Here is a 72,089-nt window from a genome sequence, read left to right as displayed (position 1 = left end):
AGACAATACTGCAAGGGTTTTACAGGGTGGGAAGAAAAGTGGACTGGGTGAACCATCATCATCCCAAGGGGTTGTGAAGGGACCAAGAACAAAGAAAACAAGGGGAAGAAGCTGTGTCTACACCAATGCTGATGTTGTTGTCAAAAAACCTACTACACGGTTTGTTAAGAATATGGTTAAAGCTATTGTGGAAGAAAATGTGTCTACCCCATCTTCTAAGAGGAAGTCATCATCCCCACCTTCTAAGAGAAAGTCATCATCCTCTAAGAAAGTTACATTTGATCTTTCACATGAGGTTGAAGAAAATAGAAAAAGAGGAGTGAATGCGGGGTTTAAAATGGTAAAGAGGAGGGGTGAAGAGAAACAGAGTATGCAGCAAGTGAGAGTCCAGCCACCAAGGTTAAGTAAAGTAGAGGCTAGCAAAAGGCAAACAATTTTGAAAAGAAGTCAAGTCAGTGAGAAAAGAAAAGACATGGAGGCTAAGAGCAAGGAAGCTAACAAACCAAAAAGAAGAAGAAATTTGATTGGTTTAGGTGAGGAAGAAGAAGATGGAAATGTTGTTCAAGACTATGAAAACGAAGTGACTAAGGGAGAAGGTAGTGAAACTGATCTTGTTGCAGCAGTTGATGTTTTGAGAGATATTAGTGAAGAGTTACCCAAGACTCATCATGATGACCAGGTGATGGGGGAAGACCATGTACATGGTTTTTTCTAAGAACCTGAACATGAAGGCCCTTATGATAATGATGGGGTGCTCCAGAGTTTTTTTGTTGAGGAGGTTGAAGAGAGGGTTATAAATACCTACAAATGTCAAGAGAATGTGGTTCAGGAGTCTTTGAGCAATGAAGTGTAGGAAGAGAGTGTGAGAGAGCATGTTGATGAGAATACGGGGGAGGGATTCAATGAAGTGCTGGAAGAGGGTGTGAAAGAGCCTGTTGATGAGAATGTGGGGGAGGGATTCAATGAAGTGCTGGAAGAGGGTGTGAGAGAGCCTGTTGATGAGAATGTGGGGGAGGGATTAAATAACCATACTGTGGTTGGCTTTCCCCTAGTGGAAGACCGTAATATGGATGTTGTTGAGCATGTGCCATTTATTAGTCCCTTGGCCATTGCTGCTGGTGATGGTTCCTTGCCTACACCTAATGTTGATGTTCCCTCTAATGATGATGTTGATATTGATGGGGAAGAAGTCCTGAACTCAGAAATGGAGAAGGTCACATTTTCTGCTTTACTTTCTTGCAGTAGTGACATAACTGACTTGCCTGTATTGTCACCCACAACCGCTCAAACCTTTAAGGTAGATAGTCAGCAAGAAACTACCCAAGAATCTATTGTTGTTATGAAATCTAAAAATGATAATGTGATGTTGGGAGAACATGATAATGATGTAGATGATGATGATGTTGTGGAGGGGGAAATGGTGGTCCCTGATGTGGTGCGCATACAGAGTCAAATGGCAAGTGAAATGGAAAAGAAAACTGAAGAAACATATGAAAGAAGAAAGAAGAGAAGGCAAGGGATGCAAGGTCAGTCATGGGAAGAAAAAATTGGACAGGAATGTGATGAGCTGATCAAGTCTGCTCTAGCCAAAACATTTATCAAGAAAACCACCACCAAAGGTGACCTCCTCGTACTACAGTACTATTGGAAGATGTTCACAAGGTTGCAGAGTCCACAAAATTGTTTAGATGTTAGAGTGTATGGATACAACTAGTCAATTTCAGTGCACAGTTTCCATTCATTGCATGGAAGAGAGTGGGTAGATGGGGAGGTCAATACACAACTAACATATTATCTTACATTAACCATTAGCAACTTTTTCATAATAATGTTTAAAATTCTATGACTCAGGTGATCACCATATATGTGAAGCTGTTGATCAGGTCGTACATCCAACATTGTAAGGAAAATGACATTCCAGAAGAAGCAACATATACTATCATTGAGGATGTATACTTTTCTGTAAGTTGTATCTCATTGGTTGATGGAATTTGTTTTGTATAGTTCACCTTACTGATAAAGTATTTCATTATTTTGTTGATGTAGAAATTCATGAACAGAGAGTATACAAACTTTAAGAAGAAGATGGAAGACCAAACCTTCAGTGGTGCAACTCCTGATGACAGAGTAGATAGTGGTGCGTACCATCCACATGAAGTTGTTAAAGAGTACTTAGACCCTTATGAATGAAGAATTAAAGATCAAGCACACCCATCCAGGGCAATGGGTCTTATATATCATTCCTCTTCAAGTTGAAGGTAGCCACTAGGTTCTTGAAGTCTACAATTTTGGAAAGAGAAAAATCTACAAATATAATTCTCTTGGTCTAAAGAAAGTTTCTGATGAGCAACTTGCTATAGAGACTTGTCTTACTTATGTCATGAGGTGTGCTGATCCATCGTCACCTCATGATTTGGGAGCCCTTTGGGCTCGTGAGTTTGTGCTTGTTACTCAACAACCAGATACAAATAGTTGTGGCCTTTTTTGCCTAGCTTATCTAGACTGCCTTCTGAGGGGTGTACCTGAGGAAGTAAACAAAATAGATATGCAACCCCATCGAATGAGGAAGAGGATTGAAATGGATATAATTAATTGTAGGTTGAATCCAGATACTGTTTCAAAAAGAAGACAAGAGCAATTGGAGAAGAGTTTGGAGGATGCTAAAGAAGTCGGTACGTGAGCAGGGAAATCACTATGAAACAGTTTGGTGGATGGTACTTCTTCTATTTTGTGTTTAGTGAAACAGATAACTTCTTCTATTTTGTGTTTAGTTGTCTAATTTTAGTATGGTAATATCATTTTGTAGTGCCGTTAATATCATCAGCTACGAATTTGTGATGGAATTTGTCATTCATTGCTTCATGCTTTCATGGAGTGATAAGTTAAGTTTTTAGTAAAGCATTTTTTATGGAATTTGTTGCTGATAGTTCCTGCAATGCAATATGGTTATTGGAATATTTTGTTTTATCAAACATTTGTGTATAGTTTAGGCAGGAAATATTTTGGGCGGGAATAGTTTGGCGCCAACACCACTTGGGCGGGAAAATAGTGTGTTTTTCCTTTATAAGTACAAAGTGGGGTTGCCTTTCTTGGTCCATCCCATTTCTCTTTCTCTTGTTTTTCTCGTTCGAAATGGGTGGGGGAGAGGATTCTACCAAAAATAATACAAATGTTGGTTCATTATTAACCAACTATGGCAAATGTTTTGAGTGTGGGGGAACTGGGCACTGGAAGATCAACTGTCCATGGGCAACTACGCGACTTCCGTCATATGCTCAAATACACGAATATGAGGTATGGTGTAAGTACAAAGCCACATAGCCTGGGAAAAAGGTTTCTCTCATGCAGGGCTGATCCATGCAAGGGTTTTAAATGGATAGATCTAGAAGGTGAAGGGACACATAAGGCTAAAGCACCTGCTAGTGAAGCAAAGGTGACAAAGGAAACCCATTTGCAAATCACCATTGATGGTCCTATTAAAATGAAAATAGAGGGCAGTATTGATGATGTTAGCCAACTTGTAAAGAAACTATCCATTAGAGACTGACCGTGTTACTGTTATAGTTACTGATATTAATATTACAAGAAGGTGTTCGTTCATTATAAACCAACTTAATTATGAAATCAAAATTGCCAACCAAAACTATCCAAAATATCAACTCCAAAGTAAAGCCAAAATATCAACTCCGAAGTAAAACCAAAACTATCCAAAATATCAACTCTGAAGTAAAGCCAAACTATCCAAAATATCAACTCTGAAGTAAAGCCAAACTATCCAAAATATCAACTCCGAAGTAAAGCCACAGGGTAACCATTTAAAACTAACATATATGCAACTGCAAGTGCCAATTTCAAACAAACAAACCAAAGCTGTCACTATTGGTGATTGGTTAAAAAGAAGATCATATGTACTCTTCATATTCAAAATCTGGTGGAATCCCAACTGAAAATTCAATCCGCTCAGCATCATCACTGCCAACCGTGCAAGTTGCCTTATTGTGTCCAAGACCACCACAACGCGTACACCTTCTTCTTTGCACTAGGACTCCCTATCCTTTAGAGCGCTTTCTCTTTTTATGTGGTCTTTCGGGCATCACCTCATCAACGGGTGGACGGACGATGATGCCATCATAAACCCAAACCCACTATTTTTTTTCTCTTAATGGTGTCCAGTTCTCTCTATATGTATCCATCATCATTTCTTTTGTGTACCAATGCAAGCAAAAGTCATATGCACATAGCTTACCATCATCGATTGCCTTCATAGCATAGCTACAAGGAAGACCAACCTGCTGAAAGAAACCACATGTGCAAGTCCTCTCCAAAAGGTCTACGGTGTCAGTACGGTCCAGTGATTGCACAGAGTAAACGTGCTCACTTTCCTTTGTTGCTGTGAAACGTCTACTCGTATATCTCGACGAGATGAGCACTTCCTCAACTGATTTGGTCAATTTTGTCTTCAGCTTTGACACCATCACCCGGTAGTCATAAAAATATTTCATTATGTTCAACCTGATACCATTGACAAGAGATGTCACTGGCATAGCTCTCTCTGGAAGTATCATCTTGTTTCAGCTCTCTATGTGATTTGTGTAGCAAATGTCATACCTTCTCATTGGAGCAAAAGCACAACACCATGACTCTTTCGGAATCTTTACAATCTTTGCATAACCTTTGCTGTCATCACAATAAATTTGGCTCATAAGTCTTACAAATTCTGCCTGTTCATAAGTTTCAGCAGCTCTCTTCACCTTCCCTTTTGTCTCTTGCTTAGTCATACAGTTTGAAATGTGTTGTGCACAAAAGCAATGGACCGCATTAAGAAGTATTTTAGGCACGTCTTGAAGAATGCTTACGTGCCTATCAGAGAGAAGAACAAAGTTTTGCTCCGTCCCAACAACAAGGTCTCTTAACTTTTTCAGAAACCAATCCCAGTGGTCATTATTTTCCTTTGGGACTATGGCAAATGCAATTGGAAACACTTGGCTATCGCCATCAGCCGCGATTGCAGTTAGTATGATTGACTTGTACCTACCTGTCATGAAAGTGTCATCAATCATAATCAATGGACGAGACATCTTTTGTAAGCTCGGACAGTGACGTCGTAGCTCACAAACAAACATTCAAACTTGTGCTCAGGGGACAATGACGTTTGCAGCTCGGTGAAACAATCTGAATCCACTCTTTTAAGTTATTTACAATAATTTGGCAACATTTGGTACGACTGACTGAAGTTTCCCCTTATCTGCAAGAAAAAAAGGCAAACAAACATAAGTTAGTTGTTGCTACTGTTGCGTTCATCAGTTGCTGATATAGCTAAGGTAGTTACCTTCTGCATTGCAATTTCTTTTGCTTTCCAAGCAACTTTATACAACACATCTGTCTGGTGTGCACCTTTAACCTCCAATGCAACTGTTTCGGAGCCATATCAATATTGTCCCTAAGTTTCGATTTCATAACTTCTGAAACCCATTTTGCATCGGCTTGTTAATTTATTAGTTGCAATTTCTTTATCTTGTGAACATGTATGTGCTTCTCTGAAGGTTATAATAACCCATATATCAGAACCAGTGGTCAGTTTTGCAAACAAATGAAATGTGCAACCAGGAGACTTACACTTCATATAAATCCTCTCAGGAGAAGTGCTCGCACGACGCAAATCAAACATGTTTGCTATTACGTATGACTTCATGTCTTTTATAAGATCATCTCGAGTAGGATAGTGTTGTCCTACTTTAGGAGGAACAAACTTCAGGGTCACATGAGGAGGAGTTACATCCACTTTAGCTGGTGTTTCTGGACTATGGGGAGAGCGGAGAGGATCATATCCTTGATGTAAGTATTCTGAATTGAGATCTTCTGCACCGAATAGTGTAGCATCAACCATTCCATCTGTTTCAATATCAGGTTCACTTTGGCCTTTCTCATCATTAACAGTCATATCAGGTTCACTTTGGCCTTCCTCATCATTAACGGTCATATCAGGTTCACTTTGGCCTTCCGTATCATTAACAGTCATATTAGGTTCACTTTGGCCTTCCTCATCATTAATAGTCATAGGCGTGTCTCCCCAAAAAAACTCTTGACTACTGTTAGGAGTCGACCATACATCACAATCATCATCCAATAATTGAATTGCATCATCATCATCTTGATTACCACCATTTACTACTCTAACTTCATGTCAGTCATTTCAACTTTACATCATCATCACCCATCATTCATTATTGTCAATATTTTGATTCATGGAAATTCTATATTCCTCGGGGCGTCCTCTCAGATCACCATATGGATTTTGGGAATCAAAGTCATCATAATCAGGTTGATCAAGATCACGGTACACCATCTTGCTCATCACCATCATTGATCGTCCCCTCAGATATATCGATGAATTAGCTCCCCACTATCAACAACTGGAACTATATGTTACCTTGCAAGGTTATAGTGTGTACCTTCCACAAATGGAGAAGGCAGTGTGACCGTTTCTCTTATCTGTACTGAAGGTTCAGGTGTAACTTCAGAGGAAACACCCTCTGGCCAAATATCTATATTTCAATGAACACTCAGTAAGTTCCACACCACTATCAGCGATAGGTAAGCTATCATCTATCAACATATCCCATTGATATTGAAGACTCACCTGCCATCACCTTTTCGAACGTTGACAAGCTATGAGGTTGAATGTGTTCTTCGACGTCATGAATCTCCACATCTTCCTATTGACGAGTCCCCACTCTCCCACTCCAAGGTTGGTCAAGAGGACTTTCTGGAAAACCAAAGATTCATAACTATCAGGAAATAAAGCATGTACCCACCCTCACTAATAATGACCTAACCAAATGGAACTGCATTACTTACCAATTGCTTCGTCGACAAGTTTAAATTGGTTGATAGAACGCTTCTAACGAGCTAGCTCCTTCTGTTTCAGAAAAGAGTGTTTGACAGGAGAAACATTGCATGGAATCGCGTCTTTCTGTTTTAAAAAAGAGTGTTTGACAAGAGTAACACTATTTGGAATCGCGTCTTTCTGTTTTAAAAAAGAGTGTTTGACAGGAGAAACACTGCTTGGAATCGCGTCTTTCTTAAATAACTCAGTAGCAAATTCTTTCTTCTTAACACTAGGTTGTCCATTGCTTACCACTTATACTTCGTTGATAACCCAAACCGTCATTGTTTTTCTTTGAGACTTTATTTGTTTCATAATCATGTTCAAATAAATATGTTTCTTCATCAATTCGACACGGGGACTTCTTCATCAAGTATCTTATAGAAAAAGTAGATCTTTTTCTTGACGACACACCTTCCACGGTACTCATGAATCCTTCAAATGAAATACCCCCATCACAAACTCTCAATTTCACCTCGCCACCAACATACTTCATCCGGCCATACTTGTCCGCTTTCATCTCCCCATTGTAGTGAATAAGAACATCAAAAGAAGTACCTAACCAGTACGTATAATAAAAACAACCAAAAAGCGATGGTTACAAAGAAGTACCTAACCATAAACCATAAAAACTGAAAAGTAAATTCAAACATTTAAGCACAAAACCAGTTAAACTAACACTTTTAGGACATTTATGACAGAATCCATCTTAAATGCCTTAATATTAAACTCAACATTAAATATAGAATCAACATGCATTGATACATGGAGACGTCATAGCTGTCTTCAAAACCCTCCTCCTTGAAAGATGAAACGTCAAACAAACAAAACATTAAACTACGTGGAAAACAAAACTGTAGACCCAAGGCCCTAGATAGCTTAAAAAACAACAAACTATACCTTTATCATGTGAATGTGTCATGTTTTCCATGTCAAACCTTAAAAAATACAAAAAACAGAGGGACAATGACGAGGAAGAAGAAGAAACAACCAAGAAAAAAACAGAAACTTTGAGCTTTTGTCCTTATTTTTTGAGGTTGGCTCAAAATACGAGGTAAAGGTTGTAAAGGTACTGACAACAAAAATCACTGAACAGTTGTTGATAGTTTATTAGTCAGTTGCTTCTTCATTATAGCAACCACAGATACTACAACATGTTTTGATTAACGTGTTTTCTTGATCAAGATCCAACAGTTGTCCATCACTGCAAAGTCAAACTTATCAGGTACAATATGACAGAGTTATGCACAGTAGGTAAAGAGGGGAGAGAGAGTGTTGCAGGTCCACGTAGGCATTGGTTGAAAATAAGGAGAAGGGCAAAAATGTCAAAAATTAGGTTGAAAAGTCAAAATTGGAGAGTGGTTACTACTTGGGAACACATTGACATTATGAGTTACTATTTGGGAAATTACCCATGGTAAAATTGGAGGCCCATTTAGGGGCTGCGTTGAAGGCAGTTTTTCTTTAAGGTCCACTAAATTTGAAGATAAAGACCCAGATCCAGGCCCATTGGTGATGCCCTAAGGTACGAAGGTATACTTGGTGCTCCAGTGGTCTTCATGGCGCATTTGTTATTGTTGGTGCAGCTCCTCCGATCCGGGTATAGTGTTTGTAGGGGAGCAATATCCCCACTAAGGAACATTGCAGACGAAGCACAAGCGACCTCAACGCATCGACCTCCAAGACCGATCTGCGAGCGACTCCTTACAAGTAGGTGGTACGAACAAAGATACCTCAGTACGAACACTTTGCCAGAGACAGAACGCGCCCCACCAGATGTAATCATTGCCAAAATCTTATTTGTATTTCCCACCACCGGGAAATAGGGACTACCGCGCCAACTCCCAATCAGAGCACGACTTACACCAAAACCACTCCAGCACTCATTCACGATCTCTACCCTACATTTGTACACAAAGGGTACACGTGTCGGAAGGATCTCCACTCCCGAGAATCCTATAAATACCACCCTCTTTGGAACTACGCCGGACTGATTCTTCTCTCCCAAGAAAAGGAAAAAACGAGAGAAGATAATGTGGGCGGTTAAAGCTCCACAACGACCTCGGTCACATCCAAAATCCAAACCCATCTCGTCCTCCTTTATCGTAATCGAGAAAACTAAAACGCCCTTTACATTGGCGGCCCGTGGTTTCGGTTTCACTTGAGAAACCAAAAACTTCTTCACACTAACCAAGTAGCCAAAGATCAAAACCAAAAATTCTCAAGCCCACGAAGCATGGTTAGCCTCGGCTCAAGTCCGGGACCTTGCCCACCAGCCGGAGTTACTTAATGAAAGTATTTCCTTACTCGAGGAGGAAAACGCCACTCTACGAGCTCAAGTGGTGGCTACCGGCAAAGCAACAAAGGAGAGGTAACGAGCGCATAATAATAGCATCAATGACGTTAATCAACAAATCAACGAAGTTATCACGCATGATTGATCGAACGCCGTAAAGAAAGATTCGACCGCGATTGTGCACAAGATGCTTAAAACTTATCGCTAGCGTCTCCGCTTACAGGAGGGTCCTCAGTAAACCCTCTCCACAAGACTTCATCCAGCCACGCTTTCCCATGTACGACGGCAGCACGTGCCCAGGTCAACATGTGGCTCGCTACATTCAAAGCTTGGCACTTTACAGCTCTCCCGAGTTTGATCATCTCCACTGCCGATTATTTCCAGCCAGTCTCAAGGATGGCGCTCTCGATTGGTTCTTTTCACTGGAATCAGACTCCATCAGAACCTTTGAGCAACTTTATCGATCCGTTTGCCCGGCCGAGACGTCCACACAAATGACGGAAAAGGCAGATCTTGATTCACTCTTTCAGTTGTCATTCAGAGAAGACGAAACTATTCGTCAGTTCCTAGGACGGTTCAAGGCCGAACTGCTATGCATGGAAAGCGGCTTGAAAGAGTCTTTCGCCACACTGGCATTTTCTAACGCTTGTCGAGTACGTAATACCGACCTTTCCAGGTCGTTGATGAAGGAACGCATGAGAGACACTCTCGAAATGCGACTCGAGTGGACAAATACATCAAGTTGCAAGAAACTTTGAAGCTCCACGGCTTAGACGAGAACCAGGAAGTAGCAACGGTTTTGGATCGTACCCCAGCGGGAAAGAAGCGCGCCAGGTCGCTTGCACCAAAAGCTCACACCCGATCAGACAACGGCAGAGAGTTCGCCGTCCTGACAAGTTCCCCCAATGATAATCGATAAGATTAAAGCCAGCCTCATTCTTCGTGCCGGCGTGAGGCAACCACTAGACCGACCTGGCAAGCCATTCTGCGCTTTTCACAAAGCGAAATGCCATGAAACCGATGCGTGCTGGGGGCTCAAACATTATCTCCAGGATCTTGTAGAAGCCGGTCATATAAAACAGTACACTAGCATTCCTGATGGCGACCTGCGTCATAAACTAATGGCTCGTCGTGTACGTAGTCGATCTCCACCTCGCCGTCACCAAAAAGAGGTCCAAGCTCGTCCTCACAGCAGAGGACGCTCCCGCGATCGTTCTCGTCACGACCGAAGGCATCACTCATCAGATCGTGACAATGCTCGAACCATCCATATGATTACCTTCCCGGACGACTCAGTAACCTCTTCCGAGAAAAAGCCGTCAGTGAAAATTCCAAGAAGTCTATCACTTCACTTCCCAAGCAGCCCACGCCCCATGCGATTCAGGTCGCAACGCCGGTGATATCACTTTCACAGAGGCCGACTTAAGCAAAGTCTGCCTTCCTCATAATGACGCACTGGTAGTCCATGTCAAGATTAGCGACTGGACAGTCAAGCGCGTCCTGATCGACCCCGGCAGTTCCTGTGACATCTTTTTCTACCACACCATGCAAGAGATGCACCTTCCCAAGTCCGTCCTTGTAGACCCGATTGCCCCCCTTTATGGGTTCAATGGCTCCAGAGCCGACCCCATCGGTGACATTATCCTCCCAGTATCGGTGGGGTCTAGAGAGGATAAGATCAGCTGCAACACACGATTCTGCGTTCTCGACACCAAGTCGTCCTACAATGCCATACTAGGACGACGTTGGATCCATCGATGCAAAGGTGTACCGCCAATTGCATCCGTTCTCCGTTTCCCAGGACCTCGAGGAATGATGGAACTTCGAAGCAATCAGCTGGAAGCGTACCACTGCAACCAGATCATGTCAGGAAGTGAGACTGTCCGTAAGCCGACCCCCATTATGCATGAACCTACCAGTTACACCATGGCACACGACTTAGTGGCCGAAGTCCAGTCCCGAACTACAAAAGCGAACGGCGGGGCTCCCGCAGCGACCACGCCGCCCCTCGAAGTCATCACTTCACCAACAAGGATATCCAGCGTCGATCCAAAGTCAGACACTCCGTTGGCTCGACTATCAGAGGTCGCCTCAGATTGTGTTGGCCCGCCACATATTACACCATCAGCTGTACCACCAATGGGTATACAACAGGGCCCGCTTCCGTACTCGAGTATCCCCCCGCGTTGCCGCGGCGACCGCTTTTTTCCCCATTGCTCGTCATGCCAGCCCGGGGAGTGTTCAGACCTCCCCAAGAGCTTACTTCACTGGCAAAATACCACACCAGATTCGCGGCACCTCCAAAGGCGGAGAAAGAAAAAGTGAACCTCGGCACCGAAGACAACCCCAAGTATGTCTATGTAGGGGCTAACCTCGACCCCACAATCAGAACCCACCTTGTAAACTTCTTATCTATGAATAAAGATGTTTTTGCTTGGTCGTATATCGATGTGCCCGGGATAGATCCCGCAGTCGCATGCCATAAATTAAATGTTAATCCCAATGCCAGGCCAGTCCGACAGCGACCTCGCCGACTATCCCTACGCTTTCAAAAAGCCATTAACGACGAGGTCGACAAACTCAAACAAGTCGGTTTTATCAGAAAAGTAAACTACCCAGAGTGGATCGCTAACATCGTCGCAGTACCCAAAAAGAACGGCACAGTTCGCCTATGCGTCGATTTTACGAATGTAAATCAGGCTACACCAAAAGACAGTTTCCCTCTACCTCGCATTGACCGACTTGTCGACCAGACATGCGGGCATGAGCTTCTCTCCTTCATGGACGCGTACAGTGGGTACAACCAAATCCCACTCGCAGAGGAGGATCAAGAGAAGACCTCTTTCATCACGGAGCAAGGGATCTATTGCTACAACGTTCTCCCGTTCGGCCTGAAGAACGCCGGAGCAACGTACCAACGCCTGGTTACCGACATGTTCCAGGACATGTTAGGCGACACCATGGAGGTCTACATTGACGATATGGTCGTTAAAAGCAGAAAAGCCGGTGATCACCTTACCCACCTTGAACAAGCGTTCTCCAGATTACGCCGTACGGGCATGAAACTGAACCCAGAGAAGTGCCTTTTTGGAGCGTCCTCCGGCAAGTTTTTAGGGTATCAAGTGTCTCAGCGAGGGATCGAAGCGAATCCAGACCAGATCCGAGCGTTCTTAGACATGCCCGACCCACGCACAAAGAAGCAAATACAGAAATTGTCAGGCATGGTCGCTGCACTTAACCGATTCATATCAAGGGCGTCAGATAAGTGTAGACCGTTCTTGCAACTTCTTAAAAAAGGCGAGCAGTTCTCGTGGAACGATCAATGCCATCATGCATTCGCTACTCTCAAAGAGTACCTCACTACGCCTCCCGTCTTAGCCAAGCCAATAGACGGAGAGACTCTGGGGCTTTATCTGGCCGTATCCGATTTCGCCATCAGCTCGGTTCTCTTCAAAGAGGAGAACAACTCAGAGAAACCGATCTACTTCACAAGTAAGACGCTTGCGCCAGCTGAAAAGAATTACACCTTCCTGGAAAAAGCCGTACTTGCTTTGTTGTATTCGGCACGGAAGTTCAGGCCATACTTTCAGGCGCATCAAATCAAAGTTCTTACCGACCTCCCATTAAAGAAAATCCTCCACAAAGAAAACAAGACTACTCGAATGGCCGTTTGGGCCGAAGAGCTCGGCGAGCACCACGTAGAGTTCGTACCGTGAACTTCTCAGAAAGGTCAGGTCGTCGCAGATTTCCTAGCAGACTTCCCTGTCGATGATCCCAGTTGGGACCACGAAGCCGACTTCCCAGACGCAAAAGCGCGTGTCAAATCGATCTGGTCCCTTTTTGTAGACGGCTCTAGTAACCCTGGCGGAAGCGGCATAGGAGTCGTCTTAGTTTCACCCGATGGGGATATGATAGAAAAGTCGACCGCGATCGACTTCGCGAACTTCCAATAACGAGGCGGAGTAATGGCTTTAATCGTGGGACTTATCAGATGGCATTGCAGCTTCGGAGTCGGCGATCCAAGTCTTTAGTGACTCGCGAATCGGTCGCTCGCCAGATTGCAAAAAGAATACACTACCCATGAAGGTAACCTTTCCAAGTATCTTCGTGTCGTTCATCGCTTATTGCCTTCTTTTAGCGGTACATATACGCCATTTCTTACGGGAGGAGAACCGTCCACGCCAGACGGCCTAGCTTACCCGCTACCCGGACCCGACCCGCGCCCGACAACTACTCATAGAAGTCGCCGACGATCGACCCGCTTACCAAGTCGAAAGCACACTTTGATGATAAGCGACCTATTTCCTCTCCGCCACCACTCGGTTGAGTCTAACATGGATGCAGCCCATCATTGACTATATCGGCAGACGCACGCCCCCGAGGAGCGCATCAAGGCCGAGCAGTCCCGTATCAAACACGCCGTTATTGCTTACTCCAGAACAAGTTGTTCAGGAAGTCCGCCGCTGGCCCGCACTTACGGTGCATTACTCCGGAACAGGGTCAGTTGATTTTTGCAGAGATCCACGAAGGAGAATGCGGAAATCATGCCGGCGGTCGCTCATTAGCCCACAAGGCCATCTCTCAAGGATATTTCTGGCCCCGGATGCAGATCGATGCCAAGGCATACGTCCTCAAATGTCTCAAGTGTCAAACATTTGGTCACAATATCATCCAACCTGCTCGCGAACTGATCAGCATAGCGAGCCCGTGGCCATTTCACATGTGGGGCATGGACATCATGGGACCATTCATCCCACAGAAGAGTACGGGCTTCCGATTTGTCCTAGCTGCGACCGACTATTTCACTAAGTGGGTCGAGGCCATTCCTCTAGCACACGTCAAAGAGTCACATGTTAGAAACTTCATCTGGACTCACATCATCACTAGATTTGGTTTGCCACATACACTAGTAATGGACAATGGGCCTCAGTTCAAAGGCGAATGTCGAAGGAGTTTCTAGCCAAGTGGAAGATCGTTCATGCGTTCTCTACTCCACAAGATGCGCTCGAGTAATGGCCAGGGCCGGCCGATAATAAAGCAATCTTGGAAAATTTGAAGAAAAAGATTGAAAAGAACAAGAGCCAATGGCCAAATCGGTTGGAAAATATCCTATGGGCTCACCGCGACCACGTACCGATCCAAGACCGCGAGTCACCATTCTCCTTATGTTATGGCTCTGGCCGTAATTCCCACCGAATCGACAATCACCACGACTTCGCTAACTTGTGGAGTCGGTACTCAACGACTTCCGTTAGCACGAAGTCGACTGTTGGAAGAAAAACGGGACTTAGCCGCCATCAGACTCGCATCTTACCAGCAAACTCTGAAAAACTCCTACAACAAGCGAGTTCATCCTAGGTCTTTTCAGCCTGGCGACCTAGTGCTGAAAAAGACGCAAGACGACTCCAAGTTAGCACCCACATGGGAAGGTCCCTACATTGTGGAGCGCGTCGTAGGCAATGGAGCATACTGGATCAAAACCCAAGAGGGGAAGATGTTACCTCGACCTTGGAATACCTATTTACTAAAGAAATTTTACCAAGAATTTTATTCATGTTGTAAATCTTTTGTTCACATTAATGTAAGAAAAGTTTTTGTGCTGACTGATACTATCTACTCCATTTAATTGTATTGGTAAAGCTTACAGGCTACTTAGCCTCTCCAATTCTTGTAACGTCGAGGACCTATATTTCTAGGATCGACTAAAGCGAGAACGCTCTCAGCGAGCAGACAGCTCTCAGGAGCTTACAGGCTACTTAGCCTCTCCAATTCTTGTAACGTCGAAGACCTATATTTCTAGGATCGACTAAAGCGAGAACGCTCTCAGCGAGCAGACAGCTCTCAGGAGCTTACATGCTACTTAGCCTCTCCAATTCTTGTAACGTCGAGGACCTATATTTCTAGGATCGACTAAAGCGAACGCCTCGCTCTCGAAAGCGCATGACGCTTACCGGGGCTTACGTGCTACTTTAGCCTCTCCAATTCTTGTAACGCCGATGACCTATATTTCTAGGATCGACTAAAGCGAACGCCTCACCGGAAAGCGCATTTCTCCGGGGAGCTTACAGGCTACTTAGCCTCTCCAATTCTTGTAACGTCGAAGACATATATTTCTAGGATCGACTAAAGCGAGAACGCTCTCAGCGAGCAGACAGCTCTCAGGAGCTTACAGGCTACTTAGCCTCTCCAATTCTTGTAACGTCCAGGACCTATCTTTCTAGGGTCGACTAAAACGAGAACGCTCTCCACGAGCAGACACTCAGCTATCGCAAGCTACATGCATCATACACAGAACACATAACATGCATGCGAAACACAACCAATAACAATATTCGATCAAGCATTGCAATAGATATGCCCACCGATCTGCTGGGATTACCCAGAAAATCCAGATCGGCGTCTCATACAAAATAAACAAAGTATAGAACTGCCGCTTTCGCGGAAACCAGTCCTCCAAATAAAAAGGCGAACTGCTCAGGCAAGCCCGAAAACACAGCTCTATTGTCAACTCTCATATAAGAGAGAATAGCGTAAATAGTACCTACAACTCCTACCTCACAGAGACTACGGCTGATCACATTATCAAAGCTCACCTATGACGTGCTTATCCTCTGGTGGCGCGCTGGTAGAAGCCGTGTGCCCGGCAGATCTTAGCACCACACGCATCTTCTGCCCTGGTTCATCGCTTCACCGATTAAACTTTCTTCAGATCGCCATACTTCGCCCAGAGCGCGTAGGCGACACAAGCCTCGGCATACGCCTTCTTTGCTTTGCGCGCCACCTTCTGGCATTTCTTGGCATAAGCAGTCACCACAGCTAATTCCCTCTCTAGCTCTGTCACGTCAGTCATTAACACAACATTCTCAGCAGTAACGTTCTGGTACTTGGTCGTCATCACTTCCAGCCTCCTCTTGTCAGCCCCCCACGCAGCCCGCATACACCCCAGCTCGACGTGAGGGTTATCACCAGTCTCGGTGTTTTGTACAACATCTTTCAACTTATCATACCCTGCAAGAAACTGCAAGAGCAAAGTCAGAATACCACTCCTTTGGGAATAGGCATAACAGCTTAGGGTGTCCTGAACTCACCAGACAAGCGGCCATATCCATCGTCCCCAGCAGTGTCCCCATGTCCTCGTCCTCCACCTCTGCTTTATCACCATCTAACACGATCCCCTTCCAGGCGCTTAGTCGCCATGGCGCCGAAAGTGGAAGCCGCAACCGGGCGCTTCACCATCCGCTTCTTCCCCGTCTTCCCCAGGTTGTAGAATTTGCTCCCCACATCCCTACATTGGGAGGACGAACTCTCACCAGCGACTGGACGACCTTTGCCCCGTGATCGTTGCCCCCGCAAAGATCACAAGCGGCTTTAACCGCCGCGCAATGGGCGACCAACAACGCCGCCAGAGGAGCGACTAGCCCTCTTCAGTCGTTTGACTCCTGGGCTCACCATCAGTGACCTTCCTCTTCCCACGATCACCAGGCACATAACGTTCAAACTCCATTTTCTCCATTATCAACGGTGACGTTTCTCTCGCATACGCGCGACATCTAGCCATGGTCTAACCTAGCAACAAAGATATCACGGCGTCAGCTAAAGCTTACTCCGGGTATTTCTCAAACGGAATAACATGTACAAAGAAGAAACCACGTACCTGGTGAAGAAGCAAGAAGAGCAGAGCACGGCGACAGGGTAGAGCGAAGAAGACAGAGAGCAGCGCAGACTCAACGATGGCCAAATACCTTGATGGTATGCGAGGAACCGTTTATATTCCTTAGGAAACGTCTTTTCCTAGGCGCCTCATAATTGCCTTGAGACGCCAAACGCCATCTGCCCGCCATCATTATGTCCCCTGAACCCCTCGCCTCCCTACACGTGTCACGCACGTGAAGAAACACTTCGGTTTGCAGCACTGAATACATCGCAATTCGAACAACGTCTCGTCGGTATAACCCAACAGCAGGACGCTCATCCAAGCTTACTACCATCGGAAATGAAGTGGTCACCGCGAATGCATCTACCACGCTTACGTTATCGCGCAATCTAATCACAAACAGCTATGATCAAACAAACGAAGTCAAGCACACAAAGCAAAACAAATAGCCAAAGACCGCGATGAAAACAAGGGACGACCTGGTTTACCAGTTTTCTCATACAGATCGTTGTTTAGCCGAGTTGCTGAGACTACTCAGGAAATCCAACCCGACTACACAAATAGTAACATCACATGGTTACCCCGAATTAGCACGGGGTACCAGCTCGCTCAAGAGCATAGTATAACAACACAAGAAAAGCGAACCGCCTGTGTTACCCTGTGAAACCAGTTTATTGCATCACAAAGATATAAGCCGGCAAGAAACAAAAATAAATTCACAACCGCCCTCCATGGGCACCACGGTCGGGCCAGTTCAAACGCTTCATCAACCTCAAGAGCCCTCCCTTCCACTTCGATCGATATCCCGGCCCAGTTCTAAACTCATCAACAAGATCATCGTGCAATAGCTCCAAATTTCGACACCACGGTTTTCGGATGATCAAGGAGGACCTAATCGCCCCACCGACGCCTCCTCGCACTGCTCCATCGCGGGTAATGGACGGGCAGCGCGGCGTGTTCCTCCTCCTTCAAAGCTTTGTAATCCATTTCCAGATCTCCATAGTCGGATCCGGATCGTCGTGACGCCTTTAGTAGCATCCCCGAAAGCAACTTTCTTACGCTGGAGGGCATAATCGTTCAAATTCTCCCAATTTCCACGATTCGCGACGAACGTTACCTTCCGCTCCTTCTAGCTTCTGCTTCAGATCTTCAGCTTCAGTGTCTTTCAGCATCTTCGACAGAGTCAGAGCTTCATGTGCCTTCCGCAGACCCTCGAGCTCATCACGCTCCATCTTGGCCGCGTCCTGCACGTTTTTCAGCTCTTCCGGCCAACTTCAAAGACACTCTCTATCCGTTTTCAAATAATCGCGCAATCTCTTTCAACTTTTGGAAGCCGCTGACAAGCTGCCACAATGCACACATGCAAACAGATCAAAGCAACGAACATAGGTTAACATGCTATACTAACGGACGATAATTCTACGTACCAGACATTGCGCGATTTCCATCCGACGTATGGTATCCGCCAGTCCCTTCTCATCCAATTCCTTGCGGTTCCCATCCGTATGATCTGTTCCAAAGAACAAAGCCGCTACCTTTACTCGACCGAAGCCGCAGTCGGTGCTTTTATTCCACGCCTCCGTGCTCGCGTCAGTGTACAAAATTGGGCCTCCAGTCATCATCGCCACCCACGGCCGCTTTTCCACTCGCCTTTTACGGGAGCCTTCGCTTTCACTAGCGGATCGGTTCCCGCCCCTCGCCGAGGCGGACTAGATCCCGCGACCGGCGGTGGCTAAGTCCATGACCTCGCCAGACGCGCCGATTCCAGCTTCACCGCTAGCACCACCTCCTCCACTAGAGCCCTCCCCCAGGGCATGTCGCACCACTTTAGCCATTCGAGCTCCCTCTGGCTCAGCCACTTCAGCTCTCCTCTTCTCCGACCTACCCCTGGGAGGAGCAGCGAAAGCTACAGTCTCCAACTCCACAGGAGCATCAATGGTCGGGCCCTCCGGATGAAAGCTCGAAGCTACCAAACCGCGCAGCCTCCACAACAGACGCACCGAGACGCCACGCGCCCGGTCTCGGTCCTCCCGTGTTATCAGATCACTTGTACGCTTCTCCATCACCCTTCGCTTCGTTCGACTTAGAGCTCGCTCCTTTTGCACCTTTCTCTTCTCCCGGATCGCAGCACCTCCTTTTTCCTCAAAGAAATGAGCAAACTCTGGAAGCTTAGCTCGCTTTTGTTCCCGACTCAACCGTGCGAACCTTTCTATCTCCCTACGATCAGTTCGAGTCCGCACAGGAATATCTGCAAACAAAACAAAGAGATGAACCAGTTAGAAGAGCAGTGGCTCACCCACTAAAACAACAAGAGGAAGACAAGCCTACCCACCGGCTAGACTACATATCCTAGTTCGCAACCTACATCCACTAGCACAGTAGTTGCCCACTAGCAACAACGGCCTCCTCGTCCAGGCCTCATTGCTTACACCATCAAGCACAGCAGAACGCGTCGGCATGGTTTGCAAGCTAAAGTTCGATTACCGGAATCACTTCATTACGTAATGCTCTATTATGTCAGACACACCTATGTGGAATTCCCCACTCGCATTCAACAGATTGAACACCTTAAATAGTCGCCAGGTGTTGCCAACGAACTGACATGGAGACTTCCCACAATGACTCAAGAAGTCACAAACCAATTTCGAGAACGGTAGCTGCATGAACGCCTCACCGACCTTCACATATGATTACTCCACCATTCGGAGGCTTGTACCCCTCACTACTTAACATTTTCACTCAACCTAGGTTCAGATATTTCCGTGTCGGCACATTAATCCCATACGCCGCTTTCGCAGCTCGAAACGAAATTTGGCGGCCGATCTACAAATCTTTTAGGTAGGTCACCGGCCGGGCGCATCTCTCCTCGACCGCACGCATTAGCCACCTCATCCTCTGACCCAGATCGGCTATTAACCTCCTCTACCCTAACTTCTTCTTCCACTACAGTCCAACCATCACCGCCGCTCAACGAATCCTCATTCTCTTCTTCATACTCTCCACAGCTCAGTGAAACCTCCCGTACCTCTTCCGAACGAGTGTCATCAGAATCCGACATTGTAATATCACCTTATTCTCGAATCACCAAACCTTAAACCCTATAACCTAACACTGACCTACCAACTTAACAAACCCTACTAGAACGAGAAGAAAGCAAAGCGAAAATGAAAAGCAAACAGCAACAGAAGCACTCACCTGCAAAGCCCTCGCTTGCGTTTTTGCGGAAGAAGAAGCCTGGAAATGCCTTTTTGGTTGCCTCAATTTTGATTTTGCACAACCGCTGCTCAGTTCCCAAGAAGTTATGATTACGCCTATGATATAGCCCACACACGTCCAAGGAACCGCTCTTTTTCCTCGACTTCGAATACCGCGGCGACACGACTCCTTTCCAACCGCTATGATTACGCCACGTACAAAGAACACGCAAAATTTTTTCTTTCCCCGCCAAAACCACCTTTGCTACAAGTTTCCAACTCACCGCATCCCAAACGAACGATCTCCATAGCTCGCTTCATGCTTCACCCAAGTGTTGAGTCTTCTCTCGCCAGATCGCTGCATGAACCCACCATTCTAATCGGTAGGGGTCAGGTAGGGGAGCAATATCCCCACTAAGGAACATTGCGCACGGCGAAGCACAAACGACCTCAACGCGATCGACCTCCAAGACCGATCTCTGCGATTTACTCCTTACAAGTAGGTGGTAATTTAACAAAGATACCTCAAGATTTAACACTTTGCCGAGACGAACGCTTCCACCGGATGTAATCATTGCCAAAATCTTATTTGTATTTCCCACCACCGGAAATAGGGACTACCGCTAAACTCCCAATCGAGAGCACTCGAGCACTTACACCAAAACCACTCCAAAGACTCATTCACGATCTCTACCCTACATTTGTACACAAAGGGTACACGTGTCTGAAGGATCTCCACTCCCAGAATCCTATACCACCTACTGGAACTACGTCGGACCTGATTCTTCTCTCCCCAAGAAAAGGAAAACGAGAAGATACGTGGGCAGCGGTTAAACTTCACAAATGACCTCGGTCACATCCAAAATCCAAACCCATCTCGTCCTCCTTTACTGTAATCAGGAGAAAACTAAAACGCTCCTTTACAGTGTTAGATTTTGGAATAGGAACATCTTTTGTCTCATGTCGCTCAACCCCTATGGTGCTACGGAATACGGATGCGACATTGTTGTTTGTTTTTGGTTGGAGACTTTTGAAGTTCTTTGCTTGATGCTAAGGAAGATTGAAAATTGATCTTGCTGCTAATTATGTATTTATGTTTATGTTAGTTTAAGAGTATATCTAGTAGTGATAGCATGATTATACATATTTGTATTTAAGGTTTGAGGTTAAAAAAAAAAGTAAAGTGCTCAGTGCTCTTATAGAAATTCCAGAACAATTTAATTTATTTCCAACAAACATATGCGGCCATCTAGTACCCCAGTAGCTAAGTCTACTGGAGATGCTCGTTATCATAATGGTAACACATGGTATGCAACAAGTGAGGACCACAGCAAACCGTTAGAAGCCTTGGACACTTCACCTGCTATATATATATGCTTTATATATGGCCATCAACATGGTGGTAGAAATGATGCTGTAGATCTTTTTGTTTTCTTTTCAGAAAATAGTACGTGTATAATATACAAGGGTGTCTCTACCATTTTTTGGTTAATTGATGAAAGGTTTCTGGACTTGAGATTATCATATTGACATGCCAAGTTATATGTAAGTTAGGTTCGTAATCTACTCGACCATAGAGGATACTAATGAGCTGTACTTAGTATGTCTGAAGGCTGATCGAAGAGATTCAAACTGCCTTTTCATAAGGTTGGAGTAAAATACATAAGCATCATTGTTATACAAAGTACAATTTTGCTGAAGGCCGGTGTTTAATGATCAGGATGGTATAGCCGTATAGTTTAGACAAACCTGGCTTTGCCGCGTATACAGAAGTAAATAACAGGGATGAATTTTAGAATCCATTTCAATTTGCTCTTATCATATCATTCAAAATGTAGTCGCAATGGCTCAAGTGACTTGTACAAACTTGAACATTATGCCTGTGGTGTACCCAAATTATTCTGCTGTTATGTAGCAGCATAAAAATTATGATTCTAGTTGAAACCTGCACAGACAAAGCTTACATTTTGGATCATACAGGTCATGCTCATGAAGTCATGATACATATACTGATGCATCACGCACGACATACACTACTTGTACCAACTTCAGCATTAGGCCCGTGGGCAGTAGTGTAAGCAAAATTATCCTGCTGTTATATTTAGCAGCACAAAAGTTGTGATTCGAATTGATACCGGCCTCCACAAACAAAGCTTACATTTTGGAAGATACATACCATTCTCCCGAATGCATACACTGATACACTGGTGGTCTTCATAGTTCATACTTCATACACTACTACTATTCTACTATGATATAATTTGACTAGTATTGGCACTCGGGTCTTAGCTCTGTTGAATATATAATATATAAATGCCAAAACTGGGGGCATTTATATGTATCACTTCAGTTGGAAATTGGAAAGTACTCTCGCAAATTATAGATATAGATACAAGACAACAAAACCAGAAGGTACAACGATGCTGACGCATATAGTAGTGACAACCACTTTCTAGTGATTGTCTAACAGGTTTTTTTACCACCCCCCTACGTCTATGTCTTAAAGCCTCCAACATTATTACTCATTCACCAAGAACAAACAACAGTTTCAAATAGCCTTCTTCGTCCACATGCTGCTGTGCAGAACTGCAGACACTGGTTAAGCATGTCTTGTCTACTTCAACAAACAATAACTTGCAAAGTGGGAAAATGATCTACAGGAGTAATATTCACGAAGTAATAAGAATATCAAAAGCAACCAATTATTATAGTAACAACGCAGCTCACACAACTTAGATCAGATTTTCCTCTCCAAATTGTGCTCATGCAACCGAAAAAATAAGTATCGAACTCCTTTAAGGAAAATAGAAGAAGGCCACTATGAGCGATAATGCTTAGGAAAGATTACAAACATGAATATACTAGTTTTTTTTTAGGGGCTCTTACTAGCATAAATCAAGAAAGAAAACTGATCAACTCTATCTTGCTCCTTTTGCAGCACTTTCTCCTCCAACCACAACCTACTATCCAATCCACTTCTTGTTCTGAACATGAACACAGCATATCCAGATGCTGGATTAAAGAACCAATCGTGAACATCCCACATCATATCAATCAACAATCCATCAACAAAGATTGTACGATTGCCTCGAAAGTTCCACTGCAATTTTCTTACAAGTATCACTTTCTTCTTATCGACACAAACCGATAGTACTGGACCTTTCAAGCCTTCATATTCTTCTCCACTACACCTTATCAGTATGTCATGAGAGGTTCCAGTGTCACAGAATTGAGCCTTTGTACAATAGAGTGTGTTTCCATAGTAATGTTCTCTTCGAGAAACTAACGAAAATTTTGCTATTGAGACACCTGTCATGAACTTCTTGGTGGCCAGTTCTTCTCCCATACTGCCGAGAAGCAGGCCTAGCTCTGCATCCACCATGACCGCAACGTAAAACCCATCGGTTGGTTCTGGTCCTAAATCATACCTAGCCATCGACAGATCCCATAAGACTTCAACTGTGGAATTACCAGATTCGAACGTTCGATTGCCTTTCTTCCTCCTGAATAGCCGATAATCCATATTGACTTTGATAGTTGAGGATAATTCATCGCCTACCTTGATACTAAGGCCTTGCCCAATATGGTTTCTGCACCAGGTGACACTAATCAAGATTTGTTTTTGAGTGGAAAGATTAGCTTTGTAAATGCAAGTGACTGCATTTTGAATGGAAGGAATCAAGTTTGGATGGCGAAAAGCCTGACCTGGACGACGACAAACAAGGTTTGATGCACTAGAACAAGAAGCATCAGATACTGTTACAGAATATTCACTGAAACAAGAAGCAATGTCTCTCATTGTAGAGAGGAACCAAGCTGGTAGGGATAGATTGTTTTTAATGATATGAGCTGAGATGAGAAAAAGAAAACAAAGAGAGTTCTGAAGGTTTAAAGAAATGGATCTTTCTGATTTGCCCAACTTTCTTAGAGATCGGAGAGAATTAAAAGCTAGACAGCATGGGTTCTCTTTGTTTTCCTATATAAACTGTCATCCTCATAAATAACATGGTTTTGGAGACAAAACCAGATAAATGAAAGAAGGGAGGAAATTCATGTTCCAGAGTCCAGACCATCTAACTGTATTAAATATGATTCCTTAATATTATTATAAAAAGCAGCTTCATTTAGGCATGAAAATGAAAAGTGAGAATATTGCAGCAAAGCCTTGTAAGTTTCTTTCTTCTCATTTGCCAGTTCATATGGGATATTAAACAAGTAAAGCAGGGAAAGGCATAATTAAAATAAACAAGGACTTCAGAAGCTACAGTTTTTAAAGAGGTAGGATTTAAGAAGCTATTAGAGAATATAGAAAACGTGTATTACTTTACATCTTTACCCAAAAAAAATATTAACTAAACTGATATGGAAGATTTTAAACATAGAGATCTGTAAGACATGCGGTGATATGGGCCTGGGCTGATAATGATGGTGATTGTTGGCTCCACATATTTAAACCACTCTGTAGACCCACCCACCTACTCTAACCCAACACATCCCAGTTCTCTTATTAAAAACAAAAATTGAGGAACAACGTGAGGTACATATACACTCTCCTCTCATCCCTTTCAGTCCTTCCTCTGTACAAGAGTGATCTAGTAATCCTGGGAGTTGCAGCGCATTCCTTCTCCAAGTACCTATATGGATGTCTGCATTCCAAATGTACCATCTATAGAGCTATCTTGAAATTTCATCAACACGTTTTTTAACTCAAAACTACAAAAAGCATGGTTTGTAGTCAGGTTGCAAGTTGCAACTCTAGTCTTTGGAGTACATGTATTAACTCTTTCATGTGATTATCTATTTTCTACTTTAGGGTATTCAATGAAGCAAGCCCTCATCTCCTTATACTGGTTTAACTGTAACAATAAACCATTATACGGTTACAGTTGGGGGTGAAGACCATTAATACAATAAAACAACCTCAAGAAGCTTCACAGCTTCGTGGTCATGGAGTTCGTTCTACCCATCTCAACTCCAAAAACTAACCAAATTGTGTAACTTATTTGCAATAAAAGACACAATAAGAGGTATATATAGAAGAAAAAAAATAAATGATATTTCCAAACTATAAATGAAATGCTAAAACAGAAACTGAAACTGAAACTAAAGACCTAGTATAGTACGTATTACTGTATTGAATGTAAAACCACATCTTTATGAGATCTACCTACAATGTAACATAGCGGAAATGGTGTCATTGTCGCAATGAGTTATGGATGGACGACGGGGAGTTCATAATAGACATGGAAAATCTACGAGCATCTTCTCAAGACCTGGATCATTGGATGACCTTAGTGATTCTTATGCTCACACTCAAATAGTGTGAACCTTAAGACAGGCGGGAATACTCACCATCAGAGTAACACTCACCATTGGATGACCTTAGCCAAAAAAACAAAACCTTAAGAATGAGTAAATACCACGACTGAACGGAGCACTGGCCCACAGTGTAACTATCCATTAGAGCAATCTTGCCTCCTCGAGGTATAAATTGTATAATTCAGGAGGCATCTTTATGGACAAAAAATGACACTTCTTTTCCTTTTAAATCTAGGACATGTCTCTCAATAATAGCTAGAAAGATTTATGACACTGACAAAAAATCTGCTCAAGTGGGGAAGCCTTGAATTGAAGATACCTGTTTTTTTTTTTTTTTTTGACACTTTCAATAGATAATAGCAAAAAGGTTGTACAAACCATTCTGGACTCGACTAAAACTTGCCCTTACAGAAATAGGGACTAAACCATTACAAAGTTGGACATTTAATTTAGCAAACTCCGCCAAGCGATGAGCATGCTTAATTAAATACCGAGGACAAAAGACTACCTTACAAAACATAAAAGACTTGAGAAGATGTTTGATATTCATCAAAAGACTAGAAAGACTCCATGAAACAGATGATGCTCCACCATTTAGCTCATTGACAATAGCTTGTTCAACGGAGCACACCACGACTCTATCAATACTTTGTTGTAAGGCAGACTGCAATTTGGCTTCTTCTGCTGAGTTTACTTCGAGTTATCTAATTGAAGATAACTGTTACTAATTCTGATCTACTGCCTTCCTTTGCAATGTGTTGATCTAGTATTAGTTGTTAATACTCTATTGCTCCCTTTTTTTGTTGTTTTTCTAATAACGGTTTTCTTTCTTCTGCTTTGCCATTCAGTGCAACTATTCCAACTCTTCTATTCAATCAGGGTAAATTGAGTTCAGCCCGTTCCGAGCTCTCTCGTCAGTTAGTGCTGAAGTGCATTCTATGATTAGGCTTACGATTGTACATAGAGGGGATTAAGGTATAATTGGTATACTCATATACTGATATGAAAATCCGAGGCTCCTATTAACATTTGCAACCACATAATAAGCATTTCTTGCTGCCCTGCTCGATTTCGAGATGTTCCCAAGAAATAGCTCGCGAGAAAGTTCGTCAGTTTCCATGAAACGGTAAAAAGTCTCGATTCAGAGGAAAAAGGATCAGTTTCCATGTAATTACATCCGTATCGTTGACTAATTAGTAATCCAGCCTCCAAGAGGTTATTTTTTTTTATGTTAATTAGAGAAGCATTTTGAAAATATAATCAACCCGTTTAAAAGGCCGCATACCTAAACACCCACAACGTGAATACAACAATCAGAATAGATGGATACCCACTTGAATAAATTCTTCTACTTCGGCTTTATGTAACTGAGATCCTACCAACCCAATAGGCCAGAGGCATATTTCTTGCCAATTTGTCACTAATTTTTAATTTCTCATCCACGTATTTCCACTTGCATATATGTATGTATTAATTATTCCAAATCAACAATGTACAGGCCACATTAACAAGTGAAAAACTGAAAACCAAATGAATGCAAAGTGGTTTACACATTTCTAGTAACTATTAAGAGTCGAAACACTGCTCACTAAACCAGGGACGTTCTCAGAATCTCAGTTCCCTTATTTAACAAGGACCAATTAAACACCAATACCAGCCAGAAACGTAAGCCTTATTGCTGCGAAGGGCCATTGTATTAAGATATTGTTTTCACTCATACAAATATCTATTATATATTTGTGCTGAAGAGTGTACGTTTTAACTTCTTCCCAAAATCGAATGATTATGGTTAATCTGTCACATTAGCTTCTAATTTATTTTTCGTTGTCTCTTTAGATTGGTCATGTTCAAGAGTGTCGGGGAGGACCGATTTGGTAATCCACAACCTTAACTTCTTGCATGAAATATTTAAAGTGATTTAGACATTTTATCTGCTATATCCATGTGCATTCTTAGTTTTCAAAGCGTACTTAAAATAATTAACAAAGTAGTCTTCACTAGTGCTAGTTAATAAATTTCAAGTTGATAAAAAATACTGCCGCACACTACATCATCATAAATGGACACTTCAAGTCAATCTATAATTTAACTTAATAATGGTTCTGTTCCTTCTCAGAAGTTGTTCAACATAATTCTTTTCTGTAAACTAACCTATTATCAAAAGAAAGCGACCCTTCAAATTCCCCAACCTTCCAAAAGGTCATCTTGCCAGTTCTTAAAAGTCGCACGATGGTTTAGAAGGTGCTGATCAATCCATATATCACTCGCCATCACAGTATCACACAAATACTTCACAAGTGCAACTAAACAAATAGCTACTAGCAGTAGTTAGAATTCTTTTAAACTAATAAACTCTGACAAAAGCATATATCTCAGGCTTGCTATTCTTATTTCATTTTCATTCCTGGTAAAGCTGGTATGAACCTTCATCACACCTCCAGTCAATACTCCAAGGCGGTGGTTTGAATTCTTTTAATCTAATAAACTCTGACGAAAGCAGATATCATAGGGTTGCTATTCTTATTTCATTTTCATTCCTGGTAAAGCAGGTCTGAAGTTCTGAACCTTCATCACACATCTAGTCAAGACTCCAAGTACTAGCAGTGGTTAGAATTCTTTTAATCTAATAAACTCTGACGAAAGCATATATCATAGGGTTCCAATTCTTATTTCATTTTCATTCATTTTTTTTTTCATTTTCATTCCTGGTAAAGCAGATCTGAACCTTCATCACACCTCCAGTCAATACTCCAAGTACTACCATGAATCACCAAATAATATTCGCTCTGGCATCTGTGCTTAAGCCGCCCTCGCCATTGACCACCAAATGCTTTCAAACTAATTTTGCTGACTACTTTCAAAACTAAGCTGTCAGTTGCTCCAAAACTCCTCTTTTCACCCAATCATAAAAAACATTCTTTGCAACATGCCAAATCATACTTAGTCCAACAAGTTTTTATTCCAATAAGTGTACCCACATGTCAAATCTTTTGTTAACAAGTATTGCACCATCACACGGATATTTGTGTCACCCAGTAAGATTTTAAGAAACGAGATCCTAAGGTACGATGACATGGTACATATAGCTCCTACATTTCAAACCATTGGTCCGACTATTAATCAGACATATTGGGTCCACATGCCTTAATCTTTTCCAATATGAAACTATAGCCAAAAGTGGTGAAAAGACCAACTAAGGACCAACTCATGCCCCTATGCACTGTAAATGATGATAAGCAGTCTTTTAAAAAAGAAAAATCCCACCTAGAGGCTTTTGTACCTAGCCAAAGAAGTTGAGAATTGCTCAGTGTTCCCAAAATAAGCAGACTTCAATAGCAAACATGATCTTCTACACCCATATTCTTTCTTATGCTGTCACACCTTCTTAGTTGACAAAGTTGAAGAACAATCTAGAGCTAATAAGGGCACTAAAACAGGAAACAAAGGAATAAGGAATAAGTGGAAAGAAAAAAAAAACATTTCAAAAAGCTTGAATGACTACGGTTTTAGGTTCATTCTATAGATGGCATGAAGTAGAAGGATCAAAGTGGGGACGGTCAGATATGCAACAAGGCAATAGGTGTAAAGATCCATAGTAGAAGGTAACAACACAGTGAATACTAACACAAGTACAAAGGATAAGTGGATACAAGTATAACCCAAGCAAACAATTATAAAGCATGACTAGATTAACGGGGCTCTTTGTAAAATGAAGTATGATTCTAACCATTATAAGCATAAACCATTGCTTCACTGGACTACTCTAACAACCAAGTTTTTTCATAATCTCCACGGCATGGAGGTCCAGAAAAGCATCAAAATGTTGGTATGAAGAATTAAATAGGTTTCGGGCAAATAAACGTATTTGACATTAATCTAGCCCACCAAAATTAGAAGTAAAGACCAGGATTAGCATTTGCTTACATGTACTCATTTTTCAAAGAGATATATGGCCTATGTTATAGCCTGTGCCTATTCTAACTTTACATACACCGAGTAATTCAAGAAAAGTATTAGAAATATAACTTTTAATTCGTTTGAAACTCAGAAGAGAAATGAAACCCCATAACATTTTCAACCTATCAGTAAGCTGAACATTAATAAACAAATTGCAAGTTCTGCAGCAAAATTAGAGAAAAGAAAAGCATCTTATTGACCTCTCCATACGCGAAACAAGAACTCTTTATGGTCTGCAGGAGGCACCCTTTTCAAACCATCTAGTATCAGATGGGACTGATATAGTTGACAAATCTACCTGTAGTACAAAAAATAAAAGAATGAAAACTGTCAGTTGCATTTCAAAATAGTAATGCACTAATGCATGCATTGTTAAAATGCAGAAATGAGAAAATAGTAATGTACTGAATGACATTGTAACTGGTACAGTACCAAGTATATTACTTCATGTAGCACCAATTTATAATTTAATTTGATAAATAAACTGGAAGTGAAAAGTTATACAAAAGGCTTGACCACAGATCCCAGCTTGCTTTTGGGTTTGAAAGCTCTAGGTCTCACAACCCCAGAATAGCCCAAATACAGATTGGGAAATATCAAACCCTCCTCGGCGAAAGATGCTCAGCCAACAGGTAAGGGCATGTTGGCCACTTGAGGGTAAAAACTCTGAATCATATAAGGCACATAAGTTATTTGAGAATCAAAACATATGTTACAGTACTTGCTGATCTATACTCTACACTTCTACACTAACTTTTGGGTAAACATGAGTAGAATAATCAGATCTTCTACATCAAAGATAATCTGTTGTGGCGTATTCCAGGGTGCTTAAGCACTTGAGCCTGACACCTAATTTCAAAATAAGTCCACAAACCAAATAGATGTCCCAATAACAGAACTCCATCCCATAATCACAGACATATCAATCAGGGTATCAGGTACTGCACCTGGTTGCTCTAGTGACTATGCTTGGCAAAATCCCTGTGACAGACAGGTCCGATGTGCACGTTAGTTAGTAGGAAGTGGTTTTTTTTTTTTTTTTTTTCATTTAATCAGTAGACTGAGATGTCCCATCTCGTTCATTATACGGGGCTCTTTGTTCTTAGTAACCAAGTTTACAAGTCCTTGCTTTTATTCCTAAGTCCTAAGACTCTTAGCTCTTTAGTCCAGGGCTCGAAAACAATTACTAAGATAGCCCTTTTCTGTTAGGATCCTGGTTAAGTAATTGGTTTTCTGTTCCTTGACAGCTCGGGCTTTTGAGGAATATTAACTGGTTAAGTAACTAATGAAAAAAGACAGGATTGACAAAAATGCAAAAAAATCAAATAATTTATTTTCATTGTTTATTATTTTCACTAACCCAGTTTTTTTTTAGAATTGACAAACGCAGTAAAGTGAACTCTAAGGGATGCTAAGTCTAACAACCAGTGAAATGAAAGAGTACGGAACTTTGAGTTTGGTTTCAGTAAATGTCTCCACTGGCAGGTTGTAAGCTTACAAATAAAAAACTTTGTTTCACATAAACACACCACTCCTTGGGTTGATGTTGCAAGAATATTCGATGGCACATAAAGTATGAAGTCAAACCTTGGTCCTGGAAATGGCAGAGAGTGGGTAATGTTGGAGACAAAGGATATGTGCACAATCCAGCACTAAGTGGCTTCAACATGATATCCAAAAACCATTCTTGATGTCAAGGCATGCGCCTCTCTCACATCATGGAGATGGAAGAACCGTTCACAGTGTCTTCAAACTCACTTGCATTGACTTAGTAGCAATTGGAGAGGGACAAGAACCATGATTTCCTTATGGAACTCCAAAGGAAGATAAATAAATTTGTATTGCTGTGGAGACCTTAAAAGGGGGGAAATTGCCTATTATTTTGGGTTGGAAATGGACATTGTGAAATGAGGGAAGGAAGCATTGGAAAACAAGAGTAGGATTTGATGTCTTTGCTGGAACTTGAAAGAGAGTCTGATTGAAAAAAGAAAACATTAAATGCTCATCTAGCGTTCTTTTCTTGACAAGTTCTAGTAAATACATCAAAACCTACTCTCCGTCCACAATATATTTTTCTAGCCCAAAATAATGGGTAATTTCCACCCTCATCTTTAACTAATGTCAGTAAATACAACCAACTGCAGACAAGTATTAAATGGTAGAATTTGTTTACTCAATGTCCACTGAAAACCTATATATCAATGTTATAAAAGGTTGTGCTATTTACGTGTTTAGTTTTGGACTTTTGATGCTTCCAACCGTTCTAATCTGGAAGCAGTTTCTTGTTTCCTTTCTAAAGTCATTATAAGCCCATTTTCCCATAGACTGCAATTCCAGTTGAAAAAAGAAAGGGCAATACCATAATTTGTTGTTTACCTTCAATGGAAGTGTTCGTATCAGTCGAAAGATTCGAAATCAAACGAGCCGATGCAACCGCACTGTGAAGTGGGAGAAGTGAGCTCAAGCACAATGCTTGTCGACGCAAACTTAAAAAAAAATGAGTTAGAAGTCGAAAAAAGTGTCAAAGAAATGAGGAGTTGAGAGAAAAACTTACTTGGAAGGAGAGTGAGAAAGTAAAAGAGGGGGAGGAGAGATACGAGTGTTTTGGAAAGTGAGATTTGAGAAGCGTAGTGAGAATGATGATGGATTGTGTTTCTTTACTGATGTGTAAATGTTTCGAATGTTTCGACCAATTGAAGCTGCCATCTTTTTCTTAATTCTTCAATTTCCAATCCCTAATAAATAAAACCTCTGTAAAACCCCCCACAACCAAATACTCTTTAATGGGCCTACCCAGATGCAAGGCCCAAGTTATCCACATCATACTGATATATCAATGGCAAATTCAAAATAGCTCGGTATATATCGGAATCTTTGGATGTATGGTGATATCTTCAAAGCAGATGAATTGTTTTCAAAAAAATTTGATCAGCTAGCTATAACGTCAACCAATTCCATCTACGATTCCACAGACAACGGCTTGATGTATTGATGTTAATCATCACTGAACTCAAATCATATACAAATCCTGATTTGCACTTGTATTCTTTAAGGTGAAAAATGATCTTAGGCCGAACTGAATACAGTTTGTACAATTTACAGAGAATGAATCCTCTCAATATACCTTCTCTACCAGCAGAAATATACAACTACATCTCTTCCTTATCTACCATTGATCTCATAACAGGTATTGACCATCTTCCCAGATGAGCAGTGTAGTTTATACATCGGATTTCACCTCTTCCAGCAGGCCCGTCAGGGAAGTCAATCACACTGATGCTACCAGCATCCAGATGAAATGATCCCATCCACTCTTTTGTCAAATTCAGACAGTGCCCTATCAGTGCAATATGAACTGCAGGATGTCCAACTACCACCATATTTTCCTCTGCACCGGATTCATTACATAACTTGTCTAACAGTGTCTTCCAGACTTTTTCTGATCGATACCATACTTCTGTTATCACTCCATCATCAAGGCTATCTAACCAACCAGGCGTAAGTTGTGGACCCTTTATGGTACCCTGTTATATATGTCATAAAAGTAACAATGAATAAATAAAGGGATTTCAGAGTTCTGTCAAATGATGTAAAAACATATACTAGACCAATATGCAATGAAGACTTCAATAAGACTACAGATTTAGGTTTCTTAAAGAGAACATTAAGTTCTAATTCGACCACACATCAAGTTTACATAGCAGTTTCACAGTGTGGAAAGGGTGTTATCCCGTTATTACAAGTTTAATCTAGTGATAGGGGTACGAACCATTGTATTAACCATAGATGTTTTTTAAACTCGTTTTCTATAAATTTGCAGCTCACATCACACAAGTCTCGCTAAGGTAAAATCTATAAGGTCACACTTTTATTACAAGATAAACATCATGAGGTCATTTCTCAAAGGTCGAAAACAGTTCTTAGTTTGACCTTTTCATTATTTTACGTTTGTATCAAAGTAGCTTGCGAGCAGCTCGTGGCTAAACTAAATCAGAAACTTCGAATCATCAATCTATGATGAACACAAAAATACAAGTACCTACCACATACCTGCCATTGTCAAGGTACCAGCCGTGTTCAGGCTTATTTAGAGGCTCATCAGGTTTTTGTGTGTACAAACCAGTAGTTAGATTACTATGATAAAAATAAAAACAGTTCCTGATTTTGATTTGAGTCAGACGGAATACTAGAGTTTTCTTGCCTTCTTTGATTGCCACAGGATGGATTCTACTTCAAGGTCCTGCAACCGCTCTATTCCAACAGTGCGAAGCACAGATTTGGCACCCAAGCAATCTGCTGCTTCTTGCACCTACAATCATCCCTGTCACTGTTTTATAAATAAAGAATTTCGATATATATAAACTTTCTCATGGGGAGTAGATGTTCAAACTTATTTAAGTGAGTCAAAATAAGAACCTTACCTTGGAGATAGTCATTGCTGTTTCAATAGACGCGGTCTGAGCACTGCAAATTACTGAGCTCACGTTCAAGTCAAGAAGTAACTCTGCGGTTTTCTGGGACTGGGATATGGACATATGGTAATTGGAAATACGTATTAGAATACTTAGTGAGTTTTTGCAAATTATGCAATTAAAATGATGCACTACCTGTATAATCCCAAGCATGTCCATTGGCCCATCCACTGAAGTGGCTATTCTCTTCTGCATAACATTAGGTACTTTCTAAAGCTGAACTTCAGATGAAAATAATTAATAATAAAATGGTTGCATCCAGAGAATATTTGTCTGGTGTGGAAGTTTTGACAGCAGTAGGATAAGATGATTGGCAAAAAGATAGTGTACTAATTCTGTTGCTAATTTTCAAAATATATCCCACTGTAACCACACAAGCATTTTAAGTACAAGATATAACAAGTAATACATTTGCCTCGTGCATGCCTTCTCATGAATTATGCATGTATGAAGTATGAACATATTCCAGACCACGAAGCTGATCAGCTTCAACCAGGAGAGTTTTATGACTTTTATCCAAACTCACTATTTTGCATTTCCAAACCAATTCCATTCCTTGGAGAGTAAAAAAATACAGATACCAGCAAGGAACGATATCTGAATGCATGAGCTTAACCAAATGGTTAGTGGTAGAGTTCTATGGCATTGGCCAAGGCCTGAGATGCCGTCGCGGAATGTCCCATGGAGTTCTCACAGTCAGTCAACATGGAAGCAAATTCTTCCGGACTCCTAGGACAGTCCATTATCAAACATCATAACTGTAACTCAGTGTAGCCAAGGGAATCCAAAAAGTTCTGAAAGTGCAAAGATTGTTTCAATGATTGTTACACGCTCTCAGGAATAATCAATATTTGCAGTCACATAATAGACTTTAAATAACTACAAACGTCAGCCTCATGTCAAGCTACATTAATAAAAAGCACAAAGAATAGACTTTGTGCTACACTGGTGGTTTATTTCAATGCTTTGGATGTGAAGGCAGGGTGCAGGGCACTCAAATAGTTTGTATTAAAAGGTGTAAGCTTCAAGGCATGGAGTGCAATGAACACTAAAATTAAAGACAGTATAACAGGATAGGATTATAAAAAGAGAAACAGAGACAAATTGAATGAAACCTCCACAATAGGTACTAGCTAGGTTGCAAAGAGAACAAATGAAGACCATAAATGAGATTCTGATAATTTATCACTTCCTTCTTCCTCCACCCTTTCAGCTAATTATTCTTCTTTTTCATTTTATTGAATGTTGACTAACTGGTCATTAACATTACGAGTTAAAATAAATATATCATTTGATATAACAATTCTCCAGTAAATAGCTTTAGTACAAAGACGGCGTTGGTGTCTGACACCATTGTGAAATGTTGGACAGAACGACCACTAAAAACCTGGTAATCAAATCCCAGTTACCTTCCATTTCTTTTCCTTTTTGTTTTGTTGGCAAGCAACCCCAGTAACATGTACCACCCTGTACTGTGCCAGATGGGATGGGCTGAATACAGTTTTCCACATGACAAATTCATAGAAAGTGGAAGGTTCTTGCTGTAACTGTTTACAGTTATATTATAAGCGCCACTAGAAATTCCAACACATACACATCATTTGCTTTGTTCTTTGTAAGGAATTCATTTTGTCTTGGCATATAATAATAATAATAATAAAGTTATTTTATATATATATATACACTGGTATTGTGGTCCACGAATCTGCAACATAGTTTTTCTGTTGGAGTTCACTAAGAGGAGGTAAAGTAAGCAATTTGTACAAAGCCCCAAATATTCTTCAATCAACATTATTTACACACAAATTGCAACCCTGTGACATTAAGCATTATGGGAGTAAGAAAGGGCATGAGATATCTGCCTTTCTGAATATATTCTGAGCTTTTATGCCCTTTCATAGTTTCATTTAGGTGTGACTACATGGCCATAATTTCTTGGGGGGGGGGGGGGGAGGGGTGCCGACTAGCAAAGTCAGGAAAACCTTTGGATGATGATACCATAGGTCTGGGGATCGAATGCCGCCAACATCAATAAGTTACTTATCTCATTTAAAACAGGCTTGCCAATCAAAAAATCAAAAAATCTCTGGGGGCACTGTCTCAAATTGGATAGTAACACTGGTTTATAACAAGTTGGCCTTAACATATGATAATATGATAACTATGCTAGCAATAAAAAAGATATGAGAATAGAGGAACTAAATAAAAGAGTTGTTATATTCGAGTTAGACCTAGATATAAATATTAGAGCCTGACTCTTAACTTAAAGATCATATTTTCCATACCTCAATACTTCTCTGCATGGATCCATGACAGGCAAGTATAATCCGCTTACTGGATTTTCTACCACCAGAACTTATTGCTGCTATAGGTGATTTCGGGGTCTGCACTAGAGTTCAGGTGGGTAAGAAAATGAGATCTTTCTGCAGATAATCTTAAATCAATAGGAAAAATGACATAACAAGGATATAAATATACAACTAGTTAAACAATTGTCACAGTTTTCTAGCCACCTTGATTACTTATCTTGGTGAAAGAAGTTTCCTAAAGTTCACTTATATCTTTCTGTTAGAAAAATAGATTTGCACAAATCCATTGAGATATGAATGAGTAATTTGTCTCTCAAGTTATTCCACATTGAGATGAAATGGGTTTCTCTTGAAACAGTACGTAAAGTGAGAAAAACTTTTTCGAAAGGGTGCACTGGTTCAAAACAGTGCATTATGCCGAAAAGGTGCGACCTTTCGAAATGTGCACTGGTTCGAAACAATGCATCATGCCGAAAAGGTGTGACATTTCGAAATAGGCACTGGTTTGAAACAGTGTTTTATGCCGAAATAGTGTGTCCTTTCGAAACATGTGACTTTTCAAAGAGTTGCTTACTTTTTTCCAAGAGTCAATGTGTTGTTTCGAAAAGGCACCACTCACCTATAAATAGTGGATGAATTTGGAGAGAAAGACACACCAGATCACACAGAGTTCTGATCTTTCTCTTCTCCCTATGTTCTTAGTCAAATACTATGTTGTGTTCGCTGATTCTATAGAATTAAAGTGCTAGTTTTCTATAGAAGGAAATTCATTCTATCTTGGGAGACAGTTTCCCATCAACCTTCAAGCACCGTGAGGGGGAAAATCTGTCTTAAGGACATAGTGTATCTACACTAGGCTCGGATTTAATTAAGAAGTACAAGACACTTACAAGACAAAAGATTTGTATAGTTTGGTAATTGGTAAAGAGTAAGTACAATTAAGTTGTATATTCCTAACACTTTCCACAAGAACAATAAAGTTTTGATTACATAGAATCAGGTTTAATGAATCAAGAGGTCAGCGAATGAATTTGTAGAACTTAAGCAGAAGGTCAAGTAGTCAGCTACTCTCCACTTCTCTAGGCACCTAGTGAAGCACTATAAACCACTTTAGTCACATCTCCCACTTGAAATTCTTTCTGGAGCATTAATAAGCAACAATCTACTTTGTGGGCAAACCAAATCTCCGAACTTAAACTCTAGTTTGGAAGTCCCTATAATCAGTGGTGGAGTCATGGGGGGCCAGGGTACCCTCAACTTTCTATAAAAAAAAAATGTAGTTATCACTTATCAGGAATGTAACGCATGAAGCCATGAAGACATCAACCATGAACAAGGACTAGCTCAACGGTCCCACGTGTGGCATACATGGTGCAACTCTTTGAGAAAGACTGAAACCTTGAGGTGTTGCGTAGAGAGTTATTGCACTTTGTTCCTTATTTCCCATCCAAATTTTCCTAATTATGTATATGACGAGTGGTATTGCATTGAAAGACTCATCGGGCATCCATCTCAAAGACTAGATCTTTGGTGAACCAACCAAACAACTTTAAAATTTAGTACCTGAATCTTATCACCCAATCACTCGAGGAAAAAAAAAAAAAAAAAAAAAACTACTCTCTTTTGGTTTAGTTTAATTTTCTACCCGATCTCCTTTGTTATATTTTTTGCCCCAAAAAAAAAAGCACGCACACACACGAGACACCAACAACGTACAACAACAATTTATCATTAATCACTCTAGATTTCCCCACTCAGTTAACTGATTGGTGGTTTATTTTAATTAAGCATTTGATAAAAGGAAAATCGTTTTCCGCTCAAGCAACTTCTAACACAGATAATATTGCACTGAAATAGGATCCTCTTCAAAGGGAAGTTACTGAGAAACTGAGGATGGTGGTGTTGAAGAACCTACGTCAAAGCGGGTTCAATGTGAAAATCATGAGAACTTGACTTGTTTAATAACATGCATTGAAAAAGGTTTTTAATAACATTGATACCGAGTTGATTTTGTAATGCTTCCAGAAGATGAAGAATGATGACAAAAAAGACCACTGATGACAACTATGAACAAGCACTTGTTTAGATTGATTTTTTTTTCCTAATACATTTATTGATATCATTTTATATGATTTTTGACGATTGAAAAAGGTTTTTAATAGCATTGATACCGAGTAGATTTTGTAACGCTTCCAGAAGATGAAGAATGATGACAAAAAAGACCGCCGATGACAACTATGAACAAACACTTGTTTAGATTGATTTCTTTTTTCTTTTTTCTAATACATTTATTGATATCATTTTATATGATTTTTGACGATTGAAATATACTTGTTTTGTGATCGGGTTTGAATTATTAGTTAAAAATAAAATATTGTATTTTTTGGTTGTCTAGGTGGCTCACTCTCACTCAAGTTCCTGGCTCCGCCACTACCTATAATATAGGCTTCTAACGTAGGTCAAAGATGAAAAGTTAATAGGAACAAAAAAACTGCAGCTAATGGATTGTACACTGCCTTTGGGCTTACATAAAACAAGGTTAAGTGTGCTGGACACTGGTAAGGGATGGTTTAGCTTAGAGAATAGGTTCCATTAGTATGAAGTTAGGCACAATGGTGAATGTTAAAGACTTTCCTAAACCATCTTTGTAGTGCTTCTTTCATGCAAGTTTTCAAGAATGTGAATGCTAAATATTTCATGCATGTAAGTTAAACAGAATAAACCTTAGCAGCTGCCAAGAGTTACATACTTTCCCAACAATGTCCCATAATGAAAAAACGGGCAAGACAAAATTTGTCGATGAAGATGAGACTACACATTTCAACTCAGCTATACTGAAAACAGAAATGGTTGGAGCACTTGGGTTTTACCTGATTTAGACGATTAAGGCAGACATGTGGAGATTCTTCTTCAGCTTGAGGGGAAAATTCCAAAACAGTCACGCCGCAATTACTCTGAATTAAATTCCTAAAATACTCAGTGCCCAATCCTAGTTGACATAGAAAACACTTTCTAAATACATATTCAAGACTTGAAGAACTCAACAATTATTTTAACCAACAAAAGAAAAGGAGTGATAGAAAATATGCCAATCGCTGTAGCAACAAGAGCTTGATTAATAGCATTATGAGCAACAACAAGCACAGATTCCCCTTCATGGTCTAAAATCTTAGTCCAGCAGTTTCTAGCACGATCCCACAACTCTCTAACAGGATAATGCCCATCGATATTAAAGTTGGGAGCATCTTTCTGCCATTTGATATAAGCCTCACCAAATTTCTCTTTGCCTTGGTGTTTCAGAAGACCCTAAATCCCATCAAACACAGTCAACATAAAACCATAAAAACGTAATTCAAGATATCAAAATATTGTTCATTAATTATGAACAATAATGAACAAAATAAACTCAACTAACTTGAAACGAGTAAAGGTCAATTTCCCGTAAATCAAAATCAGTTATAATCTCTTGTTTCCTTGTATCCCATATAACCTCAGCTGTTCTTCTTGATCTAGCCAATGGACTGAAACAAGTAACACAATCTTTCCATTAGTAATCACACATAAAAAAAGACGATAAAATTCAATAGTTTAAACATTTAAAACAATGACCTGGCAAAACAGACATCGAAAGTATCGTTTAGAAGCATTTGTCTTGAAATATCAGCTTGAGTTTCACCTTTCTGAGTAAGAATAGAGAAATTAGAACTTCCTTGAATTCTACCTTGCTCATTCCATGTACTCTGCCCATGTCTTACTAACACTACTCTTTTTCCTACTTTTATTGGCGGGAAATTATTCTCTTGCAAACTTGGAGAAGAAGATTTATTTGAAATATAATTCGGTTTTTTACGTGGGAATTTTGGGATTAAAAAATTATTTGAAGTGAGAGCGAGCATTTTTTTTTTGGTTTTTTTCTCTCAGAGGCTGAGAAGTACGTTAGGATAACGGGTAAATCGTGAATCGTGATATATATCGTGATAACTGTTGTTTTAGGAGTCCCGTGCCCAACAATTTTGTGATTTTCATGTGATGCTACGGGGACAGCTGCTGTCTTTTACCTGGCTAACAGCCCAATCGTCTATGGCCACTTAGAAAACATGAAGCAGAAAAATAACCGAAAGATGATGATTTTTTTAATGCTTTCATGCATTCTCACACGTGATTTTGTCCTCCCAATCTACCCTCTCTTTTGTAGCAGGTGTTTTTTTATTTTTCATATAAAAAACAATATAACCCAGGATTGGCCATTTTAATTTCACTGGTTTTGGATATTTGGATGGGTTATAGATTTTTAGATTTTGATGGCCTTGGAGATGTTTTTTTTATTGTTTTTTTCTTTCAATTGCTTCAAAATAAAATGATTATTATTTTATTTTCAAATTTTAATCGTCAAACAGTTTTTAATCTGTTATTTTCTACTATATCCCGATTTCTTTACACATAAACAAAGAGAAGGAGAACGTAAAACCCATAAGTTAGTCCTTGATTTTTTCCCTTTGGATTTTTTTTTTTTTTTTTTTTTTTTTTTTTTTTTTCAAGTTTTGCTTCCATTTTTTTCATAAACCCAACATGGAAGTTCCAAGTTTCATCAAAGCAACTTGGCAACTGTTAATTGGGCTGTTAGCCATTTAGGTGACAGTGTTGTCCTCTTAGCATTTTCGTACATCAATTTGTAGAGATTTTCAAGTAAATATAACCAGAACTATTATAGTCTATTACAGACTTACAGATCCAACATTCTTTACATTTAAATACAATTAGTTTTCACAATCGAATGCGTAGGCATCTTCATCACAATAAAAAAATATTTATTTTCATCACAATAAAAAATATTTATTTCGAATCTCCAAATTCCAAAAGCTCTTCTCATTTATCACAATATTGCAACATTGATACTTATAATCATTGAAAAAATAAACTGTTATTCACAAAATCAACTCCAATGCTGTGTTAAAAAAAAACAAACTATTACCCACAAAATCAACTCCAAATGCTGCTTCTACAACATGTCTGAACCACTCAATAGGTGCATCATTAAAGTAACCCAAAACTGTGCAATAATTTGATCATGCTCACCAATCATTTCTACACATAAACTTTGTGAGGAATGATACAACTTGAAGCAAATACAAATTTAATGGCATAAGAGATTAGGAGTTCTTCATTCGTATTATTTCTTGTTCCAAAATTAAATTCTCATTTCTTGTTCCAAAATTAAATTCTCATATTTTCGACACTTCCTCTACAGTCTCAATCATGTTCCATAGCTCACTAGAATGATTAGAATCTATTTTTATAATGTACTTAATAGTACATACAAGAAAAGAATTGACCCCAAGTATTCACTTTAATATAGGTGGTATGGACAAAAAAAAAATTCTAAACCAGTTTTTACGGATACTACCCGTTCCAATTTAAGCATTATTAACTTTATAAATTGGGGCAGCAAAACACATTTAAACTTCATGTTGACAACCACATTCGGATTTAAGATTACTGAACTACACATGAAAAGTTATTGATTTATATAGGAGAAGATAGACAAAAGGGCAAACATCAACTAATTATTGATAAAATGGCAATATATAAAGTTAGTCCACATTGTTGAAAGTTTGTTGGAGAAGAGAAGAATAATCTGCGGACAAAAAGACAATTTGATTGGGCACTCATGAAATTGCATTGGGCAACTCCCAAAAAATTAGAAATATTATAAATTTGCCATTTTTCTAAAAAAATGAAATGTTTTATGTTGGGCCTAATCCCAACAACAAGTCCAACCGGTCAAACGGTGGTTGAAAACATAGGGTCATTTGAGTGTATATTCAAACGGTCTCGCCATATCGATTGAGTGCACACTCAAATGGTCTCGTCATATTGTTTTAGTGTACACTCAATCGGTTTGCGCGTGTCATTTGAGACAAAGCTATCGAGTTTTTAGTTAGAGGATATGGTTGGATCGTTTGGCAGTCTCGAGTAGGACATGGGATAGGTGGTTTGGAGACTCTCGAAATTGTGCAAGCAATGAAGTTATATAACAAGTTGTACATTTTGGTTTTTGTTCTCAAGACTACAGATTCTCATTCAACAAAACAAAAGTTTGTCCGAAGAAAAAAATGATCTGCTCAATGATGACATTAGCATTGCTGTACAAAGAGCTAGAGCAACGTATTATCCGTATAATTTGAATGCACTGAAGTTAGTTGCTCGCGAGTTTTTATCGGTATTATCCGGCGTCTTCATGAAATGAACAACTGATAACGGTGGATGTGTGCTTGTTACCTTTCAATTGAGATAGATGCATTTGTTGCATGGATTTCCCTCGTTAAATTTCGTAGTTCAAAGTCAAGTTCACAAGTTCTCAAGGCAAACAGAAATGGAGACTGCTGGAGACGATGAAGGTAACTGGTTCGACTTGTTTCTTTTTTGAGCTTGGTGGTGGGCTTGGGCTGGAGGCCGCCCAATAAAAATAAAGAAATCGTATTATTCAAAAGAAGCCACCACGGTCTTTTCAACAGCCCTCTCCCGCTTCCAGTATTTTTTTCAAATTCTCTTCACTTCAATTCTTTCAAAGTCAACTCACAACACAAATGGTCTCTCCACCACAGATAACTAGATAGACACATGTTAATGGTTGTATCAAAATACACAAGAACCTTGTCAACATGTCCAACACCATATTATCTTCTCCAACACTTGCGCTCATTCTACACTACACCAATTCCACTTCCCCAAAAAGACCAATCCAACCAACTATTTACTTCCAATGCAAGAATACAAGAGCTAGGAAGAATGGGAAAAGTAGACGAAGCTCGAAACCTTTTCGACGAAATGCTTCATCGGGACTCTTTTACTTGGAACTCTATGATAAATGGGTATTCTCAAAACGGACTTATAGATGAAGCTAGAGCATTGTTTGATTCGTTTTCTGGGAAGAATGTAAGGACTTGGACTGCTGTTGTTAGCGGGTACGCGAAAAGTGGAAGGATAGAAGAAGCTAGAGAGTTGTTTGATATGATGCCGGAACGGAATGTTGTTTCTTGGAATGCTATGATTAGTGGGTATGTTCATAATCGTGATTTCGTCAAGGCTAAATGTTTGTTTAGTGAAATGCCTGAGAGGAATGTTGCTTCTTGGAATACTATGTTAACTGGGTATAGCCATTGTGGTCAGATGGATGAGGCGTGTTGGCTTTTTGAGCAAATGCGAGAGAGGGATTTGGTTTCTTGGATGGTTATGATATCTGGGTATGTTCATACTGATGAGTATGACAGAGGGTGGAAGCTTTTTTTGAGAATGCACTATAATGGGTTGTTGCCGGATCAGTCGATATTTGTTGTTACCCTTTCTGCAATAACGGGTTTGAATGACCCCTTTTTGATTGGGACGTTGAGGGCTTTGTCGATAAAGACGAGTTATGAAGAGAATGTGGTTGTTGGAACTGCTATTTTGAATGCTTACAGTAGAACTGGGAGATTGAATTTAGCGTGTAAGTTTTTTGAAAACATGCCAGTAAGGAATGAATTTTCATGGAGTACAATGATTTCTGCTTTCTCATGGAGTAACAGATTGGAAGATGCTATTGCTGTCTATGAGATGATTCCAGATCCCAGTCTTGTTTCTCGAACTGCAATGCTTACTGGATATGCTCAAAATGGAGGAATTCATGAAGCAAGGCGATTGTTTGAAGAGATACCGAATCCAAATGTGATCACATGGAATGCGATGGTTGCTGGGTATGCCAAGAATGGGATGTTTGATGAAGCAACTGATATGTTTTCTCGGATGCCTGAAAGAAATTCAGCTTCTTGGGCCGCCTTAATTTCAGCTTTTGCACAAAGTGGACAGAGCGAAGAGGCTTTGAAGATGCTATCTGAGCTTCATAAATCAGGAATGGTGCCAAGCGACTCTATGTTTACCAGTGCTCTCTTTGCTTGTGCCAACATTGGTGCTCTTGAGATGGGTAGACAGCTACACTCCCTCACTATTAAAGCTGGATGTCAGTGCAACTCATATGTGGGTAATGGATTGATTTCCATGTATGCCAAGTGTAGGAATTTGGAAAATGTTTCTCAGGTTTTCAATACAATGAGAGTGAGGGACACTGTATCGTGGAATTCTTTGATTTCGGGGCTCTCCCAGAATAACATGCTTGATGATGCTCGTAGCATTTTTGAAAAGATGCCCAGACGTGACGTTGTTTCTTGGACTGCCATGATATCTGCATACGCACAAACTGGACAAGGACATCTAGCCTTTGAACTGTTTTTTGACATGATGGCCTCAGGTGTAAAACCAAATTCGTCAACTGTGACTGGCCTTCTCGTTACATGTGGAAGCTTGGGTGCGAGAAAGCTTGGCAGACAGATACATAGTCTGATTTTCAAGCTTGGGCTCGACGCTGATGTCTTTGTGGGTAACTCACTCGTAACTATGTACTATAAATGCGGCTGCAAGGACGGGTTCTGGGTGTTTGACGAGATGTATGAGTTTGACATAGTGACATGGAACGCGATACTGATCGGTTGTGCTCAAAATGGGTTCGGAAAAGAAGCTGTAGATATTTTTGAAAAAATGAAAGCTGATGGGGTCCTGCCTAATCAGATCAGTTTCTTGGGCATCTTATGTGCTTGTAGCCATGCTGGGTTAGTTAACGAAGGATGTAGTTATTTCAATTCCATGAAAGATTACGGAGTCGTGCCATTGGAGGGTCATTATGCTTGTATGGTGGACCTTCTGGGCCGTGCTGGGCATCTCCATGAAGCTGAGGAATTAATTGAAAACATGCCCATTGAACCAGATTCAGTGGTCTGGGCAGCACTTCTTGGTGGTTGTAGGATCCATCAAAACGTGGAGCTCGGGCGAAAAGTTGCTGAAAGGCTTTTCCAGTTGGAGCCTCAGAAAACTGGTAATTATGTATTGTTGTCGAATATCTACGCCTCCCTAGGCATGTGGGAGGAAGTGGAAGAAGTCAGGAAGTTGATGAGAGATCGGGGAGTGGCCAAGGAACCAGGAATCAGTTGGATCCAGATCAAGAACAAGTTGCTCTCATTTGTCAATGGGGATAAAAGCCAAGATCATATAGAAGAGGTCTACGCAACCCTGAAGGAGTTCTATGGGCGTCTCAGAGAAGTAGGCTATGTTCCCGACACAAACTTCGTTCTTCATGATGTGGAGGAGGAGCAAAAAGAGAATGCCCTCCTCTATCACAGTGAAAAGCTCGCAATTGGTTATGGTCTACTAAACACCCCTCATGGGACTTCAATCCAGATAATGAAGAACCTCCGTATTTGTGGGGACTGTCATTCTTTTACAAAGTTCCTGTCCAAAGTTACCCAAAGAGAAATTGTCATCAGAGATGGAAACAGATTCCACCATTTTCAAGATGGTTCATGTTCTTGTGGGGATTATTGGTGATTTTCACAATGAACAGTTTTGTGGGCTTGCATAGCAGCATTTCTTCTATGTAACTGCCAAGTGGAATTTTTTTTGCTATGCTGAATGATCACCGCTGGTACTTGTGGAGATTGACGTCTTGAAAGAAAACAGATAATTGCTATGAAGCTTGGAGTACATGTTTTTCAGTGTTTTCATCTCATCGTGACCTACATGTTGTACAAATCTGTTCTTACTCCCTGTTACTGTCCAGGGTTCCTCAAACAATGTGATATCTCACACCGGGTAAATCCATAACCCTTCCTCCTCTTATTGTTTTACCGTTTTCTTGTGGACGTTGATAATTGATATATGTGATGAAGGGCATTGTCACACAAGATCATGCTACCGTACTCAACATCATAAAACCAAACTTCTTCGTCTTCTGACTTCTGGCTTTTGGCTTTATTTATTTATTTATTATTTTTTATGTGTGTATGTGTGTGCACGCATTTTGGATTTTTTTTCTATGTTGCTATTAATATACAATTTACTCTCTTCAACATGCCATTTTTCCGGTTCTTTATCATTGGTAACACTGTTTTTCATGTACCCTTAAATTATGGTGAATGCTTTTGGATAACTTGTTTCACGTCTCAGTTTTGTTTCTGGCATTGCAGTTGAACTTTATTCGCTCCCACTTGATGTCACTGTTACGATTTTTTGTTACATCTAAAGAACAGGATTTTTTGTCTGTGAACGGATGGATGCTTCTGGTGAGAGAACTATGTCAAGATTATTCTTGCGGATCCAGAATTTGCTTGGTAAGCATAGCATGAAGATAATTTGAGCCACATCTTCTGTTTATAATGATATAATTTATTGCTGTTGAAAGAAAATTCATAATGTTATATCCTCTCTCGGTTGATTTGAAGACAATGGAAGGTTGTAATGTTAGAATATGTATTTTCTCATGTTTTGGTAGCTCATTCAAGTGGCTGATATCTGGTCGAACGAAAGTGTTTATTCTAGATTCTTCAATTTGGTGACTTTTTTTGTATTGATGCTCTGATATTATGTATGCTTCACTGCTCTTAGATTTATAAAAGATTTGTGCTTTAATTTGTGGAATTTTCTGTTTTTTCTGTTTACATTTTGTCGATGTTACTAATTGAGTGCTTTAATTCAACAAAATTTCGTCCAGTAGCTTGAATTTTAGGTTCGACTTATTTGAGCTTCTATGCTCTCAAATAGTGATTTAATGTGCATCACGTCTAAATTACTCAAAGTTCAAAGCGTAAATAATGAAGCGAATGAGATCAGACAGTTTATGAACCCTCTTACTTTTACAACTTGGTTAGAATGACCAGAACACAATATTGTTGATGTCTCTATCGGAATACCCAAGGAATAATCAGATCGGCGAATTCTTTTGCAACTTGATTTATGACTTGTCAAATTATTGAGTACGAGGACAAATACACTCAATGTACTGCTTAAACCAAGGATTGAGGATGTACTGCTTAAAAGACAAATTTTTTTTGAGTGAAAATTTTCACAAAATATACAGTATTTTCTTGATTTTATTAGAATCTTTCCCTCCTCTTTAAGTGATTTAGAGTTCAGCCCATTTTTCTTATCTGGGCCCAAAAAGAGTCCAGCCCAAGTCCAATTCATGGACGAAAGTGATTATCTGCTAATCCTTTTTCTCAACTCCATAATGCCAAAAGAAAAAAAATGGCAGGAGCATTTCTTTCCTCAATTCCCTCCATTTCCAAACCCCTCCCCAAACTTTTCCATAATTCCCATTTCACCCCTACCATCTTCCCCAAAACCCAATCTCAAAACCTCAAAACCCCAAGAAGATTTGTCGTTTTCGCAGAGGGTAATAACGGAATAAACAAAGATGAAAAGGAGATAAACAATAAAGAAGAGGATATGAAAAAGGATGAACGGGTCACAATTAATTTCAGCTGGAGAGATTTTCTGAATCCTGATCCCGAGAACATTGTAGCTGTTGGATTAACTGGGGTACTTACATGGGCAAGTGTACAAGTTCTTTGGCAACTCTTTTTCATTGCTCTTGCTATTGTTTTAGCAGCTCTTAAGTACTCTTTTATTGCTGCATTACTTCTTTTTATTCTCATTACCCTTCTTTGAATTATATTGATGTGAAATCTTGTTTTATTGCTTTGTGTATATGTACTTGAGGTGTATGTAAAACCCCAACACTTGTTTTGATGTACATTTGTTTGTTCACAAGTTTTTTCCAGTGTTTGTGTTATAGATATAATTCTGAGGTACTTAATATGTTATAGTGGAGTGAACTATGGATTCTTAACTTCTGTGTTTCTAGGGTCGTGGTACTTGATTTGACTAGATATTTAATCGACGGATATTAGATTTTCCTTGACCTATGGGTAGAAATGGGCACCTGTCTAGACGTCTAGTCATATTTGGCCAACAGAATCGGAAGTTTTTCATAGTTTTGCAAGAATGCTTGAGTGAGAATTGTTGTAACACCTATGCATTGGAAGTTGATGGTTTGGTGATGTACGGAGGTTTACTTAGTAGCTCAGTGAATTTATATTCTTACTTCTGCTTTTGGAAGGAATTTGCTTAAAGACGGTTGTTGAGGTTGAACTATGGTATGTCTGGACTGTCTGGTCCTATTTTTTGCTTTGCCGGTCCTAACTATATATTTTGAAAACACCTGCCACAGGTTTTGGATATTTGACTTAAACTTCATTAGGATGGATGATGCATCCAATGATTTCGACCATTAAGTGTAATGCATCTTCCTGTAGCATGTATTTGGGAATCAACATCCAGAAAATTCTTTATAGGAACTAGGGTGAAATAAGGAACTGTGGTCAGTGGTTAGATTGGTAACTTCGTGTCTTCTTCAATTGGATGATAGAGTAAGTTAAAGTACATAGGTTCCAATGGTTGGCATTCTCTCTGAGTTAGTGTGTTGTATCTGGTCAGTTAATGTGAGTCTCCGTCTATGATGAAGGAAAGGCGAGTATACCTCAACTGCATAGTTTTAAATGACAAGATTTGGCATCTAGCAAGCTGGAAGGGGCCAAATGTATGAGATTCATAGTTTGTGAATGATCCATTGAACCCACTACTCTTAATAAGTTGTAGATTCATAATTTGTTATCATATACTATCTTATCAAGAAATTTCCAATCAAACGTTGAAGTGATGTCACAAATTTTAAACAGTTCCTAATTGGTATGTTTCCAGCTCTGAATTTGTTTGAACAAATCTTCTTAGACTGTTTCGCCTACTGTCTTTCTAATTATGTGGTTGATCATAATTCTCACAAACCTCTAGTACAAATTTTATGCATTGTCGAGTCCAGGTAGTAGCATACTGGCATCCAGCTTTTGCTGCATAAGCTCCACATTCCAAGTTATATTTTGCATTTCCCTTCTAGTGTTATGAACAGTTGAACACTTATCTCTGACCTATTTTCATTAGTGTGTTCCCTGTCCAGTTAATTACCACAGCGTGTTGTCTAATTTCTTATTTTTTTTCTAGTTTTTAGTGTTTTTTTTTTCACAAATCCTCTGTGTGTCTGGTGGCACTTTTATACACGTTAAATTACTTGTATGATGGCTTTCAAAGACGTATGCGTCCTTTCCACAGCATTTCACAACTTCTGCTCATGCCATAATAACCTAGTTGGGTTTTTCATTTTGGCTTATCAGTGGATCAGTTTTACCAAACATTATCAAAAACTTCATTTTTCCGGTGTTGTATCTGATCCTTTCCAAACTTCAGGTTTGCCCCGCTTGCTGAGATTCAGCTTCATTCTATGAACTTAGCTTGAGGAATGCCTAATGGTTGTTTGTCACCTTTGTTGGTGGCTCTCTGTTGTTGTATACGTTTTACCCTAGTGACATGAAGCTGCTTTTATGTACTTAGCACATATGTTAGTTCCTTGTGATGTTTGTTCATTTTTTCTATTGGGTCTTTTCGGGTCATTTAGTTCTAGAACATAACATCTTTCATTGAGATTTTGCATTTCGTGAGTCAGGTAAACGTTCTTAGTTAAGTGGATGATGTTGATCTTTTGCTCGATGACCTTAAAAGGATGTAAGAACTTCTCCTCAACTCCTCATGATAGACCTACTTTTGGATGCATGATCCAGCAAGTTCCTCTGTTTAGTTGATAGTAGTATGTTGCTTGCTGAAGAAGCTCAATAGTTTAATTTTTTAGGCATGCGTGGTTTATCATCAACTTTGGTGTGTCTTGTACTGGTCATTGCAGTGACATGCATTCACCAGAACCTGTTGTTGGTATTACCATCTACCCAAGCCAGTCTTTAATACTTAGGGTTGGAGAACAATTCTTGGGTTGTTAGAGGTTTTAGTCAGACCTTAACAACCAAATATGATGATATTCGTAGCTGCCTGTTTACATAATTTATATATTTGATAACTTGTTTGTATCAATTATTAATGACGTAGTTTCCCACGGAAGTCATCCATCCTAAGTTCACATTCTTTCCCTGTCAGTAAAACGTTATGGACTTGATCTATTTCCCTGGCATTTATTTCCGTGTTTTTGGGCATTAGTAAAATTATGTGGAAGTTATTAAGGGGCTATTTGTTTTTTTGGGTTAAGTGATAAGAGGGTCTTATAAGACCATGTGTTATAAGAGGGTCTTATAAGATGGTCTTATAAAATGGTTTGTTTTTTATTTTAAGTTCCTCTTATAAGCACTTGTAAAAATAGAAAAAACAAATACATGACATCTTATAAATGGTTATTTGACAAATATAACCCTACTTTACATCACATTCAACTTGAATATATTAATTTGAAACAAACGTATAGTTTGATTTTCGGTTTCAAATCAATTTTGATAATTAGAATATCGATTTTAGGAAACTACCTTAATTGGCGATGGTAGTGGTAGTGATCTTAATAGCACGGTGGTGGTAGTAGTGGAGGTGATAATATTAGTTTTAATAGCACGGTGATGGTGGTGGTAGTAGAAGTGGTGGATGTCTTAATAGCACGGTAGTGGTGGTGGTGATAGTCTTAATAGTACGGTGGTGGTGGTAGTGGAGGTGATGATATTGGTCTTAATAGTACGGTGGATGTTGGTGGTGGTAGTGGTGGTTTTAATAGCACAGTGGTGGTGGTGGTGGTGATAGTCTTAATAGTACGGTGGTAGTGGTAGTGGTGGTGGAGGTAATGATGGTGGTGGTGATAGTGGCGGCAGTGGTGGTGGTGGTGGTGGTGGTTTGGTGGTGGTGGTGGTGGTGGTGATGGCTAGGGTAATAAAGTTATTTGGAAAATAAGATAATGAAAAAGGAAGAAGAGAGAAATGAGGCTAGAAGTATATGGATGGGGGTGTTTGAGTCATTTTTCAAGTTATAAGATTTATAGAATTGAAATAGATCCAATTTTGGTACTTATAGAATTGGAGCCTCTTATAAGACATTTCTAGTAGAATGCCTCTTATAAGAGGCAAAAAACAAACCAAAAAAATGTCCAAAATCACTGAGCCACATCTTATAAAAGGTTATAAGACCTGGAGGTCTTATAAGAGGCAAAAAACAAATGGCCCCTAAGAATCAGATTTATTTCCCATATATGATTTAGAATTGTAATTAGTTTAGAATTGTAATTAGTTGCGTCCCAAACTCCTGGTTTTTGACAAAAAGAATACAATTTGAATTGTACTGACTTGAGGTTTGTGATAAATGGTGGGAAATATATTGGCACCTGAAGCAGAAAGTTCATTTCGATCTACTTCAAAGTTCAAACTAATGTTTGCAAGAACAACCAGCGTGTCTGGTACTCTGGTTGTCTTTTTTATGCATATATGAAGTATGAACATAATATTTTTATGAAAATTGGAGATTGAACCGAGTAAGATAGATATTGCTTTTGAAAAGCGTTTGAACTGACAGCTCAGCCAGTTTGAGAAATAGCAAAGTTAAGTTAGAGCATCTTTAGCAGAGCAACCAAAAAAACACCAAAATTTTGAACCAAATCAAACACCAAACCAAAAAAACACCAAGCAACTTTAGGAGCAACATCGAAAAAACACCAAGCAACTACGCGGTTTTGCTAAAACCGCGCCATATAGCCCACGCGGTTTTGCCAAAACCGCGCCACTAAAGCCCAACTGACAGGCCCAAGCCCACGCGGTTTTGGCAAAACCGCTACGGTGTTCGTAACAGCGTGCTACTTCTATATATAAACAACTCCAAAGCGGTAGCGATTCGGTCACTTTCACCTCTTCTCACAATTATAAAACTCTCTTTTTAGTTAAAAAAAAAACAAAACCTACCTAAACTCTTAAAAAATTTGATATGGATCCTTTTGAACCTTTCGGCGATGATGATTGGCGATTACCACAGACGACATTGGCGATGAGGGAGAAGAACCTGAGGAAGTAGAATACGGTGGGGGAGAAGACAGTGGGGAAGAAGAACCTGAGGATGTCGCGCCGGCTGATAGACATCCCTATGTATTGGAGTATCAGATGAATGACTTTGATTGGCAATTTGCACCTGGAGAAGCACTTGATATGGAAGTTGTGTCTTCTACACGTGATACAAAACACGTGTCAAGTGCAGTGGCTAATATTCAGATAATTAATTAGTTTTGATTAAATATTTTGAATATTAATTAGTTGAGTTGGACCAATTAATTATTTATCTTATACGCATTATTTTTTTTTTATAATATTAGCATGTTGTTGACTACCGAGTTAGATCGGCTTTATTTGGTGTTAGAGAGTGGTGAAAGGTTATTAGGAGTTTGGATGAGTTTGTACATATTAGAGATAATATTTTGTATACACCTTTGGGTATTTTGATTGATACAGATTATGAGAAGGCCGATTGGCAAAATCATATAGCTTTAGTAGAAAGATGGTGGAGTAGAACTCATACATTTCATTTTTCTTGTGCGGAGTTAGGGTTCACACCACTAGACTTCACTATGATTTATGGGTTGAGTATCGGTATAGGCCAACCGATACCTTTTCATACAAATTATGAGAATATGGATAGTATGCTTATGAGTTTTCCTCGTTTGGGTGCGGATGCTTATGATTCTTCTGGGATTAAGCTATCTCATATTAAGATTGCATATATGGAACCCCTCTTGCATCCTGATACACTAGCGGAGTTAGCTTTGGTTTCTACCGAGAGTAGTGGGTCTTGTCGGTATGTTAGGGCTTTTTTATGTTTTTATTGGGCATGTTTTGTTTCCCAATGGTCATTCTACTGATGCATTTGAGATATTATGCTTATGTATCCGATTTGCATACTATAAGAGATTATGACACAGGTAGCTCGGTATATGCCACATTGATATCGGCGTTAGATAAAGCTTCACGCATATTCGGAAGTAGAAGTCCTCGATTGGAGAATTCACGAGACTTTTAGAGATTTGGTTTTATGAGTACTTTCGATGTCTTTGTCCTAACATAGACATGATTCTTTGATACTAAGCCCTAGATTTGCTAGTTGGTCGGGGCCTCACTTGACTCGAATGAGGGGAATATTAGGAATAATATCCGTATGGCTCGTTACTTTCAGTTGATATTAGATCATTGTCATCTATTGAGTGGAGACCTTGGCGTTTGTCTCTTTGCCTTTGACGATCGGTTGTGCGGCATGCTTGTGTGTTGTCACGCGTCATAGAGTTGTTTTTTGCCGTCGACGTGGATCGGGTTTGGTAATGCTGGGCGGCGGATGTTGGAGGCGGATGACCGGATGTTATGGAGTTCCATGTGCTCCCATGCGGATGTTAGTGATGCAAAGTCGTGGGGTAGAATTCAAGTTCATGAAGTTCATGCCGGTGGTGGTCCTTGGCGGATCGCCTTCTTTTGTTGTTGAAAGCGGGCTCACGATCGATATTATAGATGGTGGAACTGTGTCTCCATGGGTCCGTTGTTGCCTCCCGTTGGTCGGGATAGCAACTTCGAGTTTGTGGGCCTGGAAGGGATGAGACGTGAGCTACATATTCCTCATCCACCATAGCTTTGTTTACAACCCACAACCTCGAATGCATATCGGCCGACTCACGTAATGCGCCAAGAATCCTCGGATGTTTGTCGTGTGTGGACCTGATGGGGAGCCTACTTGTATTTCCATTCCTGAGGTGCCTCATGCTCGTTTATCTGAGTTAGAGCCGCAGATTAATCAGTATACCATGGTGAGTTTAATTGTTTTATTTATCTTCTTCATTATATATATAATATGTACTCTCACACCGTATTTTCTTAGATTTTCAGGTGAGGTTCGGAAAGATATGATAACCGTGTTCTTATGTTTGATGGGATGAGAACTGCCTGTATCATTATAGCCAAGAAAGAGAGGAGGCATATTCTCGGACATATACAATCGGCAATCACGCGTATGATGACGAGACTTCGGAAAACGTATGAGGATATCGCGACAAGTGTACACGCAGCAACATCGGGGATATGAAGAAGAACTTCAGTGAAGTAGTTAACCTCCGTCTTGCGAGAGAAGATCATCGATCTCCGGATTAGGAACTTAGAGGAAGCGAGCTTGGAACGTCCAAATAGAGAGAGGAGAGGGATCGAGTGGTAAGGAGCGTAAGAAGAGAGCTAAATAAATTTGATGTAATATGATAGGTTTTGGATTATTTTGGATATTATATGATTATATCATAATCATAGATTTTGACTTGCATAATCATAATCATAGGTTTTAATTTCTTTGATTTTTTCAATTTTGAATTACAATTCTTAATTTCTTCAATTGCACAATTGTTAATTTCTTAACTTCTATGCACAACTCATAATTTTTCAAGTTCTATGCACCACGGTTCTAATTTTCGAAAAAAAGCATTTCATTAAAGGTTTTTTGGCAAACCGCGCCATTAAAGCCAAGCCCGTGGTTTTTGCCAAAACCGCCATATAGAAACCCATTTAGCAGCCCAAGCCCACGCGGTCTTTGGAAAAACCGCGCGGTTTTGGCAAAACCGCATGAGTGATTTGATACAGTACCAAACCTGGAACCAAATATTGGTCGATTTGGTGTTTGGTTTGGTGTTTTTTTGGTGTTTTCATCAACATGTAGTTCTCCTGAAGTTGAAAAAACACCAAATTCTTAGGATCACTAAAGTTGAGAATTTGGTGTTTGATGCTAGGTTGATATCACTGCTAAAGATGCTCTTAGGATCCCTGGTTTATCTAGGCGCGGTCTTCCCATTTTTTTTTTTTTTAACTCGGTCTTCCCATTTGTTTTTAGCCAAATCTCCTCTATTCTCTTAATAACAAAATAAAAGTATATACACTTTTGGTACCAAGAAATGGGGCTCAGCCCCTTGGTTTGAATCCGGATAAGTGTAAACCCCTTCCTATCCGCCCATATCACATAACCTCCCTATTTATCGGCCCATATTACATAAACTCCCTACTTTCTAATATCAGCAAAATTCCAGTCCGATTTCTATTTCCTATTTTATTTTATTACCCATTTTATCCTTTTTCCATATTCATCGTAATTTCGACCAAGAAGAATCTATCAATGAAGAAATTGATAGATTCTTTCAACCCATCGATCAGCACAAAGAAACTGACTCTAATAAGTTGTGATAGAAGAAGCATTTGCGTTTCAATCAAGATTGATTAAACACATGATCCAATATAAGTCTTGTCCTAATGATGGGATCCCTCTTCATAACGTGAACAACAAGATTCTTTTAAAAGTTCTCGAGTATTGCAAGATGCATGTTGAATGTCATGATATTGATGGGATTCACAATTTATTTACCTCGATCAAGTTAATTACTTTGTCTGAGATCATGTTGGTATGCGTGATTCATCTCTATTTTTTCCCTTCTCTGTTTTGCTTTCTAGGGTTTATGTGAATCTTATTGTTTATCTTAATATATATATATTTGAAATTAGGGGGTTTTCTTAGAATATTGTTATTGATTGTGCCAATGATCCCCATCATCAATACCACCACTTACCACACCATTAAAGTGCTTTACCAAAAACCTGCTAGGCCATTTTTTAGCCGACAATCATTTTAAATTAGAAGAATAAAACGATGATTTAATAGTAAATCTCACGCGGATATTCACTGCTTGTAGTACTTTTTGCCCGGTCGGTATTTTCTTCATTCATTAGATTGTAGTATTTTAAATTTTTGCTTATACAGATTATTACTAGATTGGTTGGACTTTGAGTGATCTGCCTCTCATTTTTATCTAGTTGTAATTCATATTCGGATTTTTTTTTCAGAGCTAATTTGAACCATGATACCATATTACATTATTACCATAATTGATGTCTGAGAGTCATGTATAGAAACATCATCTTTGGGCACTGAGTGTCTTTAATGTCTTCTTCATATTCTGCAACTCTGACTTTTCACTGGAAATTAAATTAGATCAGGTGTTTATGGCTCAATGTTGGTAAATTTTTGTATAGACTAATCTGAATCTTGCATAAATACCAGGATAGGCTCTGTGATTCTCTGTATGTGCATTATGTGCAATAATGTGCGTGATTGAGGGGCTCTTGTTTCTTGTCCAATGTTCTCTTTCGATTTACTCGATGGTAGCTCGAGTTGATTGTTTGCTCTCTTTTTCTACAGGCAGCAAACTATCTGAACATTAAAAGCTTGGTTGATCTAGTAGTCCAGACTTTCTCTTACATGATGAAAGGAAAGACACCAGCTGAGATCTACTCGACATTCAACATTAATGATGTTTTTCCTCCCGTTCAAGTGAAGGAAAATAGGAGCACCTGGACGGTGTTATTCAAATGATGGATGTTCTCTCTTGGAATTTGGGAGAGTGCTTGATAGAGTTTGATGGTTGGAAAGATTTTAAAACCATATTACATAGCTAGTTTTACGGTTAGTAGTTAGTGAATATATAGTTGGTTTCTGGTAGGAAGATTTTGAATGGTGGGATTCTTACCTCCTTTTTATCATGTATTCATGTGTGGTTGACCTCATTTAACTCCAACGGTAGTTCCTCTGCTATGTATATAGGTACTTTTGTTTGGTTCCTTTGGACATATTTATAAATGAATATATTTTCTATGTTTGTTCCATTTATATGCTATTTGAGGTGGTTACACTATGGGTTTGTTCCTGGGCTGCATAATAATACTTAGAACAGGTGAGTTAGAACTTAAATGCCACTCTCAATTGGGGAATTGTGCGATTCTGGTTTAAATAGGAACCCTGAAATTCTACCTGCTGTAGAACCTGTTCAAGCTCCTCTTTCTCGTCGTCCGGCTGGCCTTGGTGGCGCTGCTCCATTGATTGTTCATTTTGATGTTATATAGACACATTTTGTAAAACTATATTTACAGTCACTGAATTTTTATAGACATTTTTTTTACATTTGAGTTCTAACCAGGTGACGCGAGTTATGGAAATATGAATTTACATATGCAAATATGAAGTTACATATGTACATACAAATTTACATATGCAAATATGAAATTTCATAGACGTTTTTTCTGACAACTGACAGGTGACACAGGTTATGTAAATATGAATTTTCATATGTAAATATAAATATAAATTTTCTTATGAAAAAAAATTTCATATGAAAATTTAAATTTAAATAGGTTAAGAAGACTGTGTAATTTTATATTGTCATATGTAAATACAAATTTACATAGGATGACGTCAGTCTGGTTTTTACAGAAGTATTTTGGTCTGTTTGGGTATTTTTAAAAAATATGAGGTTTTTATAGGTTAGTATGTAATGAGAGAGTTTTTATGCTGGTTATGTATCAACCAGAGAGATTAAACCCAAAATCTGCTTTTGGTACATCACTGAATGCGTCATATGATAGATTAGTTAAGAAGATTTTGACTATAGTATTGCATGTAGATGGAGGTCAGTGGACAGTGGACTATATGGGGGGAGGGGGAAATTAAAGTTGGTGGACTAGATGAGAATCAAGCGCTTCTATTTAAATAGGGGTAGTCAACGAATCCTGTGACTCGAGCTCGGCTCCCTCAAGCACGCTGTTTGCTGTCCCTTTGTTAGACATAAAATACAGAAATACTCCACAGAATGTTCACAACTTCAACATTTTTGTTTATGAGTCCGGTTCCTCTATAACCGGCTACAACGGTTATAGAGATGAATATTTGTAACCTGTAACCATGTTATTGCACCGTTGGATCGTCTTGAAATGCACACACTTATCTCGAAATATAGACTTCGATCTCGATATCTATGTGTTGTGTATCTCGACCAAAGCAGTTAAAATCGGTCGAGGAGCGATATGCGATTAATCGGAGATTTAATTAGTTATATCAGATGTATATATTTAATGTTTTCAAAATATATAATAATATAATCATACAAAATATTTCTAAATAGTGATTCAAGATACAACAAAAAATATCAAATTCTCATAATCACATTTAACTAGCTCAATTTTAGAGTACTACAGATATGTCAAATACAAAAATTACGTTAAATATTTAAAAGAATAATGGGATTAAATATTTAAAGGAATAAAATGATTGAGAAGTGATAGTATTTATTAGAGAGATAATATAATTTGTATATTTAAATTATTATTAATACGGTTTAAGAATCCAATTCGTTAATTTTAAATATTTTTTTGGATGGGAACTGATATTTTTAATAATTTTTTTTTCTCTGTTTAGTGAGAAATCGGTCATCTCGGCCGATTAATTGGTCAATTCGGTGATTAAATCGGTTCAGTGAGAAAAATTAAAAAATCGGTAAAAACTAATCGGTTTACAAGTGATATGCGATTAATCGGAGATATCCGATATTGATAGCATAGATCTCTGCATAAATCTAAGGGTGCAATAACATAGTTACATTTATCTCTGTAACCGGTTATAGAGAAACCGGACTCATTTCTTGCTCAGCAACGAATGCTAGATTAGCTAGATTCATCATATTCATCTAGAGAAATATACTGCCAAGATTTTGGTTTAAAAAGGTGTCGGACTACAATTTCATTTGCTGTATCTCCTTCAAGGCAGTATACCTCATCGAAGAGTCGTGAAACCCTGCGAAAGCATATATTATAGAGTAATCAATCATTCGATCAACTTCATAGTCGATTACTCGATTTGCGGGACCAAACAATGAAGAAAGTCAAGAAACTAATGTGTGAATCCCCAACCAGTATTAAAGCGAAAAAAAAGTATTAAACATGTTGGCAAGTAGTGCTCGCTCCACATTGAAAACAAACCACGTCCAGAATTTATTTATTTGGATAATGGTCATTTGGTCCCTTTCAATGTAGCTTTTGTGGGGATCTCGAAAGTCAAAAACTCAAAAGTCAAAACCAGACAACAACAAACGACAGATCACAGTAAACATTTGATGAAAGTATGAAACACAAAAAATCCTCCATTACGGTGTTTTAGTTACAAAGTGGAAATTACTGTTCCAAGTTTAAGAAACAAAAGCAAAAAAAGAAAAAACTAGCTCTTACAAAGCTCAACTGATCTAAAGCTTCCAGAACCCAAATCTCTATACGGCCCAGGAGAAATTCCATCATCATGAACAAACCAATTAACTCTAGTCCTCCTGTTCCATATTCTCAAAGCACCAAATCCAGCAACGGCAAAAAACATCAAAACAGCACAAACCAAAATCCCAATTCCAATAACATAACCAACGTGTCTTTTCTTCTCCACAACTGTTCTCACTTTAAAATATCCAATCTTATTCTCATCACCAACACTAACTAAAGATTGAATTGGGTAATCAATCTTATAACAATACCCAGTTACATTATTAAACACTGAACCCCAACAACTACAGTTTTTCTCACAAGAATCTTCACATGCATCTAAACTATCCATCTGTTCAAACTCCATTAGCTCTTTATAAGGTAAGTCAACTCCATTTCTTCTTAATACCCAAAACCCTTCCTCTTTTTCTTCACAGAAATTACCCGTTTGCGAAGAAAAACACTCTTCCCCACTGGAATGATTATACTCTGTTTTATTATTTAAGCATTCACAATTCTTACCAGGTTTACATAAACCATAAGAACCACAAGAACTTGGTAACTCACATTCTTCAGATATCGCTTTGAAATCGAGTAACCAACTCATTCCATTCCAATAATAGGCTTGTAAATTTCCGTCTGATTCGAGTTTGAGTCGACGAATTCCAGTAACGGGTCTTTGAAAACTATCAAAAGGAAGAACATCTACTGGTGCATTTTCAGTTTGATACGTACCCAAATACCCATGTAAGCTGATTTGCGAATAAAGTGGACCGTTTCCTTGAACTATCTCTGCTTTAGCTTGCATTGCTGTGTGTTTCCAGTAAATCTGTTTCGAATCTTGTTCGAAAGTTGAGTATAAACCGATGAAGTTGTCTCCAAGTTTCATTTCAAATTGCCCATTTGAAGAAACTAAAGACATTTCTGATGTGAAATTCTGATTCTGAACAAGGGTATTTGTTGGATGATCAAAACTTTGCCAAGTAATAACAGAGTCTGAATCAAGAATTTGAAGATTTGAATTGTTGTGTAGAAGAAGAGTATTACCATTAGCACTTTGAGTTGACCAAAGTACTCCTTCATGTGAGTTCGATAACACAAGACTACCATTGAATAAAAGTTTGTTGTTTTTAGACCATTCCAAATTTCTAGTTGTGTTAACAAACCATGTTGGTTCAGAAGAAGGGAGATGAAGAATAGCAAGAGTGAGTTGGGATCGGTTAACTCGGAGAAAACCGAGGGAGAAATTGTTACTGGAGTCAGTGAGAAGGGGTTGAAAAGATTTTGAGGATGAGTCTGGTGTAGCTGAGAAGCCTTTGTGGAGTTCTTGGGCTTTGACTTGAAAGTGCATGTAGAGAAGAAGAAGAAGAAAGATAATGAGAAGGCTGTGAATCGGTCTAGTTAACTCGGTGGGAGTTTTCATAGTGGGTTTTTGAAGTTTGAGGAATGGAGAGAGGAGATTATTATTAGAAGTAGTAGAAGAGCCACGAGAGATTGAGTTTTATATATTGAGGAGAAAACTATATAATAGAGTGATTTTTTTGCTCCCAGCGGGATTTGCTCCAAGAGCTCCAAGGGAACAGGAACCAAAGTGTCTACTGAAAAGGGGTCAACAGTTATCAAATTTCCACCTTAATATATGTTTTCTGATTTACCCCCAATCTTAAAAAAATAAAAGAAAAAAACTTAACCAGTTACAAAATCTAGTTTTTGGTATTAATTGTTGAGAAAAAAAAAAAAAAATAAAAAACTTGAAGTGCTGAACTAGTGACACTTCTTTCAAACTAAAAAAGATAAAAAAAATCTTTAACTAATGATGGGAAGAACTTCTATATATTTTACAATGAGATTTTTTTAATTCTTTTTCTTTTTATTTATTTCTATTTTTAGTGGGGGCAAATCAGGAAGTTTGTTCTAAGGAAGGAATTTGATAACTGTCAATCTCTTTTTAGTAGTAGACATGTGGCTGGTTCCTGTTTCGCTTGGAGCTCTTGGAGCAAATCCCGCTGGGAGCAAAAAATCACTCCTATATAATATGCATTTTTGCACTCATTTTGAGGATTTTGGAAGTTTAGATTTTGGGTGATCTTGGACACACCCATAAAATCACTCCCATACCCTATAACTAACTAAAGTTTTTGCCATACTTCAATAACCACTTCAATCCAATAATATCTCCCAAATTCATTTGGGGTATTTCCAACAGGGGCAAAAAACAACAACACATGGCCTTGTAATCTTACACTTTAGAATTCAAAATAATTAGTTATTGATTTGTAATCATACTTATTGGTGAGAGAAATGTTGTTAGAAAGCGAGGTAAATTATTGGAGAAGAATTCAAGAACATTTTTTTTATTTTTTTTTTTAAAGAAAGAAGAATAAGTAAATGACTTGTTTTGTCTTGGGTACGCCTAATAAAAAAAATGATAATTTAGGAACCTAAATATGTCTTAAATAATTTTATTTATTTATTTTAAAGTTGGGTACGAGAGTGTTTTGATGGGTGTGTCCAAGATCACCCTAGATTTTAGAATACACGTTCATAATATACTTTAGACTTTAGGAAAAAGACTTCGGTCCTAAGCACTAAGGACCGAAGCTTTTCTCAGACTTTAGAGGATGATGCATGGGCTAATATGATTCGAGATTGGGCTTGGAAGAAAGCCCCATAAAATTTGTTGTGGTTGTTTACTTGTTTTCATGTTTCTTTTTTTAGTGTTTTTTGTGTTCTTTCTTTCTTTCACTTTCAGTTGAAAAGGAGAAAAAACAATATAACAACTTGTGAAATTATCTTTTTTGTGGCCACCATGCACGTATTTATGGACGACGATGTTGGTCGTAACTCGTAACCAATAAGAAAGACAAACGGCAAAGAGAATTTCATTTCTCAATATTTCTGCAATATTTTGTACAATCTTTTTTAACTTTAATTAGCATTTCATTTAGTACGGCTGGCTTTTAAAATTTTCCATTGTGTTTGGTTAGATTGATGGGAACTGGGAAGTATCAAACGGGTCGTTGGGAAAAAGAATATCAATTTTGAAAGATTGTTTTTTAATTTTTTTCAAGAGATACTGCATAATAGTGTTTACTTGTGTGTTATGCACATGCAGTGCATATCATACATGCATAGTGGTGTTTGCATGTATATTAGAGAATGTTATAATTGGTATTAATAAAAAATAACTTGCTGACGTCAGCCAGAAAATATCCTTATAGCGAAATTATTAATGATAGATGCTGAGGTCAACCCGTTTTTGTCTTAAAACCGTAATTATTAGTCAACCAGGCCTAAAACGAAATTATTGGTCAATTTATGTGTTTGGGCCTAAATTTATGTAGTGGTTTATTATTTGTTTATATGTAACTCTTCAACCTTTTTTTATGTACGGTTTTATCCTTGCGCTGTTAATTAAATCACACAAACCCAAATAAAAAAATTCAAGTAAATTTGAATTAATATTAAGGACAAGTATGTCATTTAGATTCAACAACATGCATCATGCTAGTATATTAAAAAGTCTCTCTCAAAAAAGTTTCTTGTCAATATGTGTTTACGTACTAGACAATATGCACACGTTGTGTGTTTGTTTTAGGTGAGAGAGAGAGCAACTCAATTATACAAGTATGCAAACCGTGCTACGCATCGATTTTTTTTTTCCTTGAAGTCTTGAAACCTGTGGAGATCGATAATTAGTATGGTTTTTTTGGATTCTAATTGTAATAACATAGGGAGGCACATCTAATTTAATATAAGGGATAATTATGTTATTTAAGTGACATTAGAGAGTTTTTTTTTTTCAAATTATTAATAAAAGAGGGTTTGTTCTAAATTCAGGGAGAAAAATGGAGAATAATTATATAATTTAAGTTACATTAGGGGGTTCTTCTAAATTATTAATAAAGGGGGCCTTATAATTTTTGTGAGGGTGGTGTTTATAAATCGAGCAAATAGGGAGATTTCAATTTGCCTACTCAATAGTGGATAGTGGGTTCCTCAAAACCCGGCTACCATATAGTGTAGAGATATACAGATAGTTTAATTCCCTCTATACCCTTACAATACCACAAATATTACAATATTTAACAAAATCAATATGTGAAATTTCAAATAGAAAGGAGGGGCAAAATCGTCAAAAAATGATTGAAGACTTACTAAAAAATATATCATTTCACTATTGCGGGACTGTAGTTCAAGGGTGCAATTTTTAAGTTTTTTTTATATAAGGTTTGGGGTTACAGAGGGTATTTGATTGATTTCTTCTTATATAAACATGACATTCTTTGTCCTCACCCACAGTGGTTAGAAGCTGAGCTTCTATGGGGGTTACAAAGTAGTTACAACCCTGTAATACCTCTAGATATGCTAAATAATCAGTAGCTCTATTATATTCTCTAAAAACATGATTAAACTCAACAAGGACATCCTAGATGCTATATTCAAAATAGCTGCTTTCAAGTTGATACAGTACCAAGGTTCATGTTCTTTTCCTAATAAATTATGAATAGCCCTCATAGAGTCAGAGGTAACTATAATTTTACTCTTCTGTAGCATCTCACAACCTCTTAGCCCTTCATAGATAGCCTTCATCTCTTGAAAAATTACTGACCTCGTACCACCTGAGCCAGTGAAAGCTAGAAGAACCTCACCAAAGCAATCACGAATTGTCCCTCCACTTCCAGTTCTCGAATCTGACAATGAGCCATCAGTGTTGAACTTCACAATATCACCTAATGGTTTAGTCCATATACACTCTTGCAGGGGCCTGTTTCTAAAGGTAGTAACAATACCTAAACTCTCAAGGAGCACCTGAGCATCTTGGTTCACTTTTACATTGGCAAGCAAACCCTGTAAGTATAACTTTATAGTGCTCATCAAAGTAGAACACACAACTTCCCAAGGTTGAGACTTGTGTTCGAATCTCCTTTGATTTCTTTCCATCCACAGGAAGCTCATTGTTGCACAAACAAATACTTTATAGGTCTCGGCTAGGGATGTGTTCGAGCTGCAAGTCCTCATAATCCTATGCCATTCACTGTTTGAGTTAAGTATAGATTGATTTAAACCCAACATAGATTTAACTCGTCCCCATAATGTTTTTGAATAAGGACACTCAAAGTAGAGATGCTTTGAGTTCTCTCGAGAACTATTGCATAGATAACAACATGAGGAATGTAGTACCTTTTTCTTGATAATTAAGCTTATCCTGTGTTGGTATGTAGGTTATTTGCAAATAACTGCCAAGAGGTAAATGAATGTTTAGGCATAACATACTTACCTTATACCAGGTTATACTAGATCTCTTTCTCTTGGGGTTCTTAGCGCTTTGTATGCTGTTTTAGAGGAAAATAGACCATTAGAGCTAGGAGTCCAAACCACCTTATCTTCGAGTAGAAAGTTATTGATATCAGTGTCCATAATACTCTTTGTAAGGGGGATTTCCCGTCACTAACCAGATGACATGTAGGCGGGAAATGACATGGGACTATGGATACCCAGAATAAGATGAGAACCACCAGATTAGTTCTGGGAATAAGTAATCTCGTGTGTTATCATGAGTGTGTTATAAGCATGTGTTAGTCACGTGACGAACCACCTCTAAATATAACAGTTCTCCGATCCAAGTCGTTAAGAATTGATAAAGACAGTTCCTGAATAGAAGGAAGCTGAAGAGGGCGATCCTTGATGATAAGGAAGGAATCAGAATGACGTATCATTATGAGTTACCTTTTGGTCGACCTAATCTTCCTATATGCAATGGGTTATTATGACCAACAAGGAAACCTACCTCTAATAAGATATGGTCAAGATTCAGACTTCCATAAGGAGATGATTCTTAATAGGAAGGCAGAGTCCAAGGATGGACGGGAACTCACAAGAGGTGAAGTTAACCCTAATCCAAGGACTCCCAAGGCTCTTCCTATATAACAAATATATAGGAATCCGCTCTAAGGAACTACGTGAAAAATAGGGTTTGATTCTTCTAAATAAACAAGGAGATACGTAGGCAGCCATAAAGTGGTTCAACCCTGAACATAAAATCATCTCATCCCTTCTCCATCAATATTAAAAAGTTATGCATCACAAGGCACAAAAGAGGATCAGGTGATACTTGGAAAATCCCCTACACTCTTCTTAAGGATTCCTTAATGAAGATTCATAACAATGTCATTCCATCTTCCAGCTACAAGAAGAGAACTTACTTTTGCATCAAGAGGTATATGGAGGTGATTCCTTGCTTCAGGTAAGTCTATGAGAAGAAAGTTAAAACACCAAGGGTCATACCATACCGAAGTGTTTTCTCCATTGGGAATGCAATACTTAATAAACTTCACTGCAACATCTCTTGTACTCAAAATATTATGTCACACCCGAGAGTAGTCATTGGGTATCTTTAACTTCCAAAAGTGTTTATCCTTGATGTGGTTCTGCCACGTCCAGTCAGACCATAAGGAATTCTCTTTTGAAACTAGGTTAAAAACAAGTCCACAGTAAGAGAAGCTCGATTCCATTGTCTCAAATCGACAATACCCAACCCTAGCTTCTTGCTTTCTCAAAGCTATTTTGGCTTTGTTTGCATGATGCATACCCTTCTCCTTGTCCGGGCTCAACCAAAGAAATATATTACATATTCTAGAAACTTCATCAAGAATAGTCTTGGGGAGAATGAAGTTTCTAGCCTAATAGACATGAAAGGAGGAGAGAACATAATAGATTAATTCCAATCTACCTGCATGTGAGAGACATCTTGACTTCTAGTTCTGAATCTGGCCTGTGATTTTTTTTTCAATAAGGGGTAGACATTCTTTGCATTGATTCCCAATATGGATGAAATAAGAGGCAATCCAAGGTAGGTGATAGGTGGTTGCACCAGTTTAACCTCCATAATATTGGCTAAGAACATACTGTCTTCACAACTCAGGGCACCAGTGAGGAGAGTGGTTTTAGAGTTGTTGATCTTTAATAATCCAGTAACTTGTGCAAAAGTATTAAGGATCACTTTCACAGTTAACATGGATTGCACATCTCCTCTGATGAATAGGAGCAAATCATCAGCAAAAAAATGTTGATAATCTTAGTATTCTTACATTTGGGGTGAGCACTGATGAGTTTAGATGTAAGCCCTTCTCTCAAAAGGATACTAAAAATTTCTATGATAAGGACAAAAAGGTAGGGAGACATGGGATCGCCTTGCCTTAGCCCTCTCTTCCTTTTAAAATAGCCCTCGGGGGATCCGTTTACCAAAATAGAGTAGTAAGGTGAAGAGTAGCACATTTTCAACCACTGCACCATGGTAGGTGGAAAATTGAGACATATGAGGAAGCTTTCGATGGCTGACCAGCTGACAGTATCGAATGCTTTACTAATGTCTACCTTTAGTGAGCATCTGGGAGAGACACCCTTTCTTATATACTTTCTCAAAAGTTCATGTGAAATCAAGAGATTACCTTGAATGGATCTATCTAGGATGAAAGCAACTTGATTCATATCTACTAAAGAGTTCATCAATGCAATGACTTCAACAAGCTATATGATGTTGCAACAAGCTATAGGCATATAGTCAGATGCCCTTGAAGGGTTTGGGATCTTAGGAACAAGACACATAAATGTGGAGTTAATTCTTTTTGGTATCTTCCTAGTGTGCATCATGTAGGCAATGGCCTTAGAGAAGTCTTCTCCTACTACAGCCCAACTAAATTTGAAGAAGTGTGCATTATAGCCATCAGGTCTAGGGGCTTTATAGTTGTCCATATCAAAGAGGGCATCTCTTATCTCTTCCAAAGTGACATCAATATCTAACATAGCTGCCTCTTGTGTTCCCAGTTTCGAAACCACCTTAAGATTGTCAAAGAAAAATTAGTTATCCTTAATAACAGTAGTGTCACCGAGGATTTCACTATAGTGAGTGACAAGAGCATCAACCACTTGAAAGTGTTATACAAGTTTGTTACCTCCTGCATCAGTGATGGTCCAGATCTTGTTCCTGCATTTCCTCTCTTTTAACCATATTGTGAAAGTAAGCATTGCACCTATCACCAAGAATGGCCCATTTATTACTTGCCCTTTGCTTAATATCTTCGAACTCAAGAGTAAGATCACAATAGCTTTTTTTGACCTCTTTTTCAAGAACAAAAACTCTCTGATCAGTAGGACTGCTTTGCAGTTGTAATTGAAGGATACACATGTAGTTTCTAGCAGCTTCCACTATAATAGAGAGGTTAGAAAAATGAGTTTTAGACCAAGTCTTTAGAGAATTCTTCGGCAGTTTGAGTTTCTGATAGAGCACATACACAAGGTTGCCTAGGAAGCGTTGATGCCATACTTGTACCACAATGGATGAGTAAGAAGGATGGAGAGTCCAGACGTTTGAGAATCTAAATGGGTAGACATTTTTTGAGATGTCGTACCAGATAAAATCAAAGATACATATTTGGGGATTCTATCTTACTTTCTCATTCACAAACGTTAGGCTTAAATAGCCAATAATACAATAAAATTTTCCCTAATTCTAGGAGATTTTCTTTCTAACTTTGGGACATCCCATAATTACAAGAGTCCTAATATATCACATACAATCAGAGAGATTTGAGCCACTAACTGTAGGACTCAAGCTATCTATATCGCAACACTCCACCTAAGTTGGAGCATATATGTTACTCATGCCCAACTTGTCAACACATTTATGGAATGTCTGACTAGAAACATCTTTGGTAAGCACATCTGCCAATTGATCTTGAGACCGAACATAAGGAAGTTCTATCACCTTAGCCTCGAGTTTCTCTTTGATAAAGTGTCGATCAATCTTAACATGTTTTGTCCGATCATGTTGCACCGGGTTGTGAGCAATGTCGCAAGCTGCCTTATTATCACAATATAACTTCATTAGATGCATATGTCTAACACGCAACTCATGCAATAATCTTTTAAGCCACAATAACTCACATATTCCATTTGCCATGCCCTGAAACTTAGCCTTGACACTTGATCTTGCAACTACAGCTTGTTTCTTACTCCGCCATGTCACCAAGTTACAACCTATAAAGGTTAAGTATCCTGATGTAGATTTTCGATCATCAATCTATCCTGCCCAATCTGCATCGGTATATCCTTCAATATTAATTCCATTGCTTTATCGAACTAGAATTCCCTTTTCGGGAGAGGACTTTAAGTAACGTAAGATACGAATAACAACATCCATGTGTTCTTGACTTGGGGAATGCATGAATTGGTTGATTACACTCAGAGCATATGCCAAATTTGGCCGTGTATGAGCAAGATACATTAACTGGCCCACTAACCTTTGGTACTGCTCTTTGTTAGTAGGGACTTGATTTGGATAGTTTCCCAACTTTACATTTTCAGCCATAGGAGTAGATATTGGACGACACGCTGACATACCCGTTTCTTTTAACAAATCCAAAGTGCATTTTCCTTGAGTTAAGAGCATACCTTTCTTTGATCGCAGCACCTCTATCCTCAAGAAATATTTTAATGGACCAAGATTTTTCATTTCGAACTCTCGAGCAAGATAGTTTTGTAGTGCCTTTTGTTCATCCTTATCATCTTCGGTGACTACTATATCATTAGCATAGATGATAAGTGTAGTAATCTTCCCTTTCTTGTGCTTTAAGAAAAGCATATGGTCGGAGTTACATTGCCGGTACCCAAATGCCTTCATTGAGCTTGTAAATCTACCAAACCACGCCCTGGGCGACTACTTTAGGCCATACAAGGATTTCCACAATCTACAGACTTGTTTGCTTCCTATAAGTGACATATTACATCTTGGGGGCAATGCCATGTATACCTCTTCTTTGAGAGTTATGTGTAGGAATGTGTTTTTTACATCAAATTGATGTAACAGCTAATCAAAGGTCACAACCAAAGATAGCAATACACGTACCGTATTCATCTTGGCGATAGAGGAAAAAGTTTCCGTATAGTTAACACCGTAGGATTGACTGTATCCTTTAGCAACAAGTCTCGCTTTGTACCATTCGATAGCTCCATCTGCCTTGTATTTAACCGTGAATACCCACTTGCATCCAACTGGTTTCTTTCCATAAGGTAAGTCAACCACATCCCATGTTTCATTCTTTTGGAGGGATCTCATCTCTTCATTCATTGCCTCCTTCCATTTTGTATCCCTTAAAGCGTCCTGCACACTATTAGGAATAGACACAACAGATAATTGATTCACAAATACCTCACATTCTTTTGACAAGTTATGGTAAGATAGAAAGTTATTCATTGGGTATTTGGGTTTGCATTTAAGAACAGATTCATAAGTCTGTTTAGGTATACCTCTAGTTACCCAATTGGGTAGAAGTTTTCTATTAGGGTTAGAGATTACCTGAGGTTCTATGTCGGATGCAGACTCTTTAGACAATTGGCTATCTGATACTTCAGCCATGGGAGGTGTGGTTGGACTATCTTGAGTTCCAAGAGTTGCATCATTCATTTCAGGATAGCCACCACTTGCATCTGTTTCGATTTTGTCCCCTCGAGTTTCGTTTGACCCCTTTAGTGTCACAATTATGTGATTTTCCTCAACCACTACATCATCTCTTGATTCCACACTAAGGCGTGTATCATTGAGCTTCGTAATATTTTCATGAGACCGCTAAATATTTTCCAGAATCTCCTCATAAGGCCCTGTATCACCTAATTTCTCCTCCTGAAATGTAGACTCAAATCTAGAGTAATACATTTCTTCTTCATGAAATCGAACATCATGAGTAATATAGATTTTCTGAGAAGGTGGATGGTAACAAGGGTACCCCTTCTGATGTAAAACATAACCAACAAATAGACATCGAAGAGCACGGGGTTCCAATTTATGCCTTAAATGTGTACGTAGATGAACATAGGCTATGCATTCAAATATTTTAGGAGGTAAATTTGAAACAATAGGTGAGTTTATGGCTTGTTGAAGGATCTGAAGGGGTGTCTGAAAGTTGAGTGAGCTTGAGGGAACCCTATTAATAAGATAGGCTGCCAATGTCAGTGCCTCACCCTAATACCAGGTGGGCATATTTGCACCAAATAATGATGCATGAACCACCTCAAGGAGATGACGGTTCTTGCGCTCGGTGACCCCATTTTGTTGAGGAGCATATCAACACGTTGTCTGATGAACAATTCCATGGGTACTCAAATAAGTAGCCAAATCGTTGTTCACAAATTCACCACCATTGTCACTCCGATGAACTTGTATATGAGAATGATATTGTGTCATGACCATCATGTGGAATTGCTTGAATAAAGAACTTACTTCATGTTTATGTGTCATTAAACACACCTAAGTCATGCGGGTATGATCATTAATAAAAGATACGAACCATCGAGCATTACTTAGAGAGGGGTGCTTTGCGGGACCCCACACATCGGATTTAATGACCATAAAAGGTACTTGACTTTTATTCATACTTATTGGAAAAGGAATACGGTGGCTCTTAGCCAATTCACAAACATCACATTTAAACTCTGAGACAGATAATTGAGAAAACAAATGTGGGAACAATTTCTTCAAGTACCCAAAAGACGCATGACCTAAGCGTTTGTGCCACAACCAAATTTCCATTTCGGGTGATTAGTAGAGCTTTCACTTGAAAATACTTGAGCCAACTTTGTTGAACTTGTCAGTGCCAACTCAAGGTAATACAGCTTCCCTTGTCTAGTACCATAACCAATTGTCGTCCGAGTCTTGATATCCTTAAAAACACAATGGTTAGGCCAAAAACTCACAAGACATTGTAAGGTATGAGTAATTTGAGAAACGAATAATAAATTATGGTTAAAAGATGGGACGACAAGAACTGAATCCAAATTTAAAGTCTTCGAAAGAGTTATTGAACATTCTCCTACTACAGGAGAGGAAGTACCAATAGTTGTAGACATAGTAGGACATTTAGATGGTTTCATAGAGTGAGGTAAGGTGTTGTAAAAATCATGTGATATGTACATCCTGAATCAATTATCTATGTCATTAATAATAGGTGAAGAAGCAATTAATGCCTTACCATCATTACCTGACTTGGCGATTAAGGCAGAGGCACAAACTTCATCAACAGGTTCGGTTCTTGATTTTGCCATTGCAACAGAACCAAGATTCTGTTTGCCCTTCTACTTACGTGGTGCTTTGTTCGGATCCCACCAGTCTGGGTACCTGATAAATATCCAAAACTGTAATATTAAACCCCGAGAGACATAGCATTTTGGTCGATTATGTGTTTAATAATCATGTAATAATTATATTTTCGTACTTTTGCAGGTTTCCACAGTTAATGTGAATATAATAATAAAACATGCATTGAAGTACGGGAATACTGGAATATTTGAAGTCTTCCCACTCAGCCCAAAAGGCATGACGAGTTAGCATAGGCAGGTGGCAAATGATGGTCACAATTTTGTGCCACCTTGCAAAAGGAGAAGACACGTACCAATTCAAAGTTTGAATTGAATTGGGCTAAAGACAAAACCAAACATAAAATTTGGTTTGATATGGAGCAAGAAGACAAAAACTAAAGAAAACAGTTTCAAGACAAAACTTTGTATTTCAAAGTTTTGAATGTCTCAATTTAACAAAAAGACAAAACCCAATTAAATCCCTTCACGAGAGACCAATCTATATATATGTAAGGGGGTCTTCAATATTTCCCCTTCAGCATTTTATGCTTTAGCTTCCGCTTATTAGTTAGTTAGCTTTAGTTATCGTCTGTAGTTTCATTCCAGTACTTTATATTTCGTCATTTTCTCTTCCAGCAGCTTCAATACTGTGAGTTATTTCTTCTTAATAAAAGTCATTTATTTTCAAGTTTAATTCCTGTCATGCATTTACTTATTTATTGTATACAGCAAGTTTAATTATTCCTTCAATGACCATGAGCTAATCCCACCCTCAGGGGGAGGGTTATATTGCTCGTGTGAGAATCCAGATTGACACTTTAATATTCTAAAATCACTACTTAGGAATTAGGTATAGATTATACATCCGGTCCCAAAATGATTGAGACTGTACAAATTTAGAGTGCTGATGTTCCAGAACAGTCTCGCGAGAGACCCAAAATGTCTCACGCGCGACTCTATGGTGTCAGACAACTCACTAATTTGTCCAGCTGATGTAGAATCGAT

The 72,089-nt window shown here is 39.2% G+C and overlaps 4 protein-coding genes and 1 pseudogene across 7 annotated transcripts; 1 reads left to right on the top strand and 4 right to left on the bottom strand.

Moving 5' to 3' along the window:
- Positions 1-22,678: 22,678 nt before the first annotated feature.
- Positions 22,679-24,329, bottom strand: LOC147482735 (uncharacterized). The gene has a single exon (XM_086581563.1). It carries the CDS (start codon positions 23,827-23,829, stop codon positions 22,903-22,905), a length of 927 nt encoding a protein of 308 aa, XP_086437689.1. The 5' UTR covers positions 23,830-24,329; the 3' UTR covers positions 22,679-22,902.
- A 5,072-nt stretch (positions 24,330-29,401) lies between these two features.
- Positions 29,402-32,079, bottom strand: LOC147482734 (uncharacterized). Of its 2 annotated transcripts, none has more exons than XM_086581566.1 (4): positions 31,861-32,079; positions 31,683-31,744; positions 30,254-30,287; positions 29,402-29,604 (listed from the first exon to the last, which is right to left on the bottom strand). In XM_086581566.1, exons 1-4 carry the CDS (start codon positions 32,010-32,012, stop codon positions 29,601-29,603), a joined length of 252 nt encoding a protein of 83 aa, XP_086437692.1. In that variant the 5' UTR covers positions 32,013-32,079; the 3' UTR covers positions 29,402-29,600. The 2 variants fall into 2 exon arrangements, with proteins under 2 accessions (XP_086437692.1, XP_086437690.1); XM_086581564.1 differs by having other exon boundaries at positions 31,683-31,792; positions 31,861-32,063.
- Positions 32,080-32,270: 191 nt separating this feature from the next.
- Positions 32,271-40,044, bottom strand: LOC147482733 (phosphoglycerate/bisphosphoglycerate mutase family protein). Of its 2 annotated transcripts, none has more exons than XM_086581561.1 (9): positions 39,697-40,044; positions 39,503-39,608; positions 39,133-39,393; positions 38,958-39,041; positions 36,064-36,162; positions 33,914-33,967; positions 33,728-33,826; positions 33,508-33,615; positions 32,271-32,830 (listed from the first exon to the last, which is right to left on the bottom strand). In XM_086581561.1, the coding sequence occupies exons 1-9, from the start codon at positions 39,981-39,983 to the stop codon at positions 32,456-32,458; spliced, it is 1,473 nt and encodes a 490-aa protein (XP_086437687.1). In that variant the 5' UTR covers positions 39,984-40,044; the 3' UTR covers positions 32,271-32,455. The 2 variants fall into 2 exon arrangements, with proteins under 2 accessions (XP_086437687.1, XP_086437688.1); XM_086581562.1 differs by having other exon boundaries at positions 38,958-39,076; positions 39,177-39,393; positions 39,697-40,043.
- A 2,532-nt stretch (positions 40,045-42,576) lies between these two features.
- LOC147482732 (putative pentatricopeptide repeat-containing protein At5g52630 pseudogene) lies at positions 42,577-46,590 on the top strand (annotated as a pseudogene). The gene is made up of 2 exons (XR_015205696.1): positions 42,577-45,765; positions 46,140-46,590. The product of XR_015205696.1 is annotated as a putative pentatricopeptide repeat-containing protein At5g52630 pseudogene (transcript).
- A 12,238-nt stretch (positions 46,591-58,828) lies between these two features.
- On the bottom strand, positions 58,829-60,649 carry LOC147482731 (D-mannose binding lectin protein with Apple-like carbohydrate-binding domain-containing protein). The gene has a single exon (XM_086580832.1). It carries the CDS (start codon positions 60,373-60,375, stop codon positions 58,921-58,923), a length of 1,455 nt encoding a protein of 484 aa, XP_086436958.1. The 5' UTR covers positions 60,376-60,649; the 3' UTR covers positions 58,829-58,920.
- Positions 60,650-72,089: the final 11,440 nt, after the last annotated feature.

Source organism: Coptis chinensis, chromosome 8 (assembly GCF_015680905.1).
Source record: "Coptis chinensis isolate HL-2020 chromosome 8, ASM1568090v1, whole genome shotgun sequence".
Lineage (NCBI taxonomy): Eukaryota > Viridiplantae > Streptophyta > Magnoliopsida > Ranunculales > Ranunculaceae > Coptis > Coptis chinensis.
The sequence above is the reverse complement of the archived record's forward strand: the minus strand, read 5'-3'. Positions and strand labels throughout refer to the sequence as shown.

What these genes read in the sequence shown, in the direction of transcription:
- LOC147482735 (XM_086581563.1), bottom strand. Translation starts at nt 23,829, where the DNA reads ATGAGAGACATTGCTTCTTGTTTCAGTGAATATTCTGTAACAGTATCT.
- LOC147482731 (XM_086580832.1), bottom strand. Translation starts at nt 60,375, where the DNA reads ATGAAAACTCCCACCGAGTTAACTAGACCGATTCACAGCCTTCTCATT.
- LOC147482734 (XM_086581564.1), bottom strand. Translation starts at nt 32,012, where the DNA reads ATGGCAGCTTCAATTGGTCGAAACATTCGAAACATTTACACATCAGTA. An exon ending in CTTTCTCACTCTCCTTCCAA is followed by an intron (nt 31,793 to 31,860) that starts GTAAGTTTTTCT and finishes TTTTTTTTTAAG; the next exon opens with TTTGCGTCGACAAGCATTGT. An exon ending in TACGAACACTTCCATTGAAG is followed by an intron (nt 30,288 to 31,682) that starts GTAAACAACAAA and finishes TGTCTGTCACAG; the next exon opens with GGATTTTGCCAAGCATAGTC.
- LOC147482733 (XM_086581561.1), bottom strand. Translation starts at nt 39,983, where the DNA reads ATGCTCGCTCTCACTTCAAATAATTTTTTAATCCCAAAATTCCCACGT. An exon ending in CCATGCAGAGAAGTATTGAG is followed by an intron (nt 33,968 to 36,063) that starts GTATGGAAAATA and finishes AATGTTATGCAG; the next exon opens with AAGAGAATAGCCACTTCAGT. An exon ending in TCCTGTGGCAATCAAAGAAG is followed by an intron (nt 32,831 to 33,507) that starts GCAAGAAAACTC and finishes CATATATAACAG; the next exon opens with GGTACCATAAAGGGTCCACA.